Genomic DNA, 70,216 nt, shown 5'->3' with positions numbered 1-70,216 from the left:
AAATGACCATTAGCATACACTTTGCATAAACAAAGCCAGTGAGAACGGGTACTGAGCACATTTGTGTTTGTAAAATATGATCAAGCCAAATTACCAGTTTTTGAAAATGATCCCTCAACCGTTTCTTTTGCAATAGACATTAATATCATGACTATTTTCCTATTACATTATTCCTTTGCACTAATGGTGACACAAACTCATAGCATTTGGATTTTGGTTACCAAAAATGCAAATCAGTTTAAGAAGAAGAATGTACAAGTGCAGGCTGCAAAGCGATTACAATGCAAACGATAGTAAATGCTGTTGTATTAATGAGGCAAAAAGTACTAGTTGAATGAAATTCCAGTCCACAGTCTTTTAAACTGTCTAGCACTCCCAAGATAGATATCACACACCACTGACAGACACAGTTGAGCCTTGAATCCAGTGAGCACACCCAAACAGCTGGAAGAACTGAGACTCATGAATCTTATGAAACGACACTTTCCATTGAGAATGTTATACCATTTATCAAGTTGACCGTGACTTTTATTTCATCTCTCGCTCTCCCTTTCTCGCGATCTAGGTAACACATTAAAATGCACACACACACATACATCTAGTGAGTGACAATCTGAACCGCCATAAAATTCATAGCAGGTTGGACGTGACCTCCATGTCTGGTGTGAAATATCTTCTCTGCTTATTCTTTCACATATTTCAACTTCAAGCATGGCTGAAGGAGCCATAAAATGGCAGTGAGTGCAGTCATCTGTCACTTGCAGAAGGCTACCGAACATCCTCTGCCCTGATGATAGCGATGCCCTTCATGCTCGCCAAAACTGGTGCCTCGGTACCCCTCACTATGCAAGCTTGTGTTGTATGTTCAAAGGACTTAGTGCCTGCTGATCATAAGGCACTGTCTGATTGACACTAATGAAACTGGCTGGATTTAAATAGTCAAAACTAAATGATATTGCATCAGGTTTTACATGAGACATGTGAGAAAGAATACTTCCATTTTGATTAGACTGAGACACCGACTTTCTCTCTGAGTGTGTGTGTGTGTGTGTGTGTGTGTGTGTGTGTGTGTGTTGGGAGGCCCACACGCTGGACGACAGAAATGTGCCCGCCATGAAGCAACATGACAACCAACATGCACATGGATTTGGGAAAGACATCAAAGACTGAGCCATATGGGTAAGGTTACTAAAACCACAGGAAGGAAGAAGGAAGGAAGGAAGGAGGAAAGAAAAAAAGAAAGAAAGAACGAAAGAAAGAAAATAACAGCATGAATTTAGAAATACAGTCCGTTTTACAATGTACCTTAAATAATAGTCATAATAGACTACCATGTGTCTGGTGATGATTAAGGAAAGTAATTAGCTAGCAATGAATGTAGAATGAGCTCATTAAGACAAATGCTAGAAGACGGGAGCTTATCACAGTAAAAGAAGCACAGGCAACTTCTCCTTTATGAAAGCTCTGAATCATCCGTCATACAAATCAGTTTTGAATACAAGGAAACTGTGTGAAGAAGCTGTGATCACCAGACCATGACATCAGTTCTATGAACGATGAAGCAATGTATGGGATGTAGAGCCACGGATGCCATTTTTCAGTTCCAGATGTATACAATGGGCCTCACTAACTGGACTGTTTGTCTTCTGATGACTGGCATTCATTACTGGGACATCTGAATGGCCATGAATCTGAAAAGGAATTTCACTCAATAGCAGTGAAGCCCTTCCATTTATCTTTTCAGCTGAAACTGATTAATACTGAGAACTCCAATAATTGCTGCCTTGCTCTGCTATGCTGTCGTCTGCTGTGCCAGCACCAAATCTTGTTAGCAATCGTAAATAGAAATGTGACACGTCAGATGCCTGTCTATATATATCTTAGTCTGGTTATGATATTGCACTTTGCGTGCAGTGGTGTTAGTAGCATATAAGGTCGCTACAGATCTCCCTGCTGAGTTAAATAGCCTGAGTCCTGTTATTATTCAGTCTTTCACTGTAGTTTCCCCTTTTTAATTGTTTCTTCTGGAGGTAAACTTTGTCTAGATTTTGTCTTATGTAATGTTGTTGTGAATTTGGCTACGCACCTGGGGACTTAAATCAAGTACCCCTTGGTCTTAATAAAATAGTTCTGCTTGGACGTGATCCACAGTCAAACAGGGAAGAACACTGTGTGTTATTGCAAAAGACCAACAGGCTGTTTGCAAAACAGCCAGCATGGGCCTTGTGAAATGGATGTGACGAATCAAAGAAAGCATGCAGAAATGTCTTAATAAATCCTCCTGCAAATGATTTGAGTTAAATGAAACAAACTCTGCAAATTCCTGTCCACTGAACGGAGATGTATGAACAGAGGTGCCTGCAGTTTTCACTGTGCTTAAAAGTATCAAGTGGAAATCCACAGAGCTACAGCTGTTATAGTGACAAACATTTCATCTAAGCTTTTGATCTCCCGACGCTGGCAACTCATCACCATTCACACCTCTGGAAAATACTTAGAACATACCAAGCGTGTGCACACACACACTAACACACAAACAGTCTTAAAAACCCTCATGAGTCTCTACACCACCTGGTTAGTTAATGTGTTAAATGGGGCTATGATACTTTTCATGCATTACACAGCTAAAGTCCCTGTTTTCTGAGCTTTCCATTATCATTTGAGCTCCATCCCACCTGCTTGTATGATTTTTTTATATTTTTAGAAATGTGAAGATCTTCTTATCTCGTTATCACTGTCACTACTACAGTTGATAATTGTAGATTAAACAAAACAGATTTAACTGAAGCTGTTAAAAGGGACAAGATCAAGTCCATCCAGGCCCACAGCACATGTGTACATGACCGAGACCACGTCTTTTGACAGTATAAACAGGTATTTATGCATTTTTTTGGTTATATTACATGACAATTACAAGAGTTTAAATAACTTAAATTTCAAGAACTAAAGTTAAAATATGAAATCAGGTTTTGGTTATATGGTACTAATGTACCAAAAAGTTAAGAATGACTCAATTCAAAGCAAACGTGTAATATTGTTCCATGCAATTACGTCATTCTTGAAATAGAAACTCATGGGACATACTGCTGTTAATAAAAATACAAAAGATGCACATAATTATCAATCAACATCAGGGAAAAATACAGGAAAAAGCTGAACCATAAAATCCCTCAAATCTGCAAGATATTAGTTGTCCTACACATCACTCTCACACTCTGCCCCTCAGCTCAGTGTCCTTGAATAACCAAGTGAATTATTGGCTCCAATAGGCAAGTGTCTGACCATGACAGGAAAAATGCAGATTTCAAACCTATTGTTATTAGTTATAATGCATCACAAATTGTCTTTCAAAGTCTGAAGGAATTTTTCTCACCCTGGAGTCAAGCAGAGGGAGTCGAGTCTAAGGGCAACGTTGTTCGGGTGTTTGGTTTCAGCTTCCAAATCCTCAGTGGTATGATGTGATGTGGTATGATTGAAGAAGATGCCATTGCATGCCGTCAGGCTGTAGAGAGATACTAATCCCATTCAACTATCCACTTTTCTCTCTCGCCTCTCTCTCTCCCGCTGTTCTGCCTCCTTCCTCTCCCTCTCCTCACCCTAACATCTGATATCCTGACCCCTTGCCAAGTATCCTACTCAGTCTCTCAAATCAATATGATGAAAACCTCTCACTCCTTATCTCAGTATCCTTTTCTGTTCCCCTATCATGATGTCCTGCTGTCTTGTTATTGGTCCCTGCATCTGTCAGTCAGAGGTCTAAAAAATTACTTTATCACCATCAATCACTATGAATTTGGCTGGGGGGACTGAAAAATAAGGGGGCAGATGGACACCCTGATGGTTTAATCTCTTTCAGTTTGCTGAACTGCTTCAGGACTTGTACCCATGTCCAATATTGTCAGTGTTGGAGAATTAAAATAAAAAAAAAAAACAGATACAGATACAGAAGTGATGATATAATGGCACTCATGAACATGAATATATATATATAAATAGATTGACATGGTATGAGAGTCAGCCCTCCTTCCCTGACAGTTGATATTTGCTGCATAAATCAGGGAAATATTTTCCAAATGAGATTAGTGTAGCCTATGTGGCTGCAGAGCAAACCAAGGATAAACTAAAGATATGTGACCAATTGGAAAAACCAATGGAAAGGCTAAAGGTCAATGAGGTGTGGCATCAAACTGTACTGAAAGCCATATCCATTTCATGGATATGCACACTGTGTTCGCCCCCGGGATCAGTGGATGCCAGCGGCAATATGAGACTCACACACTCACACACACACACACACACACGCACACAGACATGCAAACATGCATACTCATACTGAAACACATGCAGTTAGGAATGTGGTCTGTTCTGGTGTTGCAAACACACACACACACACACACACCCAGCTATATCAACACACTGTAGTCCCTAATGCAATAAGGCTCATGCTGACACAGACATTTAACTTGACGTGCCAATTCATTCATTACATTGAATTAACTGTATCACTCTGTCACTCTACCTGCAGTTCAGCTCCGCTGGGGCGGCATACGTGGAATCTAAAATGTGAAACAAGAGTAGAATCTGCCCATTAGAACACTTCAGGTGCCTTTAGGTGCCTGTCAAAAGTCTCCACATCAGGTCAAATTGTGAAAAGAAAATTATTAATATCTTTCAGCCACATTTTTACTTAGCAGAAAATGTTTTGCCTAAGGCTGTGTGTGATCCATGTTCTACTAGCCCTTATGGTTATTTTGCTGTGTTTTTTTGTGCATCTCTACTGTAAGAAAGTTGAAAATCTCTTACTGAATTATAGCACAGTTTGGCATACAGTCAAGAAATTGTTCGCTGTGTTGCTGAGGATGTTATTTACTTCTTTACTTAAGGTTTGATAGCCAAACCTTGTCTTTTTCATACTGTACAAGTTCCATTCTACAAAAAAAAAAAGAAGAGGATGAAAATTTTTAGTTTGTATGTGTTTAAGAGAGAGGAGACCTTTGTTCTTTATTGGAATAATATTAAATGCAAGCCTGGAAATCACTTTCAAATAACCGCAAGAGGAACAGGATTTACAAATTTAATGGTTTGTCTGTCAGATATTTGTTCAAACTTAACAGGATTTTCACGACTTAGCTGCACCATTATGCCTGTGATCAAGTTAAACATGCCCTCTTTCTGACAGAATGTATAAACAACTGAAAAGTGATTCTTTGAAAAACAAACCAAGCACCTGTTTTGCGAAATGATTCCTTCATATCCAGGGAGTGATTCTCTTGTGGATTTGAGTTTCCACATTACTGACAAAGGACGTCTACATAGGTTGTTGCCAATTGTGCTTTGTCTACTTTCTCTCCTAAAGAAGAATATATTTAACCCTTGTATGGTGTTCGGGTCTGAGGGACCCCATTTCTTCCGTTTTCATGTTCTTTATCAAAACAAAAATTATACGATTCATTATTTTTTCAAACTCTGACTCATCAAAATGAGCCAAGGCCAATGAGTCTGAGTTTGAAAAAATAAGTAACTGTATCTTTTTTTCTCTTGAGAAAAAAATTAAAATGGGTCCCACAGACCCAAACACAACACAAGGGTTAAGTAGAAACTAAAAAAAGCCACTTTAGCACCTAAACTTGACCTTCTGACAACAAAAGGAGTATTACAGGTAACACAGTACTTGTGTCTTCTGCATTGCAGTACTGCTGGACAGCCATCAAATCTTTTTGTGTATCATAACATCCCAGTAGATTGTTACTGAGGGGTTGTGGCCAAGAGATGATACGTTATTTGAGCATTCACATTTGTAGAGGTGCTATTGGACACTTCTGTTTGTTCAGCATCCCAGAAAAAGAATGAAAACAACCATATTTCCAGATCCTATAACACCAGCGCATTTTAATTTACCTCTTCTTTGAAGAGAGTAAAATACAACCTGATGTTTATTTAATTAATGAAACATGCAGTTCCATAAACACTTTGAGTGTGTGTTTTTTTTCATACTATAATTGCAATGATGTTATGATTAATTAGCCCTGCTGGAAACCTGATCACTGCATGTGGAGGTCTGCGCCTCTACAATCCTTTTCACACATCTGTGGCGTGGGAGCTCCAAAGGTGACTAACTCCATGAAATAATGGGAAGGATAATGATACAGTAAGGTGAAGCCAAAGCCAAACCAAAACTAAACCCAGAAATTAAGAGGAAATTATGAATAGTATTCCTTCAAAATGTTTCTATAACAGTATCTTTCCTTTTGCAGTTCTGTATTCTAGGTATAAAATCTCAGAAACACTCCAAAGTTACACATTTGTGTAGATGTGTAGATGATAAAATGAATTGTTGTGTGATCCTTGATCCTTGGAGATGATTAGCCTTCATTATCTCACAACTGTTACTACTACAGTCGCACTAGCAGCAGTCATGATATCATCACAGTGAATGCATTTATGGACCGCAGACAAAATGCTAAGCGGTTATGTAATCAGAAAGTTTTGTCGTGTTTGAAAATGTCTCACAAGCTTTGTGTGAGTGACATTTCCATGCCACACGAAATGAGAAACTCTCTCATGTTCCAGAGGGGAAAGACAGAACTGATTTCTACAACCACAGGACAGATGCCAGATTTAGCCATATTAGCTAACTTACTTTGGTTTTGTATCTGATTATAGTCAAGACACATAAGTACTATTAGTATGGCTGTTGCTTGGATTTTTGAACCTGTCAGTTCCTTTGATAAAATCTGAAAGAGTATTTCCCAAACTCTGGTACTTTGATGCCACAGGTGTCTGAGCCCTGCAGCCTATTTTGTGACCCTTGACCTCTACTGAGTGATCAAGAGCTCTGTGAAAGCAAATATACATGTATGCACAATGCCAAATGACTCCTGATATCCAGTCAGTAGTGATGACCCCATGGCCCAGCGTAAAAACTTGCATCCTGATTTGGTCACACATCACAAAGTATTTGCCACTTAAAGAGAAAAAAACGAGGGCGAGGAGCTTTCAGAGAAGACATCTCATTTACGTAGATTTTCAAAGCAGCTCTTTGCACAGCAAATAAAAACATCGATCATAGGGTGTGTTTTTTGGGGCAATGTTCACTGCATCCTGTCTGTCCTGCCACAAATCCAGGAGTGAGGAGAGATTGTGTGCGTCCATAAATCAGGCAGAGGGAACATAGGTAGTCATTACTCAGAGGGAACAACTGTTTCTACCTCATACACACATACCTCTCAACTTCTAATACCCCCAGGCGGCCATCACTACCGCCCAGCCCGACAGCTCCCATACAACACTTGGCCTTCTCCACCCAGGTCCAAAGGTTCCCTGTCAACACCTGACGAACACACACATCTGCGTGGCTGTAAATACCCTGTAATATAGAGCCAGCAACACCTCTGCAGTCTGACATCTCAATTCCGCTCGATTCTTTTTCTCTCCCTCTAGTCTTCCTGTCATGGTGTTTGATATCTTGATTCTGGCGAGGCTCTGTCAGACAGTGTTTATTGGAGAACAGCTTTGCTTTAAATTCTTGCACCTGGGCACGCTTATGTAAACACAAATATCTGCTCACTGGTGCCAAGATAATGGAAGGGGAGAAAATGACAGATTCTGTGTGGTCCTTTGTGTGTGGCAACTGACACTAGTAGTGACCACCATGACACTTGAACTCTTGATAATCACTGTCTCAGAATTATTTTATTTTAAACCTATTTTTAACTCCTTCAATCAAAAGAAACTGAACTGTGTTCAATCACACAGAAACTGACCCAGAATATCAAGTATGTTTCATTTCAGTCAAAAAAATAAAAAACTCCATATGCATTTCCAGATAACGCATCCAAAATAATAGAGCCATAAAATCTCTGACTAGCCTCAGCTCAGGTGTGAGGTACAGCTGTGTGTGCAAATCTAATAACGGATTCCTGATACAGACTGAAATAGTTCTAAACCGCTTAAAACCAGGCCCAGGAAAGAAGACCCCAGTCCCATATGCTGTATCTGATCTTGATGGGCCCATGTGGGTAAATGGACACGTGGAAACCACTTAAAATGGAGACAGTGGAAAAGGAGGAAACTGTGTGCGTATGCTTTTGTCTGTGTGAGTATCTTGTAAGGCCACCACAGGGGCCCTAAGTAGACTTGCTTGCTCATTACACCAATCACATCAAATTAAGCACTTCCTTCCATAAAATCTAGTTTCTTTCACTGAATTGTGTTTCCATGAAAGACACCCCACCGCCTTTGTCTGCCTGGTTATCGCAGCAAGTCATCTTTACTCATTGGTTCTTCTCCAGCCAAATGTGAAGGTCAAGAAAACTTTGTGCACAGTAGCGTGCTGAGCAACTGTCTGATGCACAACTACGTTATGTGAAGGGCTCCTTGTGAGGGAGCATAACATGTGACAATAGACCTTTTTATGTTGGAAAGGTCAGTTACGTCAAAGCATAATGCAAATATGAGATTACTGGAAAAAGATTGATTTGAGATAATCTTGTTGTTGTTGACGAAGTTTAAGTCAGATCAAACATCACTAACAACATCACTAACAACAATCATGTTCATTTCACACAGTTCACACACTCTCTTAATTTTCCTCTATCTCTCAAAGTTTTCACCACATCTCAAACATCTCATATTTTTTGGATTGCTTTGCTTTTCCCCACGCCCCATTTTCTTCACTTTCCTCTAATCTCTGAACCAATTAATTCATGGCATTGTAGACTCATGAAAGTGAGGGGCAGAGGGGGACATTTCTGAGAAGCAGGACCAGAAGAATGAGTTGAAACAACATTTATGAGGCTGCACTATTTTTGTTTTAAACTAAACTAAGCCTAGATTTGCTCTATGTTTCCAGAGCAATGCTGTCTTAAAGCCTGTTCTAACCCTTTCCTGGTGTCCCTTTGCTGTTTCCCATTTTGGGGAGATGTAGTTTGTTCTTTGCAGCTGACTGATAAATAAACTATAGACAAGGAGGAAGTGCTTGAAATATTTATTGTCTTTGTTACAAGAAACACGGAGAAATCACTGTGGAGAAACAAATTGGGACACTTTCATATGTACGTATGTATGGAGAGGGCAAGTAAATGTATTGAAATGAGAGGTATGGAGGTTTCTGTAAAAGCTAGGGCAATAAAATGCTGAGCATTCCACCGTAGACACACAATTAGTTGCGTGATAGAGGAGGCCAATGGAAGACACCATGTTACTTTATTTTAGTAGTTCCCCTTGTCTATACTTTAAGGAGTTACCACTAAGTCAGTTAAAATGGAGGAATCCCATGACTGTGATAAGTTCTTTCACAGCAAAATCATTGTCACATTGTTGTCAGCATCATTGCATTGTCTATTATGTGATTATGTGACATTGTTATGCAAGTCTAAAAATACCATTTAGGTCAGATGTTTGCATAATGTTCACTTTTCACGCTCATGCCACTGATGTTGATGCAATCACAGCTTGAAGTTTACCTTTACCTTTAACTTGCATAGTTTGATCACAAGCCTTTATATTTTGCATGGTTTCTCCTGAAGATGCCAACTTTATCTCTCCCTTTCTCTCTCACACACACACACACACACACACACACACACACACACACACACACACACACATTAACACTAAAAGTGAGACCAGCTGGTCCTGAATCATTCTGACATCTGCATACAGTGTACAGGGACTTGTGTTGCTATATCAGGAGAGGCTCTGCTCATCTAACCCTAACCCAGTCTCAACCTATCTGCTGTTTGCTTGAGACTGCCTGGTACTGCACTTCTACGGTAATAGATTTTCTGGGAATTGATTTTATCTCTTCACAGATTGCAAGTAAGTAGTTCAGGGAACAGAGGCTCCAAGACAAATTTATTTAAATAACTTTCAAAAACAGCAATATGGAAAACATCTATTAAATCTACAGTACATAGGAGTGAAGAGTTTGTACAAAAATATGTCATTTTGACAGCCCAAACATAAAATATGATTATCACTATAGTTACACAGATCCATAATAAGACTACATTGAGCATGCTGTACATGTTATATAAATATTTACAGTCATTCAACATGAATGCATTGTCATCACCACAAGCAAGCTTTTTTTATCCTGATATATTTTCCCAATCTAGCCAATTAAGCTAAATGTTTCAATATCAATGTCAAATGAGCGCCTCTATTAACCATCAGAATGTGCTGAAAGATTTCTATTGCAGTCCTTCATCTAGTCAGCTCATCTCCAGTAGCACTATGTAAAATATAAGTCATTGGCTGTTTTATACAGTTTTATACATTGCAAAAACCATTATTATTCAATAACATGTTATTTAGACTGAGAGAAAATCACTGAAAAACATTTTTCCTCTGAAACAACTGAAACTTTCTCTCATATTGTAGCTGGCAGGTGAATTAAATTACATATTCTCTACCCAATACTCCTTGTTGTTATAATTGCTTGTTTATTTTTAACTGTATACCTCTATGTTAAGTCTTTCATAGCCCATTGGCGCTGAGTCACATTTTACTTTGTGGTGGACTGATCTGTCAGTTGCAATTTTGCAGGTCAGTGTCATATCTGCTTCATCATCCAACCACCGAACAGCTGGTTGGATGATCTTTATATTTTCTTATGCCTCACTGCTTTGCTGTCCTCACCACCCTCCCTTGTTTTCCCCACTCTTCCTCCCTCTCTCTGTGGTGTCTCCTATTCCTGCTCTTCTTCATTTCCTGAATATGTTTCCATTTACCAGCTCCTAAGCCTCGACCTCGCACCCTTGAAGGCCTCTTCTCCAGCCACAGTGAATCACAGTACTCCTCCAAAGAACTAAAGGGAGAGCTCATGACTCTCAGGTAGTCTTTGTAGCGCTGGCGGGAGTCAGCGCTGTGGCGTAGCTCCACCACAGGGTCTTCACTGGGCTTAGGCTTCCCATCCAGTTGTCCATGTGTTACAAGTTGCAGCGTGAGACGGAGGAGAGTGTGGGTGAAGTGCGTGTGCTCTTGAGCCACGCAGACATACACACCTGCATCAGAGGTGTGAAGGGAGCGAATCAGGAGACCTCGATCTGTGTGTACAACACGATCATCTAGCCTTACCTGGGAGACAAAAAGAAACATGTAAGAGCTTCATTACAAAGGACAATGTTGTGTGACTACAGCTGCCTTCACTCAGGCTGACCAGCTAGTACACAATAGAACTTGATTTTACAAAATTATGTGAAGCATTGCTTTCTTAAATTGGCCTTGCATTTTAGTCCTTACTGAAATACAAGATCCAAACTTTTACAACACCACAAGAAAATCTGTGTCTCTCTACCCCCCAAACAATTAATCAGAATGACTACACATTACAAGACACCAGCTTGATACCTGCCACCCTGAGTACACACATACATTTTCATGCCTGATTTGTATCCAAGGTGCATTTAACATGGTAATGACCCCTGAAACAGGAAACATATTGAACTGGGTGTGGTGAGTGTCACACACAGCGTGGGGGGCCATAGGTCATTATGTGGTGTAAAGAGATGCATGATGAGTGTCAGCAGTAAGCAAACACAAAAAAGGGCATTTGGCAAAAATGCTGGGATGTGCACGCGTGTGTACATGTGTGTGAGTGCATGTACTTGTTCAGCTAATCTTCTGGGAACCAATTTTGAGTTTTAGACCTTGGGAGTGAGGACATATTTTGAAAGAGAGGACATTTTGGCAGTTCCTCACAACTTCAAAGGCTTATTTGAGGGTCCAGACAGAGTTTTAAGGTTACGGTTAGAATTAGGTTAAGGTTAGGGTAAGGTGTTTAGTTGTAAAGGTTAAGCTTAGGTAAGGTGCTGGGGAATGCATTATGTCAATGAAGGTCCTCACAGGTATAGAAGTACAAGGTTGTGTGTGGTTGTTGTTGAGGTGTAAGGTTAAGTAGCGTGCTAATGTTTACGGTCCACTCTTTTCATTTAGCATCCACCATGGTTCATCAGTTGGCATGGCTGCTGTCAGGGCCTAAAGCAACACAGCTGTGTTCAGAGGACAGAGCCAGAGCGTGAGCGCATGAGCAAGTGTGTGTCCAGTATGTTAGTCTCTGTGCATGTGTATATGCCTTAAAAGAAAACGTCCCACAACCTTGCTCTGACCCCCCCAGAGGTATAACTGATAATAATGCTAAAGAAGGAGGCCCAGGTGTAAATTTCATGTAGAAAACCATGAATATTTGCCTCTGTGTGTGTGTTGAGGTTTTGTTTTCCCATATCCTTCTGCATGTGAACCTGGTTTCAAGGTCTGACACTGATGATGTGTTATCCAGCCAGATGCAGACCCACAGACCTCACAGGTCTTTGGACCGCGACCCTTAACCACATTACTAGTCTGTCTCCTATCACATTCTTGTATCCCGACACACCTGACTGACCTTAGAAAACACATGGGATACACATTCAAAACATGAAATATCACTCATGCAAAATCTCTATGAAGACATTGGGCACATTCATTAAATCAGTCAGTCAGTATTTATGTGTTTATTTGTGTGCCTTGGATGTCATCCCCCCTCTGCCATCCAAAATGAAGGCATCTGTGACTAAATGGCAATGCCAGACATTTAAACCCTGTATGTGTGTGTGTGTGTGTGTGTGTGTGTGTTTATTTGGTCATCTAATTAAGCCAACAAACCCTTGATGCATATTTGTATGTGTGAACAACAACCCAATGAAATTTAGCTTTTAAATGAATCACAAGTGTGGGTAAGTACTTTGAAAGTTAACAGGTTAAGACCATCCCATGCTTTCACGAAAGCGCTGCTCGTTTCTAATGAACACCATGGATAAAATTCAACATGATCCATGCTTTTCTTATTACAAATTTTCTAATGGGGAGGCATTCCAGGCTCCAGGAGGTGCCTGCACACACTAACACACACACACACAAACACACACACACACACACACACACACATGCTGTGAGAAAGACAGAGAAATCTCTTCCAGCTCACATCTTTAATAGCTGACTTTTACAAGGGAATAAGAGGAGGGAGTGTGTGTATGAGTGTAGGACGAAAATAAGTATTAGGGCAGGCTGCAGGTGCTGTGAGCAGCTGGTCAAGGATTCCTTTATCAAAACCCATCAGGAGGCAGAAAGTGTGGAGTGAAACAGAGAAGGGAAGAGACTGTGGGATACTGTGGAGACAACGCAAAAAGCACAGGGAAACAAAGTAGGAGGAATTAGGACTATGAATGCAGGAATGAAGTGTGGAAAGATTAAGGTACTGATGAAGAAGGTCGAGGGACAGGAGAGGAAAGGGGATGACAGACAGAAGGAAACACAATGGGAAGAAAAGCTCAGAGAGTAAGAGGTTGAAATGAGCCACACACACCAGACATCATCTGCTCCAACACCACATGTTCAGCTGTGAGAGCAGGTGGACCACACTGCCCCACAAGAGGGGCACCAAGCCCAACTACAAGATGGAGTAAATTAATTCAAGACATCTTTTTCATGACTCCCGTGTTTCTGTGATGTAAGGGTCCCTCATGTAGAGTCAGAAAATAGTTTAAAAACCAGAATAATTGTTAACAATGATCATCTTTTTTTTGCATTTGACACAGCTGTCAGTAAAAGAGCATCACCAACGTGTTGACAGAAACAAGAAAGAGAAAACAGTGACTAAAACCCGGTCATAGTCATGTCACCGGATAGAGATGAGGAAAGTGTTGACCGAAAAAGCCAAATAGTATCAATTACAAGAAAGCTATTTGAACATCTTCCAAGCGCAGAGACTCAGATAAAGATACTCTGAAAAACATGCCGTAACTAATGTCTCCCATCATTTGAGAAAGTCTAGCTTGGTGGAAGTCACTTGAACTCCTCCACTTTGTTTTGACTGTCAGCAGCAATGCTGGGGTTCAGCCAAGAACATAATAAATCATGCGCCTTATTGTAAATATCAACCCACATGAGAAAAAAGCAGTGAAAGGAGTTGAAACTAACCAGCATTTATATTAGAGCTAAAGACAAGTTGCCTGTGAGTACAGTGGAGAGGTGAAACATTTTCAGGCATCAGACTCTCAGTGTACCGAGGATTAAGAAAATATTTCCCAACTACTTCTTATTTTTCCTGTTCAGTTTGAAAGCCATGTTTGTAGTCTGACGTGTTAATTAAATGTTAATTTATTAGCTCATCAGTTGAAACAATTAGTCTAGCAGATTAGTCTTTGTATAATTACTTGAACACCCAAGCTTTTGTGCTGCAGTTTCCTTTTGTTTTAGGTATTTTAACATCCGAGAGGTTCACTGGCTTCCCTGCCAAAGAATTACTTTTATTTATTTATTTACCTAAAGACTGTTACTATAAAGCTGTGTTTGCCAATTTAAATATTTCTCTTTTTCCCACCCAAAGCATTGTTGGAATCATAATCAACCATCTGATTTCTATAGTAGTCACTGCACTGACAATGTCAGTATATCAGTCAGTTCATGTGGTGGCTCACTCACCTTTTCACTGACAGAGGAGACAGAGAGCTTAAATTCAGTCACCTAGAAATGTTTATGTACATCCTCCTCCAACATCTGCCATCCTAAACACCACTGACCTTGCTGTTGATCCATCGTATTCTGTGCATCCAGCTTTATTTGTTTAGCTTCTGTGTCTATCACATAACAAGTCTGAAGGAGGAAGAACTCCTGCATTCACTCCTTCATCACTTTGTCTAGAGTACAATAGGTCACATATCATTGCGTGCCTAGACACACAAACACAGAAAACACCCCATTGTGTTCATTACCCCAAAACACATGGCTGTCCCTAGGGAGCGCTCTGTTATGATTTCTGCTGTAGGGGATCATAAAGAAACACACACACACACACATGCACGCATAGAGGAAACACAGGGCTTTTTTCTGTGCGGGACAATAAAGGAACACATGGGTCTTAAGTGACCTCTGCACCTGTCAGTGTGTTTACATTCACCCCTGAGAGAGAGGACGGGGGACCAGTTGTGGGAGTAAATAAGTGTGGTGGGGAGAGGGAAGAGGAGTGTGTGGGCTGAGTGGTAAGCTGGCCACTCGCAATGGGTGAAGGAAGGTTTGTATGTTTTCATAGGGGAGGGGAGGGCACCGAGGTGCTGAGTAAGCAGGTCTCTGTTGTCTCATTCAGGAGACAAGTGTCATCATCAATGACTTCCTTTCAACACCTCAAAAACAAACACATTACTTCTGTGTATCTGTATGTCCTCCTGTGTCTACCATCCTGTCTCCTAGGATCTGGATTTTAAAGAGCATTTGGTCCGATGCAATCATAATTAGCAAAAACAAAATAATGACAGCTTTGTAAACAAACACAATATGCACCATTGAGATTTGTTTTAACTTCTTTTGTTCGCAGCTAGAGCAGCTAGAAATTCAGCTTTCAATGTGCCCTAATAAAAGGAAGGCTTGCTGCACTGTTTCACCAACTGGTCCACGATTGTTGAGTTTTAAACTTAAGTGTGTTAAGCATTTTTGTTTTAATGCTCTGTGTGAAGCTTTAGTGTACATAATTTCTGATCCACCACTCTACTTTGCCGTCCAAACCACAACTGGAAGAATCTGTACTCTAGCCTTAAATAAACTACAGAGGCCCACAGGGAAAAGCAGTTGGCCACTGAATGAGAAATGCAAAAAATGCAGGTAAAATGCGAATCCCATGTTCCTTTTCTCCCCATTTTTCACACAGGATAGATAATGACCCATCATCAAGCCCCTTCAGGTGGGTCTGGTTTAAGTCATTCCTCACCCAGAGGAATTTCAGAAAATTTGCAGAAAGCCAGAGGCACTCAAAAAATGACATCATTCAAGGAACTAGGGACATCCTGGACTGCTCCCTTATTACCTATAATTCCTCAATTAATGTGACTTTTGGGTATTCAAGCTGTGAACAGAATCCTCTTGGTCCAAGTACTGTTTTTATCTTCCCTAAGATAAACAAGACCTGCTGTTGCTAATGGGTTCAGGCCTCAGACCTCATGGCTGGTGAGACTGAGGTCAGGTATGTCAGGATGTTTTTGGATGATCTGGAGTACTTATTTAAGAAATGATTGTTGCAAACACCTGTCCTCGGCCCAGTAATTTCCCTGATTTGTGACCTGGCATAAAAGAAAAATGTAAACCCTCAAGTACAGTAAAAGCAAGAAAAACAAAAACAGACGGTCACACTTCAGAGAGAGTGGAGAAAGAAACACAAAGAAGCAAAGGAAAGAGTGAGCAAGATGCTGTAATTTATGTATGTGAGTGTGTGTGTGTGTGTGTGTGTGTGTGTGAACACGTGCAGATGAGCACACTCTCTGACCTCCTCCCTGCGTTCAGATCCGGGTCTCTGTATGTACCACCGGATCTGGGCCTGTTGAGATTTGGGGATGCACTCAAGGAAGGTGGAGTTGCTCTGCACCCCATAGAGGACCCTCTCCTCCACCCGGCTTAAAGAGAGACCTAAAGAAAACATGATCCATTATTGATCCAAGAGTCCCTTCTCTTGTTCTAAACATGGTACATGGTGCAGGTTTCCTTTGGTAACCGGTTAACATATCAATTCATCTGTTCACTAGATGTGTGTTTACAGCTTGTAAAGAAAATAAATAAAAAAACAGACACAGGATGAACTTCGTAAAAGAGAAAAGTCTGCGTACTGTCTGCGTCCCAGCACTGACTGGCAGGGTCTCCATGCTTGATATCCTGTCTTCTGGCTCGCCTGAAGAACAAACACACAAAGTTTACCAAGTGTCTTTTGGGAGGTTTTTTACGTTTTATTTTTTATTTGCATGCCTGAATGCTGAGCATGTACTGTATAATACTGAGAGTAATCTTAACAATCTTATCTGTACATAACTTCAGTACCCAACACCAGGAAAAGTGAAGTGTTATCAAAGCAACAAGTTGACAAGAAGATAATCCATATTTTATGCTCTTCACAAAATATTGAGAGAATAGTGACATTTTTCTGATAATATTTCCAAACTGAATGCAAAAATATGCAAGAAGCAACAGTGATTCTTGTTTAAATTTTGTACCTCACACCAATTTTTTTTAAAAAGAGGTATGAGGTTTACAGTTTATATGAAATAATTAAATATGTGAATAACATTTAAGTGATTTTTTTTTCAACCAGAACATCATTCAATTTCTTTTTTTAGAAAAGCTTGAAACAGTACATATAATACATACATACAAAAAATGAATGTAGAAAAGAAGCAAATAAATGGTAGACATCTCAAACTAGCATGTTTTCTGCAAATAGGAAGGCTGTGGTGAACATTAGAAGATCCCTAACTTTTACCTCCACCAACAATTTTTCACAACCAATTAAATTGTGATTTAAACATGTATAAAACCTAAAAGCAATAAAAAAAAAAATGTTGCTGTCTATTATTGTCTATTATTATTATCTGTCTGTCAAGTTCTATGAGCTACAATCACATGCCATTTTCTTGAGGTGAAGAAGTCAGCCTTAATCTGTCCTGTTTCAAGATGTTGACACTTCCTAGCTATCCTAGCAAAAATGCCCCATACAAGGGAATTGGCAGTAGAGGTAATGGTAAAAAAAAAAAAAATCAAGTTTATTTGGCCTCTAGCTGGGTGTTGCTCACTTGGGCTCCTTCAGTTTATATTGATTACACCTCCTCCACCTCCCGTCAGTCCTATGTAATGGGACATCTGTAGCCTATACTCATCGACACTGTGAAGATCAGCTTTCAAAGAGCCTTTGAGACCAAATGCAGGGCCTCCGCCATTCAACAAACCATAACAGCATCCCCACTGGCCAAAAATCTGGCATTCTGACCTCTAACTGTAGGGTATAGATTCTGTAAAGCCTCGATTCATGCAAGCAAGCGCACAAAAAACACAAACACACATACAGTATGCACACACTTGCTTTTGCCGCTCGAGAACTACACTCTAGAGGTGTGAAATAACAGTAGCATTAATCAGCAGAGGAACAGCATCAGTGCCTCAACTGGACTAAATATCCTGTGGAAAGAAAAATGCTGAAGAGGTGAAGAGAACCCAAAGAGAACTATGAACTCTGCCAGACATGGGAACACACACACACCAAAAGATCAAATCAGTTTATGGAAGTAGTTTATAGACTATTTCTTTTCTTTTCTTCAGATCACACATATCACCATGCTACGTCAAGTTTACATAAAGGTTCTGATATGTATTACAAATGTGTGTGAGAAATGTATTTACTTACAGTGGTGATACAGCGGGAGATTTGAAAACAAATGGGTGATGGTATATTACCTTAAATGTTAGAAATAATTCACACAAATTTAATGAAACATTATGATTTTTGATTATTGTTGATATTTCATTTTAATAAAATATTACATAATTGTCGGTATGCTGGAGTGAGGTCTTGCTGACTATGCCAGTGCTGTGTAACTGTAAGTGAAACAGTTTCAAAAATCAATGCTTGACACTCCATCACCTTTCCTATTCTTTTAATATGCAGAGAGTTACAGATTGATGCTTTAACTGTTCTACACTTTTCCTGTGAATGTATGCATCTACAGGCTCTAAATAAATGAGGCAAATTGTCATGCTTTCAGTAAAGCCACATAGCAACTACAACTCAGCAAAGTAGATTTGCTGGAGTGGAGTCTGGCATACCTCTTGGATGCAGGGATGTATCGTGAGCATGTGTGTCCATCCCAGGCACAGTAGGGGTCTCGTGCCAGGCAACATTCAGCACAGGCATGGCCATACAGGTGACATCTGCTGAGTGAGACCTGCGCAAGACCTTCACTTGAACCCACGTACAGCTGTTGCTATAGTGAAACACACACCACACACTGATTTACGGAAGGTAAACACACAGATCACCATCAAGTTCAAGTTTGTTATCCATAAAGCAAATTCATTTGGTTGGAGGTGCAAGAAATATATACTCAGAGAAACTGTAGCAACAGAAGCAGACCATGAAACATAAGATTTTTGTGTTGTGATTTAGGTTGTCTTCTTCTTCATATAAATTTCCTCAGAGTTCCTATTGTGAATTATACTCGAGAATAACTGGGGTCAAGGATCGCTGGTGAAGGTGTTATAACAATAAAAGTCATTTGAGATTCCAAACCTTAGACAGAAACTTGAAACAAACCACAGAGATTTCAGGCATTTTAACAAATGTGACTGAAGGATCTGCTCTGACTCATCTGGCATGAACAAGATTCCAAAAAAGAAGTTCAAAACAAGCACTGAAAACACTAGCGGGCATGCACATACAAACACACACGCAGGTCAGGCGCTGCTGGAGATTAATGGAAGCTGTGATTGGGGTTGAAGTGTCTACTGACACCCCTGACCCTAAGATAATGAGGCAGAAGGGGGAGAGAGAGCTGAAATGAAATGGGGATGGCTAAAGAGAGAGAGGAGAATTGAATATGTGAGTGAATTGGGGATAAAAAAACAATATGTCTTGTGCCACATCAGGCAAATGCACAAGACTGAATGTATGCGGCATGAATAAAGGCAGAGAGCAGAGGAGACATGCAGAAATAATGCGGTAGGAGCGTGGGAATACAATGGATGAGAATGAGGCCGAACCTGTTTTGAAGACATCTCCATACTGAGGATGGGAGTGGGAAACTGCAAAAAGTAGAACAAACAAACTTTAAAGCTTTAACAACTCAACAAACATACATTGCCGGCGCGCTGCTTGAGTAAAAACAACAGATGAGTTTGTTGATTATTAGCTCAGAAAAATCCATCAGCGACAGAGTCAACATGTCCCATGAGGACGGCTGCAGAACAGTTGGCATCATCTATCAAAAGAGAATAAAAGTGTGTGTTCTTGTGTTTCTGTATTCGTGAATGTGTGTGTGTGTAGCTGTGTTGTACACAAACCTGGAAAACTTGAAGTTCTTCAAGCACCACTTCCTCTGTTGACCAATTCTCTTGAGTGATGCTCACCACCTTCAGAATTGAGCCAGCATCTATGACAGAGACAGGATAGAGTATGAATATATGGGTATTAGTGCATAACCAAAGAAAATGAGTACTTCTAGACCACACACTCACACCTTTCTCTCAGGCACTAATACAATTGAATTGAAAACAGTGGCTCATTCTCAGACTATATTTTGGGAATTTCATGCGTAAATTAAGTTTAAAATGTGCACATGAACCAGTGCTGTGACATAAGACACGACACTGGATCCAAGTGCAACCTTTCATTGATTAATTTTGCCATCCATGGGACCATAATAGCATTAACATAATCTGTTAAAGGCTGAGGAAAACCCACAGTGATCTAGTGCCCTCTGCTGGTCAGATGTACCATTTCAACAGACAACCAGGAGGAGAGGCATGCATCTCACCTGTTCCAAGGAACATGACCTCATATTGTCCATCCTCTGCCAAGACTCTGTCCACCACAATCTGAGTCAGGGTGTAATCCACTCTGACACGTGTGAACACGGGCCGGCCGGTCAGAGGGTAGACAGAGCGATACATAAGAGGGTGGAATCGAATGAAGCTGACCACCTCATCTGGGAAGTCCTTGGTGGTCTTGATCCTTGGATCATATGTCTTGCTGGGACACTAAAGGACAAAATATCAAATGTTGATCTGGTGAAAAAGGTTTCACAATCACTCCCTGAATTTTTGTTCCTCTCTTTCTTTTCAGCCGACTGCTTCTAACAATTTTTGGCACATGTCTCCCTCTAGTGGTTAAATAAAGAGCAACAGGAGCCAAAGCATATCTGGAACATCTGTGTAACTCCTGCTCCCCCTTTCTGTGTATATTATAGCTCAAACAAAGTGCTCACTCAGCTGTACACCTGGAGCATACACCTAATCCTCCATACATCCCGGTTCCTCCCTTGATTGCATTAACTATGTAAACAAATTTGAAACAAGAATCTGATTAACATGCAGAGTAACCTCATCAGGCCAAGGTTATGTCTTACATCATGAGGTTGCATGTGCAGATGTGAGCATGCATACCCTGAAGCATCTTGAACATTTCACCCTTGAATCCACCAAGGCATACTGTTAAATTAGGCCATGTTTATTTTTATGTAATTACCCTGAAAGTTGTGGATTTTATTCATCTGATTTATGAAAAGAGAATCATCTTTAGCCAAGAGTGATTAAGAGTGAGCTGTCTGTTTGTCTCTGTGCTCTGCAAGGGGGCAACGCACCGTTCCAGGACGGGGATACGGTATCCTCCCCTCGTACTCTACCCATCGGTGGTCGGGGCCCTCCTTGTGAGCGTAAGGTCCGTTAAACACAGCCCTTATGTCTGCCATGCTGTACACACAAACTGCTGAGCCACGGAAAACGGAGCTGAGAGGAAGGTGGGAACAAGAGACCAGGTAAGTAAGAGAAAAAAAAGGAGAGACCACAGGTGATGTTGATGATGGTGTGTTGAATGCTGAACTTACCTTGAGGTGGTAAAGACTGCATACACTATGGGGTTTTTGTCGTCTCTGGTAGGGAGCAGAAAGATGTCCTCTATGAGAAAGAGGGGAAGCAACATGAAGGTTATCAATTTTTAGTCTTTATTTAACTTTATGTGCACGGAAAAGATTTTGTTGCACCTCCTTGTTATATCTTTATTTTTATTTAAATGAAGCAGCAACTACAGCCTAATATTGGAGACTGATCACTTTGAAAAGGTGTGGCACTCCAAAGGTAGTTTCTGGAAGATAAAACACAGTTTAGTGATTTATTGATTTCCACTTCTTCTAACAGTCACTTACGAAGCTCATCAAAGTGTGTGTCCACTCCGTCTGGTCCAGGGATAGAACACACAAGTCTGGCTTTGAGGAAGGTGGTCCATTTATTGGTCAGGCTTCTCAGCCCACCCACGTCATTCTAAAACACAACCACATACACCGTAACTAAACCATAGTCAGCAGCTGTCCAAAAGACAATTACAATCAATAATACACCCTTTGTACTTAGCCACAATCTGACTGTAATCTATCTAATGGACTTAAACACTGAGACAACACTAAGCATCGCAGCCTGACTCTGATTTCCTGCACCAATTAGAAGAATAAACAGGTGAACCACATGCTGCTAGTTTAGATCCGCTTATTTAACCAGCACAAAAAATTCCTTTTTGTTAGTATGATGACAGTCGCGAGTAATTAAAAATGGAGAGGAAAGAGAAAGAGTGGAAAACAGACAGAGAAGGGGGAAAGACATCAAAGGAGAAGAGAAATAAATGGAAGTGCAGCATGTTGGAAGAGAGTAATAAAATCAAGTGAGGCTTCTGATTGATAATGCAGGTTTATCTTAGCATATGAATTGGTATTTTAAGCAGCGACCTTTTGATTGAGCTAGGGCAAGAGCGTTCAAGTGCGCCTCTTTGTAATGCATAGAACACTTAAGAGAACCTCCCTATTAAAACAAGTGGTACAGAACAGATCGTTACGGTTGTACACACACAAAAACACACTTGTGAGAAACAAAAAAAAATGTAAGCACTTAATGAGGATGTTTCACAATGGTGATAATCTTCAAAGAGGATTGAAGTGAAGTGCCCTCATTCCTTTTACATGCAGGGAAAAACATACTTACAGATAACAAAAGTGAAGGAAAAAATACAAAGACCAAAAGAGAGAGATAGCTGAAAGAGGGAGAAAGAGAGAGGGCTGTAATCCAGAGGAATCTCCTTCCAGTCTGCCTTACAGCTTACTCCCAAGTCATAAATACGCTGAAAGCTTTTCTCTAAGAATGTGGCAATAGACCTCCGAATGCTTATAGCAAACTGCTGTGTGGGCTAGGCCCATTTGGAATGACTAATGGCACACTGTACGGTATACAAAAGGTCCCCAATCATGAATCTATCCTGCTTCTGTCCTCACTCAGCTGTGCAGTGCCATCCAAGCTTACAACTGTTTGACATACTGTCAAATAGAGCCTCATGGGCACTGAAATATGATATGCTTCTCAAATGCCTTGCAGCATCTCACAAATGAACAGAGAGAAAGCTTGCATTGTCAAAATTATTCAGTTTAGGTACAAACGTGAAGTTCAGCAATGTGCTTCTAGAAATAGGCCGTGTTCCAATGGGGTGAATCCTTTCGCTATAAATTGCAGTGGACAAAAAACTACACATCCTTTTTTTTTATCACCTAATACTTTTAATGGAGACAATGGGATAGTACAAAGATCTTTCAACTACACCGACCTCAGTGACAATGTACGTAGCAGCACTATGAATGTCCTGTCAGCGGAGCACAAAGGGGCTAAAATCATGATTTACTGCCCCTGGCACACAGTTTCAGGTGACTACAAAAGAATAATGTATCAGGACAGACTCCTCCTGGTGGGGCATAAAACACTTCTGTAGAGGCCGACACAAAGATCCTTATCAGATCAGATCAATGTAGGAGTTATGACTCAGTTCTCCCACACACTGCAAGAGTGTCATGCAGTTCAACTGTCTTGTCAATTGTCCAACTATGTTGTACCTCTTCCAAGCACCATTTCTCGTCTCCTGGTTGGACTTACAGACCCTCCATCCCTTTCTCTCTCCCCTACCTGTCTACCCATCTGTCATATTATCACCTTCCCTCCATGCTTCTGTATACCTCCCACTTTCTACACCTCTCTGTGTAATATCTCACCTTGCACACACGAGCCACTCGGGACAGGATGCTCTTGTCGTTTCCTTCCCACGACACCTCACGGAAGAAAAAGTATATCTTATCATCATCTGGATTGTAGGTGTCTGCAATGGGGTGAGCAGATATAAACCTGGCCTCTAAAGACATGGAGAGGAAAGGAGAGACAGAGTGGAGAGTGTTAAAATAAGTCAGGTAATGGCTTTGCCATGCACTGCAGCCTTGAGGTGGCATTAACACTCCACTTAGCAAATGCTTATTTACAATCTTGCTGTACTCTCCAGAAAGATCTGATTTATTACCATTTCTGTTCACTAAGATAAACTTTGGGCTGCATATAAATCTTCGACTTGCCATACAATTTGATGCCCGGACTAATATAGTGTTTGCTAGAATGTCTAGCTTGGTTTAAAAGAAGTTTTGTTTAGTGCTCTGTGATTTTCAGCCTGTCTGGAAATATCTATTATGCAGCAGTGTTGGAATCATTTAGCTAGAACACCCAGGCTCAAACTCCAGTGTCCCAAGTGTTTGAAACCATACCCAGATCATTTAATTAAAATGAGCAATACATAAAGTTCTGCATTCAAAACCTTAAAGCAGAATTATTTGATTATTAATATTACATTATTACAAGTCTGTGCAGAGGGACAAGCTGACAACATTGACATATAACCACCTTATAAAGTTCAACATGTTAGCAAACAGTTGCCCATTACACATCCTGCAGACATTAGCATTTATTAGTCACAGTCATGCATCTGGTTATTTGATGAATGTAAGACCAATATTCATTCCCGTTCTTGCTCTGCTTTGGTCTCCACCAACAGCTTCTTCTTTATGTCGAAAACAGCTGCTTGTTTCAGCTGGAAATTGTGTTAATTAAAGTGGTTTTGAGTTAACAAAAACAGTAAAGTTACCATAAAACCGAAACAAGGACCGAAACACTATGAGTTGGGCTATAATCCTCTGAGGGTCACTACGAGTTACACAGTCATTTGACCCATTGTTCATATAAAAATGTTAATTATTGCAGCTTTAACAACACAAGTATTGAAGTCCTATATCTAACATCTAAGATAATGTATCATATTTTATTAGATGATCTAATCTTTGTATTCAAAATCTTCTGTAGCTATCAAGTGAATATTAAATACCTTTAGAGCAGTAAATAGTATGTCTGCTTACGGATTGTAGTAAAGTCAGTTTTATTAACATCAAATGTAGGCTGCTGAATTAAGGCATCAGAAAAACAAATATAATATGTTGTATTGGTAATTAATATTTTATGATGTTGCTCAGTGTTGCAAAGTAGTGCTAGAATAAGGACAGTAAAAACTATACATGATGCAGGAAATAGTGGGAAAAGCAGACAACCAACAGCATGTTGCCATCAGTGTCCTGATTCAGGGGGGAACTAGTCCAAAGGCTTAAGTGTTGCAGTGACATTACATCAACATTAGCTCAACCCCTGGAAGCCGAGCCAACCACCAGAGGGTGATTCCCCAACTGGAACAGCTTAATGTACGACTGCTAACACACTCGACAGAAGGTCATTGTTAGTCCTGCAGCACTAGAAAGATGTTCCACAGGCTCACAGGGACAGAAAACACCGCTAGAAATGCTGTGCTCTTTCTCTCTGCCTGCCCCGCGCCATCACATGCTGTATACGTATACTGACAGACAGACATAATTACTCCAAACATCTTTGACTGTGTGGTTGTGAAATGTGGAGACCATGTGTAAGGATTTAGATCCTAGTGACAACTGCTGATACACGACAACCCATCAGTGGCTGTAAAACACTCGAGGCTGGAGATGTATACAGAGAGGAGACTCCCTCCTTCGTGATGACTGTCCATGCCCTTGTGTGTATGTGAGTGTGGCTATGCGGTTGTATGACTAAGGCTGTGAACCTTGTGACACACTGTAAATTCCCCTGTAGGTGTGGTCCCCGTTCAGCTATGGCATTCGTATTAAAAGTTCCAGCTAAATGAATAAGTGGGCTGTCTCCTCTGCGGTGGAATGCCAATAACCGTCCTGAGGGCACAGAGAGGCTCTTTGTATCAGTAGAGAGGCTGGAAGTTTGAAGAAAAAGCAATAACAAGTTTTGAGTGCACTCAGCGTGTTAATGTGGATATGTGCAAGCATGTCCGTACCATTGATCCAGTAGTCTTCAGAGATGTCTGTGCGTATGAAGTGCTGGTCAGGTGGAGGGCCAAGGGAGCGTGTGAATGTTGTGTCTTTGCCCAGGAAGTCTGAAGATGTGCCCGCATACAGATACTGATCTGGACCAATTACACAGAGGGTCAATCAATCATGACATTAAGATATTCAGAAACACATATACTACATTATTGTATAGGAAAAGTCAAATAGCTATAGATTCTTTGTTTTACATTTTTACAATCCTGTTTAATATGCACATAATAAAGACATATCAGGAAACAGATTTGACCGTTTAAAGTACTATTTATCTTTTACCATTTCAGTGGGCTGTCTCAGTGAACCCACACACAAACACACACAGACTGAGAAAGATTTCAAGAAACAAACATATGAAATGGAGATAAGGCTAAAAATCACTTGTTGTTTACAATTCTTTGCCAAGTAACTTTGCTGCTGCCTGAGAAATAATTGCTTGCCTCTTTCTTGACTAAAATAATTCGCAGAAAAGTGCTGGGAAAGAAAATACATGAATACAAATGTACTTAAACAACTGAGTAGACTTTAGGAGAAACATCATTTTATTCCTGGGTAAATGGTGCAGCGCAGCAATAAAATTCTGGTGCACGAGAGATAAGGCAGGCGGAGGACTGCCAGGCTCGTCTTACCTGTGAGGATTGAGGTGAATGGCTGCAAGGGATCAAAAGGACATTTCAATCTGCCGGACTCCACTGTGCTAGACAGTAGTTGGAACACACCATCCTGAGAGGCGAAAAGGAAGATAGTGTATCACTTTCAAAAATTTAAATCCAACTCCTGAATTCATGCCAAAAATCAGTCCTGCTGACATTCACACATGCATGTCTAATTTACCTGTCTGCGGCCGGTGATTTCAATGAAAGCACAGTTGGGATGGAAGGCTCCTGTCCCACAGGCATAGACATGAGTTCGGTTGTAGTTGTGGAGTACCCTGACAAAGTTAGCGCACTCCAACTAAGACAAGCAGGGACAGAACAAACATAGGGATGAAATATTACAGAGAAGCTGGCTGAACAGGCATTCTGTGTATTACAGCCAACGAGTTTATATTTCAGTTTTTTTAGAAACACTTACATTTGCATGTTTGCCGGCTAGTTTGCACATTTCAACTCGGTCCCGGGGAGCAGGCCAGTGAATCTAATGACAGATAAAATAAAAAGAGAAACATTTCACATTTCTCATAATTCATCATGTGAGACGTGAACTCCGGATCATGAATCAGTCCTCATACAGTTATTTCCATTTATATGCTTCTATAATTCAAGTTTTTAAGTTTAGAGCGTTTTTGTCTACAAAGAACTGGGACAGTATTTGAATTAAGACTTTCCATTAAATCTCTCCCAGACCGTTGCAATGCGCTTTGTGCCTCTTTAAGCCAGTAAAATAACAATATAATGTGTTCAAGCTGCAATATATTCCAAATGCAGCTGCCAGACTTCTCACAATGTCTGCATGGTGAGTGCACAATACTCCCATTTTAGCATCTCTATGCTGGCTACTTAATGCATTTTAGAGTGGAATATAAAATTTTATGGATCACTTTAAAGGGTCCTACTGAATAAACCTCTGACCCTCTAACCTGATAGGAGCCCAAATACAGCTCAAGATTCTCCAGAAGGTCCTTTGTAGTGGTTTTTAACAGCTAAAAGCAAGAGGAGACTGGGTCTTTTCAATCAGGGCCCCTCAACTCTGGAGCAAACTGCTAGAGAACTGCAAACCGCTTCTTTGTTATGTCAAATCACTTTTAAAGAAACAATATTTTGTTTTTACCATAATTATTGTTGATGTCTGTTTCATTCTGATGTTTTATGGTTTGCATTCAGTTATTTGCAAGTGTATACTTAATTAATTACTTAATTTTATACTTAATTTTTTTTATCTTTGGTGTCTGTTGAAAATCTAAATGAAATCATTTGAGAGCACAGGCTAAATGTCCACTCCTCACCTCTCTCTTTGGCATTTGGGGGATTATGAAACAACTGATCTGACTTATACAACAATTAACACCTCTAGGTGCTGGCACAGGCGGGCACTGGATGTATAGCATCCAGTGTCCCTTCAATGTACCCCGCCATGTTCACACATGTGTTATAACAGGCTTATGTACTTAGCGTGTTACCTCCCCTAAATCCTACCAAGGAGAGCTATCGCCAAACTTTTTCATGGGTCGACAGAGCTTGAACACGCATGCAAACATGCTGACACAAATATTAAAACATCTCATGATTCTAAATAATTGCATGCCGCTGAGGAATTCATACAGAAAACCAGTGTTACAACGTGATATGTTGACTGAGTACAGTGTGTGGCCCTTGTGTAGGGCTTAAACTGGTTTTGAAACGCTGCATATGAAATGATCAGTGGCCCACTTTTACTACAGCATATGGAGATATTTAAAGACTTTGGTAGAAAGTTTTCAACATAGCAGCTATCGCCTGAAAATCAAGGTAAAATAACTAGAATGCTTGTTAACAGAATATCTGGTTGTGTTTTAGTGCCAGAGGGTCCCTTTCCAGGTATGCCTCTTCATTAACTGATAAACACAGAGTTTGTGTCTCGAGATCATATTCACTGAGAAGGTCTGGTCCGAAAGGGCTCAAAGGAGAATTAGACTTTTGGTGCATATCTTTGTGGCATCAGTATCAATGACCAAAGAGGCAACAGAAAGGCAACACTTTGAGAGCAAGACTAAAAGTTAAAACAACCAGATAAAAATCAAATAAACACACTGTCGTCCCACTTGCGTATCAACCTCAGCTGCATAAACACACACTCACGTCTACAACATGTGGCCTCCGTCCAAATGCATTTGTGTGTTTGTGTATATGTGTGAGTGTGCATATGTACTGTGTGTGTGTGTGTGTGTGTGTGTGTGCCCTCCAACATCCTGACCCTGACCTCACCAGACAGACAGTTTCAGACTGCTGCTGACTGAAAGGTGAGCTCTTCTCTAAAACAATACACGCCTGAGTGTATTTCAGCTTAGCAACACAGTAATGGAAAAGAAACACGTTACATCACTGCACTTAAGGGTAAGATAGGTATAAGTGCTATGAGCTCAAGCTAAATGACTGTCTCTTTAATAATTAGCCGCTGCATGCAAGGTTATTAGAATGTTCCAAGTGACTGCGAGCAGGACTTTACATGCCTGAGGACTGGGCCAGCCTGTGTGAGGAGAAGATACTCCATCTTCTGTTTAAACTTGAATTTCTTCCTGCATTCTCCTTCTGTCAGAGGGTGTGGGGACCCTTAAAACTGCTGTAAACATCTCAAAGTCTGCCTAAACAGCTTTTCAAGTATAGTAAATGGCCTGAATACCTACAAAACAAAACGTTGCTGATTTACTCATTGCACTACATTCATTCTTGGACATTCTTTGTCCTGAAATCTGAGTTTGAATTTGCACATTCCTATTCTTCCCAGCATAGTGTACCCAGCATACCTTTCTGGAGGCTCTGGCCAGGTTGTCGGGGTCAAGCAGGTAGATGTGATCCCTGGCTCCCAACAGAAGACGACCTCTCTCCTCATCCAACATCAGCGAGTGGGAGTGGAGGCCATCGGAGGAGCCCAAAAACAGAGATAAACTGCCAGCTTGCAGCAGTTCTGGCCCAAAGAGAGTGAAAGATAGACACAGAGGCAAACAAAGAGATTAATAAATCCCTGCAGTATTGTGTATACATATAGCTTAGGTTTAAAAATGCACCACGTAGCATTGAATTACAGTTTGTTGGAAAAGATATTTCAGCAGGATTATCCCTGCAGCTCACTCATAACAAAATCCCCAAAACAAGCAGAGGGTTTCCTCATCCAGACAAAAACGTGTCTTGGCTTGACTTGAAACTACCTAATCCTCTGTGGTTCAACACCTTAGCTACGCATGCTGATTGAGAAGAGATACAGTAAGAATCTGACACTTCAGTAGATGCATTATGAGATATCTTTATCAGGGTATTTTCATTGCTTTGTTAACCACAAAGATATCTCTCAATTTAAAGGCAACAGTTTAAAAGGAGAAAGTGTTTTATTTGCTCTAGAACTACCTGTCTCTCTTTCTGTCTGATTATCTATCATCTGCATATGACATCACATCATCATAAACCAAGTTGTGGTTGCCTGTCATGGGCAATATAATATAAGGATATGATAAGAGCAGGTGGAATACCGGTTGCACACCCACTAGATTATGATATAGTTAACAGTTGACTTTTACACAGATGTAACACCTAAAATAAATGGTTAAAAAAGGAGTTCGATTATACTGTATACAGGCAGTTTCCATTAGTATAGGTTGGTGTTTGGTCTCCCAGCTTCCAAGGTCCATTTCTGGGAGCTGACTACTGACTACATTCTCAGCTCAGTGCTGTGTCCTTGATCTCCTTGATCTAAGGAAATCTCTTCTATCACCAGGCTCTTTCCAGGACGCCAGTATAGCAACATGCCTTGGATAAACACTGGCTCAATGCGGGGGAGTCCTGTGGGAGTCATTCTGAAAGGATTGACATTGTGATTACCCTCTTGGTGAGAAGGATTGGAGAGGTTACCAACCTTCAATATTTGAACTTCTAGGACCCCTCCACACCACACAATCCTACTTAATACCTCCTCCAATACACAAGCTCACACACACAGTACCCCCACATGCTCATATCTTTCACCTCCCCACACACACACATCATGCCCCAAGCAGACTAAACCTTGCAGAGAGATTAGGCCTGCTAGCCCTTTGCTAACGCTAATCTGTTCTGTAAACACACAGCCACTATGAGCCCATTGAAACAGCCTGCTTAGCTGCTGCCGATAAGCATAGTGCTCCACACCTTTCTCCAAAGAGGAGAGCCCTAAACCCCCTACCCCAACTCTTGATCAACTTCTCTGCTACTGCTCTGCAATACTCTCAAGCACACATTTATTTTAGAATGACATCACCACGCTAACTTGCTGCCAACAGGTTTAGGCTCTGCTGAATTAGATTTAAGCTCTATAATGCTATAATGTCTGTTACTGTGCAGACCACCTACAGTGACATATGATGAGAACAGTGATGCTTTATCAACTGCATTGTTGCCTTTTGTCTGAAGTTGAAACAAGAGCATTAAGTGGGAAAGAAAGACAAGAGTCACATAATTTAAGCAGGAATTTGAACGATATTCATAAGAATTAACCTACTGATCACTGTACTCAGCATTGAGGCTAGCTGAAATGAGGCTGCTGTTTTCATGTTGCACGTGTCACAGCCATGTGTCTGCTATTAATATGCAATGTAGGATGTTCTGTCCATGGTTTCAGAATACACTAACGTCACAGCCAGTATAAAATGTTCAAAAAGTCAAAAAGCAATGTTGAGCAGGAACTAAGATATAATTCACTGAAATGAGATTTGATTCTGTTATGTTAAGTTACTTTGCTCACTAAATGGATATAAGATATTGTGCAACTGTTTACAAGTAGAAGCAAAGTGTCCTATAAATTGACTTTCTATTGTAAGGGACTAATAAACTGTAGCTTTTGAGTAAGACCATGGATAGAATACATGTGGTGTAAGTTAATCCCTCTGGTTGCACATTAAGAACAAAGACTTCACAACAATCTGAATGTGCAGCATATCAAAAATATATAAATTATGACCAGATGATTTTACTTCGCATTTGGCAGAAGGCCATGTCATCTCTCTTGTGACTCAGGGTGAACTTGTGCCTCACGACGTGTTTTTCAGAGTAAAGTCTGTAAGTTTGGAGAAGAACGCAGTTGTTTTGGAGTTGTTCACTCAATCAGGGATGATTTCACTTTGATCGTTTCACCCTTCACTCGCCGAAGCCGTGCTTTCACAGGAGGTTGATGCGATGTTTGAAGAGTGACCACTGCTGGGTGGTGTTGCTTTTGAAGAGTGTGCACTGATGAGACATCATCACACGATGTGTGCATGACGTGTGCACTGGGTCAGAGGTGATTTTGCTTTTGATAGATTTTTTTTTGCTTCAGTCATTTGCTTCAGAGTGAGAGAGCCAAACATGGACATTGTTCTACTGCTGTTAATCTGAGATCCAAAGGAAACTGAATAGTCAGACGTCCGTTCTCTTGAATGAACAGCAAAGTTTAGTCAGCTGTGCTAATAGTCAAAGCCAATAGACACACCCTGATAGAGTATCAAAAAAGTTGTCAAAAAAGCTCCATCATATATGAAATTATGAAATAACTTATTTTGTCAACTTGTTGGTTTGTAACAAACATAAAATGAGACATACAGTAGATCGTAGTACTAGCCCTGCTGCTGTATAAACACTGTCCCTAGCAATCATTATTCCTGCAGTTACTTACATATATTTATGTTGGACACTCAGGACATGCATGTGTATCTATTTCCAGCCATACTGGGTTTTGGAAGCCTTTGGAAGCTTTTGGAGGTTGAAGTCAGACTGAGTTTACTTTTAGGTCACAGTGGGGATTCAATTTTATGGAGTAAGACTGAAGTTCATTTGTGTGGTTTCTTGTAGCTGATACATGGAATGAGGGATGGAGACTTTGAAGTAAAGTTTGCACTGGTGTTTAGAATGGGTTTTAAGGGCAGCAATAATTTAGCTTTTCCCTGGTGGCACAGAGCAAGCAGACTCAGTTAACACAAAACTAAACACATGGACACAGTGCTTATTGCCGGGGCCTGCTAATATACACACAACAGATTGACAGGCAGTCTCTTATGGACCAGGAGCATCAACATGAAATGTATGTTCTGCATGTGATTTAGAAATATAGACTGGACTGCAACAACACTTCATTTCATGAAAACTGACGGGAGGTTTATGTAATAAAGTTATGCCAATAAGAGGATTAAGAGTTTGCATTCATGTTTGCAATAAAGTGACCAGTAAACATCCTTGTCATCAAAGGTGACAAACAGAGAAGGTTGAAACGGTCTAATGGATCAGCAAGTAAGTCTTAAATCTCTCACTCTACTTTACAGTGAAGTTTCAAACGTCATTTACTTTAACAGTGCAACTGAGTCTACTAAGCCCTCTTTTCACTTTTCCTCTTGGATGTGTGTACAAAGTCACAAGAGAGATGGAGACAAGTGGAGACAAAAATGTTACAGAGAAAGAGAGACAAAGCTAGACATAGCCTTTGAAGATGCACGCTGAATGGCTAAAATCCTAACAGAAAGAAATCAAGAGAATCAAAGGTATGAGTCAACAGAATCATAAATCTCAAGCAGCTTTAACCTTAACTCTAGCAAGGTGGAAGTGCATTGATGATGCCATGTTGCACTGATGATGAAATATATTAAATGACATCAAAATATCCAAATTTTATTTTGCTCTTGTACTACCATAGACACATACTGTAATAACATAAAAGTATCAATGTTAATGTAAATGTGTAACAAAAATAAAATCAACAGACAAATCAACAGTATTTTAGTTCTTACCTCTGTGACTGAGTTTGACCCTGGGGACACTTTGTTTGGTGCTTGCTCCAAAGGGGAAGGTGGCCAACACCACCAATCCCACTAGCAGGACCCCTGGATGGGATAGTACCTTAATCCTCTTCCCTTTGCCATCGTAATTACTGCCAGACATGCAGTGAGGAGCCCCAATTTCATTCAGACTCTGATTGCCAGAGTCTGTCTTCATGGTGTGTGGAGTGATCCTGCTCCGTTTTCACTCTGTCCGTTTCTGCAACCCTGGAGAGAGACCGGAGAAAAAAGTCAAGCAAGGGAGGAGCAATCATAAGTGTGTGTGTGTGTGTGTGTGTGTGTGTGTGTGTGCGCAGTCTCATCTAACTTCACGCAGGATATGTACACAAGTTTCTGTTGTGGCTCTTCAGCTGTTTCACCATGGTGCCCTACAGGCATGTCCCTTCTCTTTAGTCGTCCTACATCAGCTGTTGCCTGTCACTGGTTTTCCTTTTGTGTCGCCTCTAAATCTGTTTGCCCAAAACAAAGGTCAGGCTAGCAAAACAGTCACATTCTAGTATCCTTCACTCCGCTGTGCCTCTTGCAGCTTCTCTCTCTCCTCCATCCTCTTTCTACTTTGATAACTCACTTAATTATTTAGCTAAAGGCTACTCGCCAGTAGTTTTAGCATTGGCTGATGACCTTGTCAAATCCTCCTTTATGTCCTGTAAAAAATTGAGCATGCCCTGTTAAGGACTTCACAGTGAATTAAAGGGCCCTGTAGCACAGACATTCACGCCCAAAGGAAAGTGAGCCGTGTGAGTGAACAGTCATGGGAACACTGACTGGCTTTTCTGTCACTAACAAGCAAGGAGAACTTGAGCGATGTGCACTAATTCAACACGGGACAGAGTGAAATCATTGCGGCATATTTTTGATTATGTCAGTAGGGAACTTTAGCATTTAAGCGTTGGAAACATGCAACTGTGAAAAAGTTTTACTGGGATTAAAAAGTTGTCCATTTAAATAAATTTGTGATTAAGGAACATGATCATCAACAGACACAGGAGGTTTTGAAGGGCATGCAACTGATAAGTCTGCAGAGATCTTTTCTCTGGTGATGCTCTCCATTAAGAGGCACGTATGCTACAGTGTTTTTAACCGTCAGTCCTACAGCACTTCAAGCTACTAATTAACCAGAAAATCAATAAAGAAATTAATTAATGTACCAAAAGAATGTCTCCCCCTTACAACCATATTGTTACATCTCCCTCATTACTTTCCTTCCACCCCCATCTCAGATAACACACATCAACATAAACAATGTCAGCTAAGATTAATAGTTGCAATGTGGCACTTATGCTCAAGTATCTGCTGAAACCAAACATTATGCTCCTAGTTGGAGCAATTGGACATATAGACAAAAGAAGACACAATCACCTTCTGGGACAAATATTGTCTGTGCAGCATCTTGGAAATTAAAGGAATTAAAGGTGACATTCTGATCACATTCACATCTGCGCATACAGATTTGCATTGCATGATAAAATGTAAAATGGCATGTTGGCAGACAGATACAAGCTGTAATAGTCAAGCTCATTTCACTTCATTTATTTTCCCTGTCTGGTTTTGTCATCCGGTGTTTGAAATTTGAGTTCATTACTGAGAATCAGGGCAGAGTGGCACCCATCCAAGCACCCCACAGCGTTAAACTGAAAGGACTCAGGATTAGGCACTGATAAACAGACTGCTGTTTATTTAAGATGACAAATTGAGGCACCTTCACACCTTCAGGGTTAGAAATACAGATATGGAGCTGTGTGTGATGGATGGGCAATCAGCAAAGAGAGTGAGAAAGTGAGCAGGTTTAAATCCGTGCAGTCTTTGCACGCTGCTGGCTGTGAGGCTCATCCTCTCTACAGTATCTTCAGGGGTGCAGTGACACGATTTCACCCATGTGAGTGGCGTTCGAGTAATGTATCTCTCTTCGCCGCTTGAGTGCCCACATCTATCAGCAGTACAGGCCTGTGCGGCACCCCTCGAGAAGAATACACCCCAAACAAAGGAGAAAGCTCAAGTGTTAGAAGAGGAGCATTAATAACTCTCCAAGTGTGGAGAAAAGGGTGACAACAGGAGATCGTCACACAATATAGCAGGGAAAGATATAGTATGCATTGTAAGTCAGTCAATACTTTAGAAAGAGTGAATAATAGAGAAGAAAAGACAGAGAGAGAGAAAATGAGTGACAGAGAGGGAGGTGAGAAAGAGAAGAAACAGCTTGTGCCATGTGGGTTAAGCTAACACCCCTGTTTCCTGGCGACTACAGTCCCTGTTGTCTTTGGCAGCATGGCCAGCACGCGGTGCAGGGGGTGATGGGAAACAATCGTGATGGCGATGGTGACAGATTTAAAGCTGGCAGCCAATATGGTGCTGCTCGCTTCTGATCTCAGCCCAATATAAAGCATCATATATGTCATTTCCCTAAATGTACTGGCTTTTCCGGTTGAGGCCCAACATCAAACAAATACAGCTTATAGGCGCCACTGAACGACCATTCACCAGCAGCCATTAATTAACAATGATTCAAAATCTAGAAATCAAGATGCTCCATGATCCTTTTAACAAAGCTGAACTTTTACAACAAAATATTCCCAATAGAAGTTGTCAGCAGACATGAGGAAGGAGCAGATAGTGAAAAAGTGCTCTGGCCACAGGCATTCTCACATGGAGACCAGCCCTAATGAGGCGTTTAGCAACACCCAGGTGCCCTGTAGAGAACACTATTATCAAGTCCCTCCATCTCCACAGGACAGAGTGCATTAGTACGGTTATTTGTCTTTATTCCCTGACCACAGGCATTGACCTGGCAGAACAACATAGGTAATTGTTTCTAGCTCTCAAGACAAGAGTTGTTGTTCTTGGCAACAGTCAATCATCTTTTTTCACATTGCATTTAAGCAAGCATGTAACTCCCCTGTGAGTCTGTGTGAGTTCATGTCTCGAAGGGAAAATATAGGACAGCCATCAGGCCACACTGTTTGTGTTTTCACTGAACACAAACTATAAAGCAGATTCAAGAAACAACATTTTTAAGGTTGTTCTGTTTGCTATAACTACCGTTATAGATGTCAGTAAAGAAGGGAAAACACCACTGTTCAAACACAGACACGCACCTCTCTTTCTCTTTATGTCTTGGCACTGTAGTGTAGTGTATATTTTAGAGTGAGGGTCATTTATTTCACTTTCCATAACAAGCTAAAAGATTTCTAGAAACAAAGTAAAATAGCATTGTCAGCTCTGTGTCCAAATAAAGAGGCCTGCAGCACAGCTTTAATAAAAACTGGTAATATTGATCTGAAGGGTCCAACATCTTTATCTCCTAACTCTTGTCTAAACTGTTTTGCCTTAACAATGTAAACATTGCACACACTATGCTGAGAATTAACTGTCGCCAGAGAAGAAGTAAATATGAAACACGCGATCCTTGAAGTGATGGAAGATTTTTCTGGACTGAGATCAAAACCTCATCCTACATACAATTATACTAAAGATTTTTGGCAACTTTTATAGCATCGCTCACTCTTTTTTCTGTTATTTGTTTACTCAGGTCATAAAGTAATCATCAAGGCAGCAAGCTGTGTTTCATTTTAGATTTCAACCACAAACATTAGCCAACCTTATCTGGGAGAAACACTGTATTTATCAGCACAGCATGTGTGTCTCTTGGGAAATTACATATCACTTCAAAAAATGAATGCAAAATAAATTGCCTAAATATCCCCTTACACACACAATTTAATCATCTGAACATGGTGATACAGACAGAGATGGGCTTTGAAGTTGAAAACGCTGCCACAAAATTAGCTCTAAATAATGAATGAACGCATAGTACAAAACATGTTAGGTAAGGATATCTAATACCACTCCATGGAGCAGAGCAGGGATCATTTGATCCCTTGCCATTAGGAAAATCTGTATTTCCTGCAGCCGTTTAGCTTCTAATAAATCCTATAAATCAGAACCCCACAGGCTGTCTGATTACAGAATGCCCCTCTCACACAATTAAACGCCAGTGGAGTCCTGACAGTTAACTCCACTGCCCTAGTTAGATAGTTTAAGTGAGGATTATTTTGCAACACATACACATATTCACAATACATTCACATAAAAAATGGCCCATGTCTCATGAGATTAAAATTTTGCTTAAAACTTCTATGCATGAAATCAGTGAATGGTAATGCCCAGACCAGAGGACATACCAGTGGAATGTTTTCCGTTGGGAAGTGAAGAGTATGTCTGCAGGGAAAAAGCCAACAGAGATGGATAAAATTCCAACCCTGAAGTCCTCTCTGTACACATTGTGTCCCTCCCTAAGCTGTTATCTGAAAACACTGGTAAGAGAATACTGGGCAACTGGTAACCAAATACACCAAAGGCAGATGATAGTGCTTGTGCTGCCTTTGTTAAAGACTCACTTTATGTTTAATGTTGCTGTTTAATCTGCTCAACTTTATACAACTCAGACAGCGCCAGCTCAGGTCTGCTGTCACACCAGGGGTGAATGGAAAGGAGTGGGGGCGAGAAGTGATATTGGATCTGTGGTTTTACTCTTTTCAATAGAGACGATGGAAATGGAAAAACACAATGTGGAAACATAGTCGAGTGGCTATTCGATACAGAGGAGCGACCATGTAACTGAGACAACGCCATATGGACAAACATGCCGATAGGTTTTGTTGATAAGCGACAACAAAACAAGTAACTCTACACATGCTGAATAGGTCATGACCCGGGCATGCAACTCTGAATGTGTATGAGTGTCTGCGTGTATGAACATATGTGTGTGTGTAAGCTGATACCATCCTGAGGTAGGCAAATGGGAGTAATAGAGCATGAGTAGTGACTGACAGTTGTAAGTGCTCATGCTTGTCTCCTGATGGCCCGAGGATACAGGGGTACACCCAGTTATGCTATGCAACAGCTCTTCTCAAGAGCAGTAAAGTCTTCTACAAATGTGGGAAACAACTCTATTGTTCATTCTGATTCCTGTAAGGGCTTTTGTTACATGGTTCCTGACCAGCTCCAGTGCAGTTCAGCACATACAGAGGAAACACAGAGGCCGCAGAGCTGCAGGCAAACCCAGCCGGGCTGTCTGTCTGCAAGTCGTTGGCACCTAGCCGTTGTAGACTCTCTAAACATACTAACATCACCACTGCAGCAAAGGTGCCCTAGCTGCTTTGTCTGTCTGCACTGAAGGATTCTGGATACATGACCATATAAGGCTAGGCCAGTGTGCTGCATGGCTACAAGTATGTTTTTATAACACTTTCCACCCAAAACCTGGTGAGTTTTGAGAAAGCACTCTTTCAGTTTTTAGTTTTCATCACCGTCCAGGAAAATGTTTCGGCATGAACTGCATGTTGTCTCAGAGTGCAGGAACAGTGCTGTAGGCCATTCAAAGCACAGCTGAATAGTGATGCTGTGAGTTTTCGGGGTAATATTGGATCAGTCCAGACACGCCGTACACAACAGGGGCGAGTGAAATCATCCAGGAGGTACAGGGTTAGCACAGCGCAGGTTCCAAAGGCCTTCAACCAGTCTCACATTGTAATTTATTATCAAATTCACCTTCCCTATCATACCGAAGGACTCACAAAAATGAGAATAAGATATACAAAGCATGTTGTCACTTTTCAAAAGTCCCTTCAAGGTCCTCAAATCTCACAAGTGTGCATCTCCAGGCTGTGCAGCAATCTGTCAGCAGCAATCCACAGCCTGCCCTATCTCCAATCCAGTAAACCTGTGGATGCCTGCAGATACAGCAGGCTGTATTAAGCATGCCTGGCAGACACCACCCAATGATATAATGATTGGACAGTGTTTAAAGGAGAAAATCAGACAAGATTTTCTGAGTTGTCTTTCTGTGGCCCGAAGCAGAAATTATTTATTTGCCTCAGTCATGCTGATCGAAAGCACTGGAACACTGCCAGAGAAATCGATATCAACACAACTCTCATCTCTCTGCTTCCTTTCAACAGTTTCTTTGCCTCTCTCCGAACACCCCCTCAACCAAAAGTTCCTTCTAGGGAGTTAAATAAACCTTTGGAAATGCAGTAAGTGGAGAGTGGGTCCTTGAGACTGTTAGATATAAAGGCAAGGAAGGGTGGCTAAATAACTACACTAGTGAACCCACATCACTGTTATTTTTTTCTTTATGCTGCACAGTAAACCACAGAAATACACACAGCACAGTGAGCTTCATAAGTAAAGTAAGCCTACTGCACCATGTCTAATGTTCTGTAAATCCGCAATGTGAATATTTTGGATCAGGAAAAGGGCTTGGCTGTTTCAGTGCACCTTGTCACATTGAATTTGAGGGTATTTGGAGCTCACACACTCACCCCCTCCTGAAAAACTGTCCAAACACTCATCAAATACAGTTGGTACCCTAAAAACCTGCCACTCAACCAACCTCTAACATATGTAGGCATGTATATGTACCTCTCTAGCTCTATATACCTCCCAGTGCTGTAAAATAAAACATTAATGCATCTTGACACATTGATTTGAGGTTGCCAGCTGCATTAAATGAAATGTGTGAGTAGATTAAGATGAGATAAGATCAATGTGTAGATAAGATCAACTTACTTTTATTCACTGAAACATTATCAACCCATCACTGTTTACACAGTTAGGAAACACATCACTGCGGTGTGATGAAAAGCACGTGTTAGAAAGATGAAAATGATAGAAAATGTTCCTTATAAGTTGGTTAAGTTCCTCATAGGATCATCCAATCATGCTGCCCTTGTCACCAGCTTTAACCAAAGCACTTCATAAAGTTAATAGTTTGGAAATAGATGCAGCTTTGAAAGCTTGAATTAGGAAAAGATGAAAAGTTGGAGATTGGACACATCTACAGTAAATTTGTAGATCTGGAAAGTATCTTAATAAAGTCATTGCATAAAGTCAAACAGCCTAATCTACAAACTGCGTTGTATCAAAAACATATAAGAATATGTAGTTAAATAACAAGAACAGCTCCAGTGACTCATGTCTCTGTCTTCTACTGTTCGGTCGACCCACTTCAGTGATAACTCATATTATCTAGACAATACCAAGTAACCTCACTTTGGTTAATTGGGCTCTTCAGACGCAACAGATAGGAAAAAGCAACAGATGAGTAAACATAAACTAAAAGAAAAACGGTACATTAATTTAAACTGTACAGCAGTACCGGACACCAAGCTTTACATCTCTAATAAAGTGCACATGATTTACATTATCGTTGTTATATCGTGTTTCATCTTACCTGCGCACTCAACTCCGTATTTTCTTACAGGCAACACGTGCCCGCACGTCCTGACGAAAAGAAAAGTGAATGGATAAACACAATACTTCCCAAAAGTATTTCAACCCCCGTAACTGTAGTTAAACGCAAAATAACACTCTTGAACTCTCAGTGCACTGTGAGTTCGCGTGTGACTGTCTGTGTGTGTGTGTGTGTGCGTGTGTGTGTGTGTGTGTGTGTTCCACCAGTTCGCCTCTGGAAAGACTGAAAACTCCCAATTAAGCCGCTCCTGCTGAAGGGGAGGGGCCCTCAGCATCTGTACCACTGCCAACCGGCTCCAGTGGTCACTACACATCCTCAGATTTTTTCCATGATTGCTCTTGTATACTTGTATACTTGTAACTTTGTGTATTTTATTTGATCGTGCTTATAAGTATATACATTTTTTTTTTTTTAAATTATATTCTGTAGGGTATGTATATATGCTATTGCAGTTAAACAATGGAGGAGTCTTCTTGATGAAAAAGAAGAAAAGAAAAGAAAGTTTCATGCTGGAGGAGAGTTTTCCACAGCCTGACCACCCAAAAGTGATTCTAATGATTTATATCTGATCTATAAAGCATTAGTAAATGGTTGACCAAACAAAGCCATTAATTACAGCTTATAACCCTTACATCATTTGAGTACCAGACATATAATAAGTATAACAATATTAGAATAACATTGGGTGGAAGGCTAAAGAGCCTTGTATGACTCTAAATCGTGTCAATGGGAGTGAGTCAAATGGATTTGATCATGAAAATGGGTGTCATAACACTGAGATAATCCTATAATTGTTAAATTTGGATGAGCATGCATGTCCACTCAAGGTCTATCCTGATTATCTTTCTGAACGTGGCGTTTCCTCCTCTGGGATTCCCCCAGGTGCTGGTGAGAGGAAAGAACAGCTGTAATGGATCTGGTTTAGGCACCAGATCCTGCTGGGTGGGATGCTTTGGCCGTGTGTCTTCTAGACAGGAGCGTGCAGTCCCAATCCCCCTGTTGATTCTGAAGTAAACATGGATTTCTTTGGCATTCTGCTACATTTGGACAGAGGCGTGAGTCAGTCCAAATCTACATCAGCTTTTTCTTTTAGCAAAAAATGTGGAGGGGTCAGAGAGCCAAGTACAAGCACGGGTCACATTCGTTTAAGATGAGGGAGAGCTGTACTGTTGGACTCCGAAAAGAGAGTTGCTGCGTGTCCCACTCTTAAAGGGAGATGGGATGTGCGTATTATTGCACTTTGGTGGTAATTAACCTACTGCTGCTATGACTGGGTGTGTATGTGTGTGTAGCAGATGTGACCGGGTCCAAGTTACCTAAGAGGATCAGGCTATAGGTTAACAGGTTAAAACAGTGTCCTCCCATCCTATTGGGAGGTTCGCTGTCAGGGTGTAAACTTCCTCAGGGCAACTCCCATACACACAGAAGCACACACACACACACATACACACACAGAAGCACACTCACACAGAAACACACACACATAAAGTAAAACCATTAGTGATGAGCAGCACTGATGGCTTAAATGGCGTAAAAGAGTGCATACGGTCCAATGTCCCTGTCCATTGACATTTGTGTTAAACATTGTGTGTATGCATATGTGTGTGTGTATATGTGTGACTGTGTGTGAACTCCTGTTCTTGTATCACTGTGAGGACCACATTCTACCCAAACAAAAGCAAAAACATCTGGGATTTGTACTAAAGGCCATAAGGTTTTAGCCTGACAAACCGGATTACATTTGACAAGCTACAGACACACCTTAAACAATTAGCAAAACACTGTATTGAGTATTTTCTGTTTCCCAGCTATTCATTATGACAGTGGTAGAGAGATAACAGGAAATGAGCGAGAGAGATGGGCAACAAAGGCCAGTGGCCGCATCAAAACTGGCAACGTTGCAGTTCATGCTTGGCAGCTTAACCTGTTGGCCATGGAAGAACCTCAAAATGCTCCAGTGTAGTTAAGCTATTGTTTGTAGCCTTTCTGAAAATGTTCTAAAAATTCCCACTCTCAAAAAGAGAGCGATGCTCACCACCAGGACATTGTCTAGTTTTTGTTGCAAATGAATTGAGAAACTGTGTATAGTTCAAAAGGACGCTGGCAATGTTCCCAGAAAAGCTGCCAAGTTATTTAAAAATCAGGAGTAAAGACCAACGACAGCTCAGCAAGTGGTCCATTCAACCAATTAGAGGCAGAAGCAGTTCATCGACGTCCGAGTGAAGGACAATATTGTCGATCACCCATTGCTCAGAGTCCTTGAAGAGACATTGTCCCAAGTACAGTTCTGCCGAGCCTTGCCGTACAGGGAAAGAGTCATACATAAAAGTGAAGACTGTGGTTAAACCATGATTTGTCTCCATTTGAACTACTTACACAATGGTAGCTTGTTTTGTATTTTTCTATCCCCATCCCTTGATATATGGAGTGTGAGTGAACCGAGAGGATTTGGCATTGCAACATGATAAAGCAAACCAAAGAATAGCCTCCTAATCCCCTGTCATTTCTACAATGTTGTTATCCAGTTGATCCTCCATTAAGGAGGATCCTCATCCAGAGTGAATGGTTGATCCTCCATTAAGGAGGATCAACCATTCACTCTGGATGAGGTGGGAAGCTGCAGCAGTTAGTGGTTGTCAGAGGAATATACCATCTCAGATAGGGCTGACTGTCCTATCATAAAAACTATGACGGCATTACAAAATGTAAACAGGGGAAAATCATGGACATTGGTGGAGGAAAGATATGTTATCTAAAGCCAGAGATGAGCAGAAATTTGACAAGGATGCAAAATCTTCTCTCATTCCAAGGGATTAACTCATAACAAATTGGACACACTTTCACCAGTGCATTATGTGTTTGGGATATGTAAGTGGCCAATATATCACTGCACAGTGTTTAGTTCATATTCCCTGTTTCATCTTCTTAAGGTTTTTGCTAAAGCACATGGCAGTCGGTAAAACACTGAGGGCTAAGTTATGGTCTCCAGTAGGCTAAAATGCTTTGTGAAATGAGGTGAGAGAGAGCAGAAAGTCTTATAAACTTGGGCATTAATGTTCCATTAGTATGTTCACAGTCTTTGGTTGTTTAGAGAAAGAAACAGCTTTTCTTACATGCTTGTGGTATTCATGTGGGAGAGGGCCTTGAGCACAATCACACAAATAGTGTATGTTAGGGTACAGAATGCAGTGCAATCTGTGAGTAATTTCTAACAGTAATCGTAGAGATCTACAGCAAGAGGGCAGTCAGCCAGGCCCGGTCACCCAGGGAGCTCCTACTCTACTTGGGACACACACACACACACAGATACGAACACACACATACACGCATGCAGGCCTCAGAGCTTTAGTTGCCAATAGACTTGAACTGATTAACTAATCTTGATTACATGAGCTGCCACCAGGCTCGTAGTGCACTAAAACAGCGGAGCAGAGTTAATTATCAATGATTGTCAATTATTGATGATTAGGGATAAGGATCATTAATTAGATCTCAACTAGACATGTCAACAAAGATGAGAGGAGCCACAAAATGTAAATACACAGAAGTGCAAAATACACAAAAAAGCTTACATTTTGATCTATAAAAAATAAGTGAATATATGAATAAAGATCTGGCATTGTGATGCATCTCATTTAGTTGGTTCATTGTCTTTTACAGACTTATTATTAATCAAATGGATCATCGCGGGTCTTTATACATGCATATCTATATACCCATACAGTCTGCCATGTCATCCACGTTATCTGCCTCATTGTCTAGGGAGACCCTCAGCATAAACATACACACACACTCACTCACAATCTAACTTCTCCTTCCTCTCCTTCATGATTCCTTGACAAGTAACCATAAAACTCTTTAAAGCACCGTGAAAGTGATGAATGACAGCAAACACAATAAAACTATATGGCAAACATTCAAACAGTTGTCAGCATACTTTCAGGTTATGGCTGTATTGGGATGACATCTATAGTACTACAGTATATATGAAGGCTGGCTGTTTTTCACACTATGGGTGTCACTTTGTAACTTATAGGTCCAGCTGTAACTGCCTCTCTGCAGTGTAGTAGTATGGATAGAGCTCCCTGTACAATATGAATTTAGAGGTGCTCCATGGCACATAAAGTACATTAAGTGACTTACCAGATTCAAATTTTACATGCATAACTTTACCTAATTTAATGAAATATGGGTTTTGAAACTAACAGACAGTAAGCAGATAGATCTTGTACTTCCTGAACTATCTATAATATACATTTAACTGTCTAAACATTTATAGTTTGAAATATAGTTATGTTAACTCAAATAAAAAAAGTTTTTTCGATTCTCTATTAGAAAGGCAAATGTGCTGCAATGCCCATTAAAACATCACCTGATCTTTGCCAATTTTCCTCCCTGTAACTTCCCATAAAACCTTTGTTACATTTCAGTAGTTTTGTAAACAAACACTGACTCACCTCAGGCATAAAGAATCATTTTCTGTGCTGCCACATCACTGAATGTTCTCTCTTCTTCCAATACACGCACAGCGACCCAAACACAACACCCACCATTTCCCTGACTAAATGGGAGGCCAACAATCACAGCTTTGAACATCACACTCAAGCAGTCTAAACAATAAACCCACAGCCCAATTATATGCATTTCCCAAATACACACACACACACACACTTCAACACACACTTTTCAAAATTCACCAAGCCATACTGCCAAAGGTAAACACTAAACATGTAGGCCCATTAGACTACAACTGTAGCAAAAACATACAACCAGAGAGGTAGAAAGTGAGCGCACGCTGTCTCCATCTTGTTTATTTATCTTCTGAATTTGTTTGTGATTGTCAAGTGTCTGAGCGTGGGATTATTTATTTATTTTTCATCAGCAACATTGCAGCTTTGCAGCTCACGGAGCGAGCAAGCTCCACAGTAGGAGTGAACTGACCTGAAAGTGGAAACAGGTGGGATGAAGGAGGAGATGGAGGGAGAAAGTGTGACACATCAAGAGGTATATTATTGTATGAAAAGAAAAGGTCTGCTTCAAAGAAAAAAAACAGCGAAGCACAAAAATGCAGAGAAATTGATTTTTGTTACTCATACAAGTACAATGAAATGAAAAGTGTTGTAAAAAGATAACGTCAGTAGTGTATTCTTTATTCTTCTCTTGTGGCATCTCTTCTTTCTTATTATTTGCAGTCTCTGGACTGTTGTGGATACCAGCTGGTGAACAGGGTGTTTAACTGTGAACAGCTAACGGTTTTATCGAAATTCTTCTGTATCTGACATCAGTCTGTGCAGGAAATAACCAAAAGGAAACCACAAATGTCTCACTCAGGTAGTTTAAAGCATGAAGAGCTGCCAACATCGGCATCACTTTCTCTCAAAAATTTATCTTTTCTGTGCAGGAGAGAGGAGGAAAGTGCCAATCATGAAGGAGGGAGTGTCTGTCTGAGGAAATGGATAACTGTTATCTTGCCATTCCTTATAAGAATGAATGTTATTCTAAGGAAAATCACATGCAGAATCGGGTGTAACAGAAATTCAGCCTCACGGATCATGGATGTTAACTTGAGCTTCATATTTTACAGAATAGACAATGGAAATTCTGGATTTTTTTAACCTTAACACTGCCCCTACTTTCACTCCAACCTGTCAAAGAAGGTCATTTGCTTTAAGTCAAATCCAGACAAACTCTGTAAAACTGACTGACTGATTTCTTTTTGGCATGGCATTCAGACTAAATAGTTAAGCTGACATCTGTCTGAGATCTTGATAGGCCTTCACATTCCTCCCTAGTGAAATAAACATCTGTGGATCGGATAAGCCAATAGCACTTCTTAGGAAGAGAAGAAGACAGAAGGAGAGACTGATAGAGAGACAGAGTGTAAATTAGACCTTAAAGGGAGGAGGCTGACATGCAGCCTCAGATGGTCTTTGAACAAAACACATTTAACAACATCCTCCCTTGTGTAGTTTGTGAGTGTGTGTTTGTGTGTGTGTGTGTGTGTGTTTGTGTGATACGGCACAGCTGTGTTATGTGTCATTCTATCAGGCAGACCTCTCCTCCCTCCATCAGCTGTTCTTACTGCACAAAATAAATCCAAAGTCTACAGTAATGGTTCAAACACAGGAGGCTTTCTGTTGCTCATCCCATTATCTTTCACTGTGATGTGTTTAACAAAGATGATGGGCAATACTTTTAAACTGTTTTCACATCTCACGCCTTTTTGGCTCTTTCATCCTGTTCTGTGATGTAAGAACTGAAAAAGAACAAGTATGTGTTTTTTGTAATACACCACAGCATGAATCAGAAGAATCTGATATAAAGACATAACAACCCACACAAAGGTTTTCAGCGAACAGGCTTGACGCCATCATGTTATTCACTGGTCATGTCGAGGTTTCAAATTTTGCTGTCATCAGAAGGGGTCAGATGCTGGCAGCAAGGAAAGGAAATGGAGACAGGAGGCATGTGCACTCAACTTCCTGTCAGAAGGCTTAATTGTTGTGTGCCAGTGGGGATGGTGGAGTTTTTTCCTCGGCTCATTCTCTCTCTCCTATTCACCTTCCCTCTCTTCATTTCCATAATTTCTTTTTTTTTACTGCTACACTGTTGACATGTGATTCATATCTGCACTTTCGGGCCATCAAATAGTGGGGGTAGGATAGATAAAGAAAGCCCAAGGGGAGAGACAGGACTGCAGATAGAGAAATAGCAATGCCTGTGGCCCTGCTTGTCTGAACCTACTGCAGAGTTCTCACAGCTTATCAAACATCACAGCTCACTCAGTCCGGGGTGGGGGGTGCTCATCCCCTGAGGTGGTCCCACATTCACAAACACGGAGACAGGTCGTCTTTAAAGATGGAGTCGGGATTTGACATGCCAGAGTAAACAGTGGTAGGGTCCAGTGAGCAAATGCTATATGCTTGTCTGTGTGGTAACCCTGGAGAAAAAAAAGATTTTTTCACAATTCATTGTAAGTAAAACCTAGAATGGTAGCATCTTAACATGGTGCCTTTGAAAGGTTTACTCAATTAATGCCTGCTCTGGATATTTACAGTTTCAGTGTAGCTCTACATTTAGTATTTTTTAGTGTATGTGGGTGGGATGTGGGGCTGCAGAGGGAGTATGTGTTTCAGTGTGTCAGCGCTCTGCGTTCCCTAAATGAATCATTTTAAATAACTGCCGCATCCTGTGCTGGCTTCAGCTTGTAATTGTGGTCGCTCAAGCATAAAGAGCAAGAGAGAGGGGCAGACAGAGGAGAAAATGAAAAAAACAGAAAGGGAGATGGATTCTATGATAACCTCACTGCCCTTTTTGAAGTACTGTAAACTTTCAGGTTGTGAGACCATCAGCATGCCAATGAGCTTTCTCTGTCTTGTAAAGAATTTAGAACACTTTAGATTACAGAATAATTACTGTGAAGCTATGGATCTTTTTGTGCGAATGATGTACAGTATGTACATATGATTACATGAAGATACTGGGGAACACGGTGTGAAGTTATGGAATAAAGGGGCACCAAATCTAATTTTTTCTCAGCTGTTCTTGTTGTTGAATCCTGTCAACAAATACTAAAAACCAGGTTATTGGTTTATTTAACATTATCAAGAACCAAAGTTTCTCTGTTCCAGCCTACCATCCCTTCACTAGAAGAGGCATGCCAACATGCCACAGCCAAGCTTGGACTATATGATCAAATTACTGATACAGCATCAACTATGCTGTTATGTCTAATCTTCTTTACCGCACCAGTGACTCCCCCATTCAGCCAGTTCTTATTAGGTTTGTGTTTCTGCACCTATTCATTTTAGCAATGAATGCATTTACATGACTTTCATTAGGTCTCAGAGGAACATACTGACGATAATGTGCATGCCAATGAAGCATGACTTCCATATCCCAAAAGTCTACCTCAGGTGTGTTTTTAATCTATGGCTTCACTTTGGGGGACGCTCAGCGTTGATGTCTGGTGCTGGCTGGCCCGTTGGAGGCCATAAATCACTCTATTACGTAATTTCAAACAATTGAGAACAATTAAGAACAGTTAAGCACCCAATTACCCACACATTCAGATTATTGAAGGACCTCAGCATCATTACAGAGAAGTTCAGTGCTAATATGGTCGCAATCCATGCTGAGGTGATTCAGTAAGTCACTTACTTTCACTATAAACCAAGATTTAACTGACCAATTTGGGCTAATTGGAAACAATTCACAGCTGTTGGGAGTTTCAATAAAAGTATGGCCACTTTTAGAGTGGGGTGGTAGGGGCCCATGATGGAGGCACATAACAAAGCGTTGAGTGGAAGGGTGCAAAACCCCAGGGTCTTGGCAAGGTGGGAGACATGAGTAATTACAGGTGTGTGTGTGTGTATATATGTGTGTTTCTGTAAGTATTCGTGTGAGGACATTTGTAATAAGGCCCTCAGAGAGTCTTGTGTGGCACCTGACTGGCTGAATGGACCAGACTGAGCCATAAAAAACACCTTCGCCTCCATTAGGCCATAATGAGTGCTGTGTCAGGCTGCTGGATACTGCACTCTGGCTGCTACCACACAGCAGAAACCTTCACGGGAGAGGAAATGAGGAGTGATTGGTACAATGACTCACTGTGAACTGAAAGTGGCACTGGGACAAGCCAGGGCTATATGCTAGAAGTAGTGGCATGGTTTCCTTCCACCTTGGTGCTTATTAACCTGCAGGGTGTTGGTGCTGAAACAGGAAGCAACTTGTAGCTTTTGTGTCGGTGTGTGTGTGTGGTTGCATATGGGACCGATAAAAGTTGCAGCCCAGTGTTTTAAATATGGAATTTCACTCTCTGGCACCGTTCTCCCCATTGCTCCACGTTAGCATGCCTCCCTCTTCAACACTGTCACAGGCTGGTAACACCTAATTGTGTCATGCAACAATAATCTCTGATTACATGAATACAGATGGAGTACTGTGTGGAAGCACATAGAAAATATGTGGTGTGAATAAACCTGAAAAGCTACAGCTTCAGCACTGCCAACATGCAACATGAGATATGGAATTAAACTGAATGTCAGCTGCTTTAATTCTATGTTTATGCATGGTAAATAAAGTCGTTTGTTTTGTAATCATATTATTGTAATCCTGATGTATGAACAAGTCCCTTTGCTTTTGATGAAGACTGGTTGTGTGTTGGTTGCGTTTGGGAGTCTGGGGCACTAAGCTGTCTGACTTTGACACCTGTAACAAGCGAAATGGACAATAAAAAGACCTTAGAGAAAGAGAGGGAGAGGAGAAAAAGGGCTAAAGATGTAATAAAGTTTGAAAATGAAACCCTTTATCTGCTTTTCATTTGAGGTAATGGTCATTAGCTGAGTTTGTGTTAGCTTGCAGTAAATTTTTAACCTTTCAGATCACAGGGTCATTGCTCAGAATCAGTGGAGGGAGTTGGTTATAAATCTAAAGGGTTTTATTTTTTTTCCACATGTGATAGCTCATTAGATTGGAGCAGTGCAACTGAAACCAATACCATATGGTTGTTAACGGAAGAAGCTCAATTAGCAAACTAACAGAGTCGTATGAGGGCATTGGGTTTCAAGAGAGAGATGGACAGACAGAAAAAAGGAAGCTACACATGGTGGTGGACCGAAACATAGGGAGACAGTCTGTGTGTGTTTTCATTTCAAAGAGGGAAGACAGGGCTGCCAACTTTTCAAATTAGTTTGGATGAGATTCAGTATCTGTGAAGTCGTCCACTTTATGATCAGTCCTTCTGTGACATTACCATTCGCAGGGGTCAGGGTCATCAATTTTGCCGATCAACAGCCAAATGCACAATTTTAAAGCTTTTACAGATGAAAACCAAGTGAACAATCATGGCCAATGATCACCATACTTGCCAACCTCACAACAGAACAGCCTTAATTAGGAGACCGAACCTAATCGTGGGATCTGGGCATCTTTCCATAGAAAACTGTTGATTTCAGAGACTGTTTTCTATGATAGTAGTGAATTTCTGGAGTCATTCTGATGTCCAAAGTTGGGACGAGAGGCGGGAAAAGGCACTGAAAAATGAGACCCAGCAGTACATCTACAAACAGTAACATTATGGTTCTATGAAAAGAAAATGAAGAAGAAAATGAAAATGAGAATTTGTCATTGATTCTCAAGATATTAATTAATGAATGAGGTGATTCCAAACACTGTATATATCTATACCGGTAGGATCAGCATATACAGCTCAAAGGAAAAGTTTCTACGTTGCTAAAAGTAATATATAGGCATAGGCATATTTGCTTTCTTGCTGAGATTTAGTTGGTTTAGTTTCGAGGTTCAATACAACTTTCATGCTTTTACTGCAAATGTGAAGGTACATCCAAGACACAGTTATCTAAGCTTAGCATACATTCCATGGTCAGTATTTGATCTAATATGGAGTTGTTATGTGGGATGAAAATTTACATTTAATAGATTCTGTGTCAATGTATATGTGCAAAAAGAAACAAAAAAAATTGACTTGGAGCAATAATGATTACTTTTAAATCTGTTCTTCATACTCATAATATGCAATTACTCCTGCTTCTTCCTACTTATTTTCTTTGTGCAATTCTGAGCGATAGCATTTGAAACATTTTGCTGATTTTGTATGATTATATTTTATATTTTGGGGTTGTGATTTTTCATAAAAGCCATTACAGGTTTTCTACCATACCCATAAATATTTCTTCCATATGTCTGTATTTACACAAGAAACAAATAAAGACTGGAATCTGCAGAAAACAGCTAGCCTACCAGCATTCCTAAACCTCTCTTTATGAAGAAACTAATAAACTAAACAGCCCAATTTTTTTTTTACAAACCTTTGCCCCTTTCCGTCCAATTCACCATTTCTCTGGCCCCAACCCACACTTTAACCTCAAACCCCAACAATTAACCAGTGGCTTTCCTCCAGACCCCTCAGCCCCACCCTTTAGCCCCCTCAACCTCTAAGCCAGGCCACCTGGGAAACTGTCTCTAGTCTGTGGGCTAACTTCTTCCTGTTTGAAGACCCCAGCTTGAATCATGACCTCATTCTGGTGAGTTAATCACATCACAAAAAGCAATGATCCTCGCAGGAAACAAGACCAGGAAGTTCAGACAGAGGGATAGCTCGAGGCTGGTAATCAATCATGAGTTGTCTGGCGTGAGGTCACCTGCATCTGTGTGAGTGTGTGTTTGTGTTTAAAGTATTCATTGTTGCCAACATATTGTAGTATGTATCAAGGCCTCATATGATCTCTAACATTAGGAACTGCTACTTCATAAGATGTGACCTTGTCCAACCATTGTAGAATAGCAAAAGAAATTGGAGAAAGCATTAATGTTGCCATAGTAACCACCATCTCAATCGATTTGGACCCATTCTGACAGAAAACCTCATCATAATAAACATGCAGAATCAGGGTAAAGCATGTTTTCCAGTGAAATTATGATTGTGAGACGTCATTGCTGTGGTTGGAGAATTTAGTATGGCCCCTTGTTTCCAAGGTGACAGCATGGCATCGTTCAATTAGTGACAATGTTCGGACTAAGAGGTAGACACCCCAAGAGCGCTGATATTCTCCCAGCTTCACAGCCTTTTCTCTTTCTGACAGTCACTTGTAACTGAGATATGGTTTATATTTCATTTCAGTGTTGTTGTTCCATTGTCTTCTTTGGCACTTTTGATTTTTTTTTCAATTTCTATACAACTTTACCACTCATAGTACATTAAACTTCAAATTTGTTGCTTCTTATGAAAATATCTATATGATGTGGTGCTGTGATTTATGTCTGATTAAGGTCAAATTGTTTATGAAATTGCTAAGATTGTGTTCACATTTATCATTCGCAGTAAAACTAGAGCAGACTTCTTCAATCCCACAATCCCTTGGGGCAAAACAGAAGAACACAGGCTGTCAGCAAAGAGGAAAACAACACATCCTGGGGCCTGTGGCATGTGTCGTTAGTTAGAATTGAAATAGATTCATTCCCTCTGCTGACGGTCTGCAAGTTCAGATTTTGGCTACACAGCAGTAATAAATCACATTAATATGGAATGTATTTCATTTGATTAGCTTCCTGTCTTCATGTGCACAGACACACACACACAATCAACACGCAGATGCATGTTCTCATATGCTTAAATGTAGGGAAAGCTGTTTTTGTATTTTTCAGGGAATCGCTCTGCAAATTATTATAGGGTTCATGTTAAGTCATTTGCAGCTTGATATACCACACCTGTTCCACTGACACATTGGCTGAATGAAAGAACAGGACAGGTCTGTAAATGCACACTCTCCTGCTGTTTACAACTTTGCTCTTAAGTACCTTAACCCTCTGTCTGCCTTTCTCTCTCACTCCTTAAGCTCTGTTTGTCAGGCCCTTCTAACGGATATAGCTGGTAGCTATGGTTAATGTACCGTATCATTGTATGTGACACGTCGTCCTTTCATCATACCTCTTTACCGTACTGCAAATGTGTGTACATTATGTGTTTTAGTGTGATAGAATCCAAGTCACGGAGAAGACTGTTTTCATAGCATCTCCATTACTGTCAGCTCTTGTACAGGTCTAAGGAAGTGTAGAGCACGCAGTCAATTCAACCATCTACAACACAGTGCATGTATAAAATGTTAGACACTTACCCTTTCCAAACAGTGGTGGGTAGAATGCCCTAAAAGCCATCTTGTCTAAAGTTTTCTAACCCCAACGTTGCCCTTGAATTTCTTCCAGTAGGCCTCAAAGTCAGTAACACATCATATCGTTTTCCATACTGTGCAACAATGTCACATATACTGCACAAACACAAACTATTTGTGCTCTGTGAGCTTGTTCCAGCATATGTGGACCATCTGAGACTTACAGGAATAGGAAGTGGAAATGAAAATGCACTTTTCCACTTTTTTTTGCAGGAGTTAGATGAGAAAATCAATAGCGCTCCCAGATCAGTATGTTAAACATGAGGCTTCAGCCAGGAGAGGGTTTGCTTGGCTTCAACAAAAAGAATAAAATGGGGGAAACAGCTGGACTGCATCCATCCAAAGTAACAAGATTGTCCTAACAGCAGCTGAAAGCTCTAATAAACTTATAACTACATTAAACACTAATAAACACATTTTATCTTGTTTGTTCAACCTATATAAAAACCAAAGCGTCAAAGTGACAAGTTGTGGTATTAAAGGGGGTCTACAAGCAGGACTATTTCATGGCTGGGTTTAGTGACTTTGATGATTTAATACTTTTGTATTACTTACTGTATATACTTTTGTGCAGATTAAACAAATAATATATGATGTGTTCATAAGAGAGTTTTGCAGGTGCTGTTAAGCAGAGTTTGTTCCCTTCAAACAGAGTCAGACAAGAAAGTGAGAATGGGTATTTCTATTTTTTTGGATTGAGCAAATTATTTTTTGAGCTGCTCCAATTGAAAACAACATGATCTATATTTCCATTGAATTCAGTATTGAACATTTTGTTAACTTTGTAAATCTTGAAAAGGCATGCAATTTGGAGGGAAATTTGAGAATTTGAAATTGACTTGTAAATTGTGGCCTTGCAACATGCTCTCACCAGGAGTCACATGAACATTGAACTATACACACATAAACTATATACTGTAGCATTTACTACAGGATGTAGGGAAGCAGCCTGAAAGAAGAAGATTTAAAATGTAAAATTATTCCTTATTTCCAGCTTTACAGCTGCAGCACAGTCTGTCCTGTGTGATGCATTGCACTTTTGGACTCTTCTACTTGTCAAAGCTTAAAGGCAATCAAGAATAGCTGTGCACACATTGCCGTGGCTACAGTATAAACCTTTAGCCACCTGGCTATCCATATGGCCAGCCTGTATATTACAGCTGTTCGGCTCTCTTAAAATTGCCATTGAGGAGGAGTGCTTGAACAATTCTGGGGTCCAAGCTGGATATGCCAGGATTAAAGATCTCTATTGTGTTAGAGCCATTTTGGGCTGTTTACAAAACCTCTAAGCTGCACCCGTGCTAACTTTAGCTGCAGCAGTTTTGTAGACTATCAATGTCAATGTCGTAAACCTATTTTCATGGACTCACTCTCCTCTTTAGGCCAGTGAATTTGATTATATCCTTTAAAAGGAAATGGTCTGTTGACTGCCTATCCCAAAGAGCTGACACAGTCCCTCTGGGCCTAGGGAGTGACTGGAAGGAATGAAAGGACAGATGGAGCTAGAGAGAACTGAGACCTTTGATGTGTAGTTAGTGATAGAGCTTCAGGTTGATGTGTTTGATGTCTGTGAGCTGGGCTGAGCCTGGCAGGTCAAACTGTCAAACCCAGAGCACCCACCTGGAACACTGTAAAATAGATATTTTATCAAAGCTTGTTGCAAATCCATACACAATAAAGCCCACATGTTTAAGCCTGTTTTCTGGAAAAGCTAGTTTCCAACATAATTCAGCTGTATTGTCTTTGATTATTAGTATCAATAGCATTTTGGTAAACATAAAGAAGTAGAGGTGGCAAAAGCTGAGGACACCTAACATAGAAGAATCAAAGATAACAGAAGCAGCAGCATTAAAGCCAACTCAGAACTATCTGCAGTTATTAACAGTGCATCTATCGCACAAATAGGTGGCAAAGTGTGAATAACAATAATAATAATAATACATTTTATTTTTAGGGCGCCTTTCAAAGCTCACAAGGTCGCCGCACAGAATACACATAAAACATACATACTGCTTTTCTGTTGATGTATTTATTGAATTTTGCCATTTAAGTTAAATAAATGTACCTGATAACTCAGGACTCAAAGCTGTGCAGAAACCACAGCTGAAGTCGTGGTGTTTTGTTGTTTTTACTTCCAGATGTTTATTTCAATATCGGTGCTTTCTGTTTTTGATACAGAAACTCATTGATGTTATTTTTTCAAGAGCATGCTAAGTGGACTCAGTAAGTGTGAAGCGCTGTAAAAGACGTACTTTCATCGTTGTCATAAAAGTGTCTTAGCAAAGCTTCTCTGACAGTAAAACAGTGGGACTCTGTACACAGCATACACACACACACACACACAAACACCTATATATGCACACACACACAGACATACAGATTCAAAGCCTCCCCTGATGATGCCCCAATTAAGCTCTACCACATGGAATCCATTGAGTGTGAAATTGAAAACAGGGACAGGAATAACATTATAATGTCAGTGCTCTAACTTAATAGCAAAATAGCCGTTTGGCATAAGATCTGATAGTCCTTGTGCAGGCTGTCAGTCCCAAATCAAGATCTCTGACACTTGTGAAGAGATAAATCAGTGTGCTGACATAAAGAAATCATCATCTGGTTTAAGATACACAGTAGAAATGTGAATGTTCTGTGGTGTAGCTGCTTCAGAACTCATTTTTGGCAACACAATATGCAATACTTGAATGAAGAGGCAATTACCCATAAAATTCTCCAAACAGTGTGAGTTAAGTTTAAGTGTTTGATATAAGGACACCAAAGAGAAACTTTTGCTGTGCCAGAGTTTCTGTAGTAATTAACCATATTGCAGTTTGGGCTGAAAAGGGAGCTTGAGATTAATTAGAAAATAATTTAAGTCAGTAAAGACTGAAGAGGTTTTTCTGATGAGCTCTTGACAAAATCAGAGAGGGATTACAGGCCTGGGCACAGAGGGCACAGAGACACAGAAATAAACAGAGCAAAGGAGTATGTTGTGAATTTTAATAGACCTCGAGGGTGGGGTCATATCTCATAATGTTGCAGAGGTTCAGTAACCTGCGGACAGCACACACACAAATAGAAAATTCTACTTTTTCCCCAGTTTAACTGAATATACAATAGAAACTAAGCCCAGGCATACAAGCTTATTGTGTGTGATCAAATAATAGTACTGTACTAATAATATTGTGCTGTACCAAATCTACATAATAACCAGATACACTAGAGTAGATAATACATAATGGATGAACTCTTTCATGCTTTATATTTCCTTTTCTTACTGTTCCTTAATCTGAGGCTGGTGATGTTGTTCCTCTCTATAGCCTCAAGGCTCCGAAAACAAGAACAGTAACACGGTAATTTTCCATTCTCTCTCCCTCGTCCAGGTTACAAGGGGGTCGGAGGGGTGGTTGTAGCTCCAGGGGTCAGACCATCTCTTGAACTCTGGTCTTAAAAGAATACCCAAGGCAGCAACAACTTTTTGCCTCTTTCAACCCTCCTTCCCCTCGTTCGTCATGGAGCTGCTCTGCTGACAGCAGACCCACTGCACTGCTCACACTGTCAACTGTGTGATCCTCCACACAGAGGGTGCTGTGCCGTACACTCACATCTCCACACCTCAGACCCACCATTTCCTGCATACTATGTTTTTTATCTGACCTCAGTCCACACTGTCATCACAAAGCAACTTAGGCGGCAAAAATGTTACCTCTCCTCTGTACTACCTTTTAGGATTAAACCAAAGGACAGAGGGAGTCAGTGCCTGCTGGGATTCATAAGACCTCTAAGGCCGAGGCACCGATATACCAGGCTGTCATCTCTTTCTGTCTTCTTCCCTTCTATCCGTCTGTCTGTTCCCTGTAGGGGTTGTGACATGCCTCCTAATGTCTATTTAGCGTCTCGTCTGCCCTGTCACCACATAGTTAGGATGATGTCTGCCCTGTCGTTCTGCGGGACGCACTGTGGTTTTGATGACAGTGGAACCTCTGCTGTACACTCCGCTGGGGCCTGAAGGCTCTGTGTCTATCTGCCTTTTCATCCCTCCATCCATCCTGTCCCTCCATCCCACCATCCCTCCTCTCCTGGGGTTCAGGCTGTGTCTCCTCACCTCCCCTTTTGTCACAGCTTGTCCTGTCATTACTCACACTGGCTATCCGATGACAGGAGAGTACAGAAGACAGAAAAATGTTTGTGTGTGTGTGTGTGTGTGTGTGTGTGTGTGTGTGTGTGTGCACTCAGCATCTTATTACATCGTAATCAGTGGTGTAGCAGCCAACAGCAGGGAACAAATCACATTAAGATAATTGGGAAACACTTCATGTTGGACAGCTGGGGTTGTGTTGGATTGATTAAATAAATTTGATGTCACAGAGGAAAACCAGCCTTCCCATAGCTAAAGCGTGTGTATGTGTGTGTGTGTGTGTGTGTGTGTGTGTGTGTGTGTGTGTGCATGTGCATACACACAATGATAAAAGATTCAAGAGGAAGGATGCAGGGAAACTAGACAAAGGTTTATTGGCCTGCCAGTGAAAAACCACAAAGTAGAATCAAAGTTGAGATGCTGGAGAGAAAGTATTGCACAGCCTTTGGGAGTAAAATTCTCAAACTGAGAGATAAGCAGCGCTGTTGTTTGTCACCGGGACAGGTTGCCATTTATATACTCGGCACACAAGCCTCATAACTTCTCGGCACGACCACTAGATGTCACTATTATCTGTGTATTAAATCATTGCTTGGACTGCCCTTACTGACATGTTTGGCGCACACTGATAACAGCAGCCAAATTTGTTACACAGCATCACACTGTTATTTTTCCTATAGATTCCTCTTATGTAAACTTTTGTGAAATGATGAATTGTTTGAATGATTACATACAACACAGCTGATCATTGGGGCATGTCTGCAAACACCCCTCATAAAGACATATGAAATTTGTTGTAGGGATAAATGTGATAAGTAAGCAACTTGCGCCTGTGTTTCTGCTAGGGTCACCTCAAGTCTACCGGTGTAAGGACATATTGGCTTGAACTAAGAGTATGCAAATGAGCAGCAAGTAATCAAAGTTCAAGCTGAATTGTTTAAGAGTTCATTGAACTGGAATAAAAAGATGTGGAGGAAATTACTTGAGTTTGTCATCACTGTGGCAAATTAGGTGAGGACTGAATAAATGGATTAGCAGAAATGTGTGTGCTCGGTGGGTGTGTTTTGGTGGAGGAGTAAGTGTACTGTACGTGTTTGTGTGTGTCGTGTGGTTGTGCATTAGCATTTGCGTGAGCGCACCTCATTTTATCCATACACACAAAAATTTATGTTTTTGCGCCTGCACAAAGGATGACATACCAGGATACACAACATTGCTTCCATGTTTTTAATGGCGTACATCCTACTCCTCCCTGTGTTGTCATGGTGATGTGTCCCTTCCCAACCTTTTTTTAGATAGGTATGCAGGGTTTGTTCCTCCTTTGCAATCTGACACACATACAGCAGAGCTACCATGAACATGTGCCGTATTACAGAATTATTGAAAAAGCAGCTTGCAGTGCTGAGGACCAAAATTCTAAACTTACTTATCCCCAATTCATGGTGACAAGCTAAACTTATACCCAGGCTTATGATGGACCTAATGTTAAATCAAAACAAATCTTGAAGGGATTTAAATTTAAAATAACATTTTCCCTTTGAAATTATTTTGAGTAATGTAGGCTTCCCTTATTCAAATTCCTTTTAATTTGAGCTGTCCTCTTATATAAATCCACCTTGCTCCGCCCCCTGAGGTGCAACTTAACAGTGCAGAACTCTTATTGCCAGGCATTAGTAATCGATTAGGAGGAGAAATGAGGACCTGCTGCCAAAACTTTAAACACCCAACTGATCTTTTTTAGATTAGTCAAGGAGAGGAGAAGGGAGAAAAGAGAGGTCTGGATAGACAGGCTTGACTGTCTTATCAGCAGCCTGTGGTCACATCCGCTTTTCACACCTTCTGTTCTATCTTCTGCCCACACAAACACATAAACACAGACACACACACACAGACACACACAGGTACATGAGCACACGAGCACACTTGAAGACATGGTGGGTAATAGAAACGTCGTCGGATGATTAATTATCACATGTATTGGAGATAATTTAGCTCAGTTAATACATTTACCGGAGCAGTGGGTTGTCATGAATATCCTCCTGTATAACTTGGCTTACACGATTCTAACACTGATTTGTTCATTATTGGTGCAGACAAAAGAAAAATTATTCTACCGGCGTTAGCATGTGCAAAATTTAACACACCTATACCAATCTTATTATCTCCATTTTTACCTTGTTTCCAATTTTCCAATTTCACATTGTCTGCACCTTAACAAAGCCTTTGTTCCATACAAATACACACAGCCACATTCAACAAAACCCTGTAACGCATTATTATCAAGGCAGACAAAACAAACTATTTTCCTGTATGAGTGGTTTCCTATTACATTTGAACAGGAAGCAAATTAGGGTGAGGAGACTCTTGCCGATGAGAAGTGTGTGTCTGGATGCCAGGTGCAGTGGAGAGCTCGTTTTGCATATCAGAGAAGTGCTATTATGAGTAGAGCCATGCATACTCTGCATTAGTGGATGTAATGACCGAATGAGGAGCGACTAAATGAGGGGTTACTGTTCACTCTCACACAGACAGACACACACACAAACACACACAGGTACTCATGGAGATAGAAACTTGCATACACATACAACCAGCAACAAACTCAAACACACTCAGTCGTCTACTGTATGTGCGGAGTACAGGGTCATCAGTAATGGAGCAGACTATAGGAGCGAAAGCGACAGTGATGGATCCACATCTCCATAAAACCTGTTCTCTCCTCGCAGCCTCCATGCATATTCACACAGGCCGACTGAAGCCGTGCCACGTCGTTAGCAAATGAAAAGTAGTTTAGCATGAGAATGAGCCCAGGGGTCACAGGAAAAGAGATGCACAGAGACGGAACAAATTCCACTCGGCCTGTAATTGGCCCAAGAAGAGAAAGGAGGCAAGGGAGGACGAGGAAAAGGGGATTTATTTCATTTATTTTATAAGCATTACATTTACAGTGCTGCCTGTATCTGGATCCATTTTTGTAAGGAACATCTGTTTGCATAATAGAGGTATTGTTATTAGACTGAGCCATCTGATATTGAAATCACAGCGGCATTGGTTAGCGGGGTTTCATATTCAGGTAGGGTGATACATTTGCATCAGTGAGGGGTTATGAACGCTGATTTGACACAATGCCATCCAAATGCGTCACCTTACAGATCCAAATCTGACAATTGCAAACTAGCTATGCTTTTCAAACTTTAGAGAAAGCTTTCTGACAACAATAACTTTGAGAGCAGCTGGCATCCTGCTGTTGGCAAAGATTCATTAAGACTGTTTTGACATCTTCTGCTTTTGCCTTGAGTTCTCCATATCCTTCTCGCTGTACAGTGCATCCACAACATCTCCACACTCCAATAAAACACTTGTTGACTGTGACCCATTTCTTGTCAACAAAGTTTTGGTGTAGTCTAGCCCTCTGTGGTTTACAAGCTCTATGGATCACACTGGCTGAAGGACAGGGAGATTCTTGAGGGTTGGAGAAGCTAAGGAGACTAAAAAGCCTTAGATTAGGTAGGTAGGGGAAAGTTCAATGGCTTCCTGAAGAAAATTTCAAATAGCTGCAGAACCTCTACAACACTCTCAATAGTTGTTTCTCAAAGATGTCTCACCTTTCCCCATTTGTCTTCAATATCAATGTCTGTAAAAGCCTTGTTCAAGATAACATTGTACATCATATGCTTATTCGCTTTCTTGCCGAGAGTTAAATGAGAAGATCAATATCTCTCTCATGTCTGTCCATTAAATATGAATCTAGAGCCAAGAGACAATTTGCTTAGGTTAGCATAAAAACTGGAAAACAGCTAGACTGGTTGTATCTAAAGGGTGGACGAAAAAAAAAATCTGCCTACCAGCACGTCTAAAGCTCACCAATTAACATGTTACATCTTGTTTGTTGAATCCATACAAAAGCCATCTTAAAGCTACCCTATTAATTCACAGTTGTCAGCCACTTTTGTAACAGAAGTGTTTCGGGCCCAAATGAAACATAATACATCAGTGAGAAGTGTTTTATTATTTTTATTACTTGGCAAGCAGGTGAATGCAGTTCAGAACAACAACCTGGTTCAGAGTCTCTGTGTTTGGAGAACACCCCAGGACTCCAGCTGGTGAAGCTGGTGAGGCTGGATCAGTGAGCTGGTGAATGGAGCAAGGAAGGAGAGCTTACACTCAGCGGTGGAACTGCAGCAGGAGCAAAGCTCTGTGAAACAGGGGGTCCAGAACCAGGTGAGAATTGGGCGAGACAGACAAACCAGGAGGGAGCGGGCAAAGGGAGAGTCGGAGCCAGACAGAGAATTGGGAAACCAGCCCAGAGAATCAAAGCAGCCAAAAGCTAGGGAGCCACAAGCAGACAGAATCCAGGAAGGACAGGGACAGAACTTGTGGTCAGAGACAGAAGGCTGAGGTGATATCTGGGGACAGAGACAGGCTGGGTTGGCAACAGGCGACCAGTTCAGGAATGAATGCTGGAGAATCTTGCATTGAGGAGCAACAGATAACCTGGCCGTGAGTGAGTGAGCGGTAAAGGCTTAAATTCTGGTTTAGTGAGTGATCAGGAGCAGGTGAGTGAATACTGAGAGGAAGGTTAACCAGAAGACTGACTGTGGCAGTTTGGGTTGTTATGTGCAATACCAAGATAATTATGTGTGTTCCACCAGGAGACAGCGATGCCTGATCTTTTCAAACATAAAAGAGTAGACGTGAAGAATGTATTGCTCAATGGGACGGCTCTGGGAGATTCTTGGCAAACTGACATTTATGAGCCACTGCTGTTGGAGGCTCACCCTCCCCTGTCTTGCTTTTGAAAACTCGCCAGTGCAAAATATTGATTTGCTGGCAAGGTGAAGTTTAGCCCAGATGTTCAGCTTAGTGTTGGCCAGATAGTGCAGGCCAGGACAGGACCAGGACTGATCAGTAATCAAAGATCAACACGCAGTCTGAACCAATTTACAGCACCTTAGAGAACCTGGCATGCTTCACTGCTCACCCCCAACTTCTCTCCTTCACTTTCTTTCTTTGTCTTTCTCTGTCCTTCTCCCCCCCCCTTGGTCTTTTTTATATGTAATCTCTCTGGCCCAAGTTGTCCATGGAGCAGAAAGTCATTAAGTGTTGGAGCGGCGACAGCACAGTGATGGTTCAGCCTGAGAGAACACAGTCTCCCTGAGAAGGCCTGACCACGGCTGCACCCGGATTAGCTCATTACAGTTCATGCACTTACTTTCTCTGTGCAAAGGTAGAGAGGGAGTCCAAAGGGCAGCCAGGTGATGGTCTCAGTGGGACCTTTTTATTTGCAAATCACTTTGGGTCTTTTCTTTTCTTTTCTTTTCTTTTCTTGTCGTTTTTTTTTTCCTTTGTCGCTTTTACTTTGTTGAGGCATCAATGGAGTGATTAATTGTGTTACACAGAAGTAAGCTTCAATGTGCTGCTCTATGTCCCCATCACTTACGCTTTATGTACCTACACATGGCTACATGCACCCATTTCTCACTCAACAATCAGTCATGGACCCCCTCAAACTCTGCCCTGTCACATTTTGTTGATTATAGATAAAAATATTTTTGCATACTGAAGGCCAAACAGCCATCATAGTTGATGTCTGTGGTGTTTGTGTGTGTGTGTCTGTGTCTGTGTGTGTCAGTCGGTCTGTCAGTGTGTGTATACCTCATTAGGCCCACAGCGGAGGATAGTAGCCTGGCCAATTACACCGAATTCTCCTTTTCTTCCCTCTCCTTCCATCCCCTCTCTCTCTCTCTCTCTGTCTGCCTCCATCCTTCCCCAACCTCCCCAAACAAACACAGCCATTTGCATATTGCTTAATGGATTGCAAATCACCCGACCCCCCAAAATGAGCTTAATTGAGGTAATGCATCACATTGTCGGCTGATTTAAGAAGGATAATCATTTTTGATGTCATTTTTAAACATTTTGCCTTTCCTTACCCGTTTGCTTACACTGAGCAAAGGGCCTTTGATGGAGTGGAGAGCCCGGCCCTCGATGAAATGTTATGATGCAGTTTCCAATTATAGAATACGAAATACAAAATACTTCAATTTAAAAACACCTTCTACTAAATAGGAATCAAAGACCAAAATGTGATTTAAGATATTCCTTTATTAGTCCCACAACAGGGAAATTTACAATTTTGAGGTTTTTGTATATTTGACCAATGTCACAGGAGAGAATGGGCATCAGTTTGTAGATTTTGTGTATTTTTTATTCAGAGTGTTGTGACCATGCTACCACCTCCTTATGATATGTGGCGGCATTACTTTGCTACCTACGACACAGATATGGAAAGACATGCGTCTTACACACCTATATAACACACAGTATGGGAGCAGTGCCCCTCAGAGTCTCAAATACAGGTTAAGGCATGTATAACTGTAAACTAGCTGGCAAAAACAAGTGGTGCTAATTTGCTCCAGAGGGGAGTGTTGACACTGGGAGACAGAGCAACTGGGAGAAGCACCATGAGACACTACAACCACTGATGTGTGTGTGTGTGTGTGTGTGTGTGTGTGTGTGTGTGTGTGTGTGTGTGTGATAGAGAGCAGGTTCCCATGACCCGTATGGTCCAATTGGAGGTCTCTTCAGCTTGTAAAGACACCACTCTGCCAATGGGCACACACACATAATCACACACTCATTCTCTCTCACACACACACACACACACACACACACACACACACACACACACACACACACACACACAATGTGACCACACACAGACTAGTTTCACTCAATCCAATCTGATCTCAGGTTAATTTGGCAAACACCATCATCTTTATCTCTGCTCCCTTTTCTTGCTGCTCCTGAAGATTTCATCTGTTCCTGAGAGAATTCCCAGGCCTGCTCATCTACACTGCTCAAAGATTACCACACACACAGAGAGAGAGAGAGAGAGAGAGAGAGAGAGAGACAGAGGTAGAGAGAGAGAAACTATATATACTACTATACACAGGCATTTATCAAGTATGTCATAACAAAAGGCAGAAATCTACCCAGATTGTAGTTTGGCTCAAATGCAAACAAGTGTCTGATGTAATCATCCACCAAGCACTCAATGTTCAATGAAATAAAGTTCAAAGAAAGTTTTTAAGATACGTTACAAGTGCGGACAGCAGAATCCTTGACAGAGAAGCTCTGTCTAGTCTGAAATCTTCTGAGGTTATCATCTGAAATGATGTGAATATTTATGAGCTGAGAATGAGACACAGTCATATCTAAAATATGAATTTCCTAATCAGAGCTAATAAATATTTGACTTGTGAAGTCTATCGTGTAGATTAATAGATATTCAGGATTAAATTCTTAATGTGAAGGAGGCCATACAGTATGGTTCCCTATTAGGACCCAAGTCATCTTTGTCACTTACTGATGACGTCGTTGCCCGGCCGTATCACTTCAGACTTTTCCCATTTCTATCAAAAAGAAAAATCCTGGGCAGCTCTTGTATTATACTCTTCATATTAGAATCCACAGAGGTTATGAAAAATTAGAGACATATACATTTAGGCTTTTGAGGATTTTGCAATGCCCTGTTAAGATTATTGGCAGTGATTATTTATCTGTATTCTAATCCAGTATTGCTAAGGATGCATGTAGTGACTCTCCTTGACCTCTGACTACTGCACCCTTGCTTTTTCTCTTTTTCGAAGCTGTCTGTGATGAACGATGTGACAGCCCCTTACCTTCATTTGATCAGTCAGGTTGATACTTAATCATGGTCAGAATTTTAACAGTCCCCTTGACATCCTGTCAGCAGAGGAGTGGAGAGAAGAGATAACAGTAAACATGAGATAATCAAGAGTTTATCCCTCCTTCATTTTAAATTGGGAATCCATCAAGCTGCTCTAAATTTTTGGCTCTGCAGTTTGCCTCAGCACTGCACAGCTCTTTAGCATCGTTTCGCTTGTCGTTTCGGTACAATTTTACAGTAGTAAAAACTATTTTTACTACTTTTATATAAAATATCAAAATATCAGTTAATGCAGGCTCAAGTTATTAACATTAGCAAATACCATATTTCATGCCTTTTCTGACTTTTGAAATTATAGACACTGGATAAAAGACCACTGTGCCTGGTTTCTATTGGGGGATCACAGTTATAAGAAATGATCAGATTTAGTAAATAAGAATGGTGAATGCAGAAGGGAACACATTAGATAACATTTACAGTTGTTTTTTTCGGTTGTTGTGTGTGTAGTGTGTAGCAAATTAACAACCAAAATGCAGCCTACACAAAGAAAAAGTCTTTATTTATTTGCTGGTGCCAGTATTCAAAATGATGACGAAGAGCAGTAATGCTGTTCTCTAGTTAAGTTTTTTTTTTTTTTTTATGTTCTTGTCTTTCAAATACTATAATTTTTACATGAATACATTTGACTGTTCTCTTGCCAAAACAAGTGCACTCCAGCTACCTCATATTTTCAAGCCATATATTTTTATAGCCTTTTATGAGCAGGGACGAAGGATGAATAGGAGAGGAGAAACTAGGAAAATGTAGTCAGGAGAATGAAGGAGGGAAAAGAAAGGTACCCAATCTCTTCGGATTTAACAATAGAAACCCAGAGTCAGAGCCAGAGCGGAGTCGATTTGAATTCCCTCACAGGCAGCCTATAAACAGGACCACATGCTGTGAGTGATAAACCAGTAGATTTATTCATCCACCTCATCCTCACCACTGTAGCTGTCCACATGTTAGCATCCACCCAACTGAGGGAAACTACAAAAATCAGAGGAGAGAGGGGCTGATAAAGTAACTCTATTACTTTGTAAAGAAAACAGGCCATTTTGCAGTTTGTTTGTGTGTGTGTGTGTGTGTGTGTGTGTGTGTGTGTGTGTGTGTGTGTGTGCGCGTGCGTGCGTGCGTGTGTGCATGCATTTTTGCGTTCATGTGTGTCTCATCAGTAACACCAATCACAGTACAAACTCAAACAGAGTTAACACAGACTAAAATTAGCACACATGTATGCATGGTAGTCACAAGAGGAAGTCACAGATCATGGCAGTCATTTCAGAGTGTGTATGAGTGTGTGTAAACCTGGATATTGTAGTTTATACAGCCCATCTTTGCTGAAAATATTGGATATACAATGATGAATTACAAAAATAATGTAAAATGGAGAAAGAAAGTTTAATCCTGATGCAAAATCTGCATCTGGCCATATCATGCTTGACAATGAGACAAAAGGAAAACTTCACATTTTTTGAAAATATTTTACCTATTGCTTTCTGGTGTAGTGTAAAATGGCAAGATTAATACATCGCACATATCTGCAAGGTAAATATGAGGCTATCGCCAGTGGATATTTAGTTTAGCTTAACAGCTAGCCTTGTTCAGTCCAAAGATAACAAATAATAAAGCTCAGTAAATTGCTCATTATCCTTTGTTTGTTTAAAAACAAATGAACAATTCCTTGAATCACAGGCTTAATCACAATCATCCTAAAAGCACATTTAAAAAAATAAAGACATCTGCAATAATTATGTGCGAAACTTGTGTTGGCAAAATTTTTTAAATGAATGCATTGGCAGGTTCAAATGGAAGTAAAATCACTGACAATCTCCTCTATATTACATATTAGCTGACCTTTTAGACCTGTGGTAATATGACTAACTTTCAGTTCAAACAAGGTTAGATCTCCAATGTTTGTCTGTCATGGAAAATATATAATAAAATCTGAAGGGAAAAAAAAGTTCAAATAGAGCTACAAGCCTGTAGAAGAATATGTGGCAAAATTAGAAAAAGAAAGTGCTTGTGCAACACCTTTAGCTCTGACACAGTAGAGTGAAGTCAGCCCTCAATCATGGATCAAGGTTAGACTAAAAGAGCCCCACTGTGCATAAAAGTGCATGCCGCCGTGGGGAAAGTAAATCAGTTGAATATGAGATTATCTCCCCCTCACCCAAAAGCTTTTTCATGGACTCAAACTATAGAAAGTGCATGACTCATGATTCAGAACTTGAAGCATAAAATACTGTTGACATTCATCTAGAGCTGGAAACAGGATTCTGTATCTGTACGTATTTTGAGATATCTTCATAGATGAAGTTTTGCCTGCATTAAGAATATATAGTAATATGCTGCTGAAAGACTGAGTTTTGTTGTGCATCATCAGATCTGTGAGGATGGTGACCTTTTGTTCACTGCACCATCACACAGGAAACAGCAAGACTAGTAACCATTTAAGTGCCTGTTGCACCCATGCATTCATATTAGTATGCATTTGATTACATGCATACTCAGAAATACTGACAAGGAAAGCAGCCTCTGTGAGAGAAAGATTATATACCGGCCTTATCATTCAGACTTTCATTCATTGCTCTATAAGCATTATGCTTTAGCCTGGTGTTGACAGTGTTGTTTATTTGTGTCTGTAAAGTTAATGCACTCAGAAAGTTGCAGTTACTTCTACCTTGACACAGCTCGAGTGTTTGGCAGAAGCTCAGGCAGTGACAATCAGGAAAGTTAAACTCTTCAGTTAAATTCTTGCTAAATTCAAAGTGTGAGACACTGTAGGAGGGTTACTTAAGTTCAGCTCTGTCTCCGTCTCTCAGCTCTCTCAGCTCTCTCAGCTCTCTCTCTCTCTCTCAGCTCTCTCTCTCTCTCTCCCTCTCTCTCTCTTTCTCTCTCTCTCTCTCTCTCTCTCTCTGTTTCATCTGGCAACAAAGCCATCCAACAGTATGCAACACTTGGCTTGGTGCTTCTGCACTTCAAACACACATCACCTATTCCCTGAACATGCGCACAGGTACAAACGCACAAATGCAAAGATACAGACAGATGTGCAAGAGACACACGCACATACACACACACACACACACACACACACACACACACACACACACACACACATAGAAAACCACTGACTCTTGTCTAAAAGCTACACCTGTTTGGAAGTATGTCTTCCAGTGAGGAAACACATTGGTTAACTAATACCAACTCAGACTGTGTGGGTGGAAAGGCTTTAAGAGAAGATGTTGTCATGTGTTTGACAGGCTGAAATGGTGAGAGATGGTCAAATACTCAGGTCATGGAAATAATTTTTACAGGAGATCTTAAGATAGAAAGAGACACAGATACAAGAAATACACAAAGGGTTGTGCACACACACACACATACACACACACGCAGACAGACACACACACACATTTCAGTAAAGCCCTGATATTCCTGCAGTGCATTCGCAGGGAGAGGAGGGGGCTGAGAGCTCCCTATTATGGACAGCAAAAGAAATGATTTTTTTGAAAAGACAAAATCAAGGCCAAACACTGGCTTTGATATATCATGTTATCCACAGAATACAAAAGCAGTGAGATGTTTGTAGGACGCTTGGATCATTTGATTTATTCAACTTTCGTGCTCATCAATAAAAGCAGTATGAAAGGTTTTCTTTCAAGAGCAGCTAAACCTGTGTTTGCAAGTGCCATCCAGCAAAATCGAGAGAATAAACTTGGTCTCCTTTAAGTAAAGTTGCGCACAAATTTGCAAGTTTGCAGTGAGATTGTCTATTTCTTGTTCATTTGTGGGACAAAACCCTTTATCAGCCTTGATAAATAAGATAATGAATAATACTAATGTACTATCTATCTATCTATCTATCTATCTATCTATCTATCTATCTGTCTATCTGTCTGTCTGTCTGTCTATGGATTTCATGCCTGCTAGCTGAATAAGGTCCACTAACGGTTGTCACTCCAAAAATAACACAGTAACACAGTGTGGGCAGGTACATGCCATGTATGTGTATGTAATGAGGTGATGACAAACTATAATTTCACTCATAACTGTGTTTTTTAGAATTATAGAGGCAAAGCTGGGATTCTGCAGGTGAAATTGTGAACTATTCCTGTTGCTTTACTTAGCAGAACTGAACAATGTCGGGGTTATGGCTTTTATCTTCCTCTGGTATGTAACGTAGACACACATGTGGGCGCACATGCACACTCATATGCACACACACACACACACACACACACACACACACACACAGATCCCTGAAGCACAGCAAGACATGCTATCTAGATTCCACTTTCTGAAGATCAAACTCCTCACGTCTCAAAGACGAGACAGTTCTGCTACCCTGCCCTGTACCCAGCGAGGAGGAGGAGGAAGGTAGGAGTGAAGAATGAGAGCTGGGGCAGAGGCAGGAAGAGGTGAAGGAGAGGTGGGGAAGAGGGGGAGGGAAAGACAAGGTGGTGCTTTTCTATGAGCACACAAAATATATATTGTATATTCAAGGCCAAAATGATTCAAGTCGGCTTAAAAACTCAGACTAAAACTAGTAGTCAGAGCAGCACATGGCAAATGTTTGTAAGTATATGGGTTTGTGTGTTTATATACAATAAAAACAACAGAGGGATGTTAGATAAAGACATGGGTGAGGGGAGTTTAATGTATTGATACCCCTTGTTCCCGATTCCTGATATTTTAAGATTTTCAGTGCTTCACACCTTGTAAGCTGCATCTTTGCCTCTGCACTGACAAATACTGATGCTCCATGTGTATTCTATTTGGGCTGCACTTGAATGTCAGTTTGCCTGTTTCCCCTCAAGCTATGAAGAAACACATACACAAACACAAACACACACAAACATACACAAAACATCACATGAAAGGTGGCCTGACAGCACAATGAGAAACTCAGTGTGTAATACCATGATAGCGAACATTCTCCTGAGAGATTTTCTGAATGTTACAAAAATAGTTAACAGATAGCAGCCTTGTGCAATTTATTGATTAGCAATGTAAGCCTAGATACATACAGATGCACGCGCATGCATACATTCACAAACAGACATTTGAACACAATTGTAAAGTTGCAAATATACATCACCCTCTTCCACTTGCATTGTTTAAACAACACTAAGAGCCTACAGCCACGCCAGCAG

The 70,216-nt window shown here is 40.7% G+C and overlaps 1 protein-coding gene across 1 annotated transcript; it reads right to left on the bottom strand.

Annotated features, from left to right (window-relative positions):
• Window positions 1-10,620: 10,620 nt before the first annotated feature.
• On the bottom strand, window positions 10,621-33,422 carry LOC139202038 (semaphorin-3D-like). Its single transcript, XM_070831500.1, has 17 exons — window positions 33,205-33,422; window positions 29,227-29,387; window positions 26,859-26,921; window positions 26,619-26,738; window positions 26,414-26,507; window positions 25,739-25,867; window positions 23,586-23,722; window positions 21,708-21,822; window positions 21,390-21,459; window positions 21,147-21,291; window positions 20,322-20,544; window positions 19,849-19,937; window positions 19,549-19,590; window positions 18,616-18,773; window positions 16,632-16,693; window positions 16,295-16,434; window positions 10,621-11,079 (listed from the first exon to the last, which is right to left on the bottom strand). Exons 1-17 carry the CDS (start codon window positions 33,407-33,409, stop codon window positions 10,621-10,623), a joined length of 2,412 nt encoding a protein of 803 aa, XP_070687601.1. The 5' UTR covers window positions 33,410-33,422.
• Between the last annotated feature and the right edge of the window lie 36,794 nt (window positions 33,423-70,216).

Source organism: Pempheris klunzingeri, chromosome 5 (assembly GCF_042242105.1).
Source record: "Pempheris klunzingeri isolate RE-2024b chromosome 5, fPemKlu1.hap1, whole genome shotgun sequence".
Taxonomy (NCBI): Eukaryota; Metazoa; Chordata; class Actinopteri; order Acropomatiformes; family Pempheridae; genus Pempheris; species Pempheris klunzingeri.
Note: the sequence above shows the minus strand (reverse complement) of the source record. Positions and strands in the feature narration are given on the sequence as shown.

Excerpts from the sequence above, each read along its gene's own strand:
- LOC139202038 (XM_070831500.1), bottom strand. The coding sequence starts at position 33,409 with ATGAAGACAGACTCTGGCAATCAGAGTCTGAATGAAATTGGGGCTCCT. Across the intron at positions 23,723-25,738 it reads TGAAGACTACTGGATCAATG|AGGCCAGGTTTATATCTGCT; the intron begins GTACGGACATGC and ends CCATGTCTTTAG. Across the intron at positions 18,774-19,548 it reads TGGAGATGTCTTCAAAACAG|CAACAGCTGTACGTGGGTTC; the intron begins GTTCGGCCTCAT and ends GTTTCACTATAG.